This window comes from Meles meles, chromosome 3 (genome assembly GCF_922984935.1).
Source record: "Meles meles chromosome 3, mMelMel3.1 paternal haplotype, whole genome shotgun sequence".
Classification (NCBI taxonomy): Eukaryota; Metazoa; Chordata; class Mammalia; order Carnivora; family Mustelidae; genus Meles; species Meles meles.
In genome coordinates, this window is record NC_060068.1 from 30,255,006 (window position 1) to 30,326,647 (window position 71,642).

General features: G+C 49.2%; 2 pseudogenes; both read left to right on the forward strand.

The window, feature by feature from the left end:
• The first annotated feature begins 1,046 nt into the window (after positions 1-1,046).
• LOC123939200 lies at positions 1,047-40,768 on the forward strand (annotated as a pseudogene).
• A 12,124-nt stretch (positions 40,769-52,892) lies between these two features.
• LOC123939201 lies at positions 52,893-55,435 on the forward strand (annotated as a pseudogene).
• The last annotated feature ends 16,207 nt before the right edge of the window (positions 55,436-71,642 follow it).

Below are 71,642 nucleotides of genomic sequence, written 5' to 3' on the forward strand. Positions count from 1 at the left end.
CAGCCCTGTCCCCGGTCCCGGGACCCACACCTGCAGGGCTCTGGGGATCGACTCTGGCCAGGAGCTCACATCCCCCACACCCCGTTCCACCCAGCCAGCCTTGACCTTGACCGCGACCTGCCCACTGGGCATCTGACCCCTCATCCACCTGCTCCTGCTCAGAAAGGCCCCACCCCACGTGAGCCCTCCTTCCAGACACATGCATGCACAGGCACGCTCACAGACACACAGACGCACAGACAGACACAGACACAGACACAGACACACACACACACACACACACACACACACACACACACAAACCCAGGGTTTGAGGGGACCCGTGGCTGCGCCCGTCGATGCGAACGTGTGGGGCTGGGAGGCCGGCTCTGGCCTCCCGGTGTCACCTTTGTCTCCTTTCGGCCGAAAGGCCAGAGGCGTCGGGCAGCCCTGAAAGGACCTCCTGAGAGCGGGGAAGTGGTAGCCGGGCGCGCTGTCCTCCGTCTCCACCATCCTGAGTTTGGGAGACAACATGCGAACATGGTGTTGGTTGGACGATGTCCAAAGCAATGAGCTGTGCAGGGGGGTGTCCCTGGAATGTGGGTGCCTGGTGATGTGGGTTCCAATTCTGTTGGGCCCTGTGGTCAGGGAAGTGAGGTCACCGCTTCCTGGGGACCACTTGCCCAACTTCCTCCTCACACCAGAGCCCCCGAGGAACCCCTCCCCCAGCTGCTCTATGCTCACCCCTCACCCATGCCGTGTCCAGACAGAGGCCCCCACACATCGGACTTGTTTCGGTGGTGCTGATGGCAGCAGGACACCGCGTTGAGCCCTGCCCGCATGCAGGGGTCCGTCGGTGTTGGGCGTGCACCCGCGTGTGCGATGGGGTTGGGGGGTGGTCAGGGATTCAGTGTGTGTCTGGCTCGGGCGATCCCCCCGAGGAGACTCCCAGGTTCCCACTCACAGCTGCGTGTGTGTTCCCGTGGGTCCACGCCCTGTCCGACCCGGGGTGTGCTCAGCGTGTGCGTTTCAGCAACGTGGTCTATGCCAGTAGGAGTCTCACGGGGATGCCGTTGCAGGAGGCAGGTCCTGGGCAGGAGTGACGGGGTTTTTCAGGAACCTTGAGACCGTCAGCAAGCATCTCTTTCCACGATGGGTCGAGGGACTCGTCGTGGGCTGCGCGTGCGTGGGTGTGTCCCTGCGTGGGTGCGGGCATGCACGAGGCCTGATGGGAACGGGGTTCCGGACCCGGCAGCGGCCAGGGTGTGTGTGCGGTGCGTCAGGGTAGGTGACCGAGGTAGGCCAGGGCCTGGCCATCCTTGCTGAGGGGAAGGTGAGCCAGCCCACATGGAGGGCCGGTGGGCAGGAGGAGCCTTGTGCCCATGGGGCCGGCGAGCCCGGGCTGGCCCTTCCTTGGCAGGATGGATGTGCGCAGCTCTGGTTCCTGCTGGGAGCCTGGGGGACCCACGGCCCCCACGGGAGAGCTTTTCTTGTGCAGAGGAAGGCCTTGTGCCCTCGGACTCCGGGCTCCCGGGAGTGCAGCTGAGGATGAGCCCATCCTCAGAGCCCCCATCCGCCGTGGGTGCGGGGGTCCTCCACGCCAGCCCGTCCACATCTTTGTCCTTGTTGTCGGCATAGGCGATGCATGGAGGGCAGCAGAGGGGGCGGTGGGTGGAGAGCCCGGCGTGGGAAGTGGGGCCCACACTCATGGTCCTGGGGGTTCCTCCTTCCGAAGAAGCCGGGGCAGGTCTCCAGGCAGCAGCACAGGGGGAGCTGGGGCATGGTGGCTGCCCGGTCCCTCACTGGCTGAGCGAGGTCGTGGATACCCCCAGGCCTCTCTGGTCCTTGTTTTGGACCTCTGTCCACAGAGGGTAGCCGCTCCGTCAAGGCAGGATGGAAAGTCTGGTGCAAAGACAGCAAACGGCATATTTGACTGTAGTTCATGAAACCAGCTGCTGTTGGCCTACAGCAATAGCCCCGTAGAAGGCGTGACCAGCACCTTCTCTCTTTTCTTTCAGAGAAGGAAACTGAGGGGGTGTGGTTGGGTCCCAGCCTCGGGTCCCTCCACTCCACGGGTCATGGGCTTGCAGCCAGCATCCTGCTCAGCTCCCCAATGACTTATGGGCACGTATAGTAGCCAGGGGTGTGGTGGGCTTTGGTGGCTGAGCTGGAGAGCCTGTTAGGAACACCAGTTACATCAGCACAGGAAACTCCCATCACGCTTGAAGTACATCTGTGGACGACAGAGAAGACCTTTTTTCTTAAAACTGCATTTTATTAGTTTAAAAGAATAAGTATATTTTATGTTTTAAAACAAACAGTAACTTGCATCCCCTTAAAAATAGTATCTGGTGGATCCTTCTCCTGTTCACTGTCCTTACCCCCAAGGTGACACTGTCCCCGTCCTCACCTTTGCGGTGGATGCTGGACATTGGCATGTGGAGTTCAGACCACAAGCAGGTGCTTGCGTTTCGGGGTTCAGCTTGAGAGCTCTACACATTGTCACTGATGACTTCCATAAAGAAATTTGTTACTGGGATCCCTGGGCAGCTCGAATGGTTAAGGGTCCGACTCTTGGTTTTGGCTTAGATTGTGACCTCAGGATCATGAGATCGAGCCTTATGTCGGGATCCGCAATCAGTGGGGGAGTCTGCTTGAGAGTCTGTCCCTCTCCCTCTGCCCCACCCTACAACACTCACACACTCTCCAAAAAAGAAAAGAATAGGAATCTGTTCGAGTGGGCTTCCATTTACCAGACCTTCATTCTGTGCGAGGCACTGAGGAAAATGCTGATGGATGCTCTCGTGACTTTTCCGGCAACCTAGAAGATGATATGTATCATTGTCCCCATTTTACTTCTGAGAAACCAAAGCCCCAGAGGTTCCGGTGACACCCAGGTTCCAAGGTGGGAAGTGACCAGGTCAAGATGTGGACCCCTCCACACCCACTTTCCTGACCCTGGAGGGAGAGCCGGTCTGCGCTCGCATCTCATCTCAGGGCTGACGGTTCAGCCAGGGCGTGATTTGGGAACAGTGCTCCTGAGCTGTGGCAAAATCAACACATTCACTTGGGCAGGTGTTTACTGAGCCTGGTGCTCTGGCGTGTGGGCAGTAGCATGTCACAGTCAGTGGGATAGCTCCCAGTGCTGAACAGTGTCAGGTCTGGCAGGGTGAGTGGACAGATAGGCTGTCACGTGAGTGATCTCCTGGGGTAGGGAGACACTCTTTGACTTGCCAGAGCTGGAGAATTACTGGGGCTTCCAAGAGCGAGTCTGGCCTAAGCCACATGGGCAGCCACTACATGTGAAACAGAGATGGGGCTCTTGACATTGCGGGTGGTCTCTGCCCACTATGTGGGGGCTGCTGAGCCGCAGGTGGACCTCCTGAGCTGCCGTGCTGTCCTCCCGGGGTGTCTGGCCCCAACTCAGCGCTTGCTTGTGTGGTGCTGGGGTCACGGGGCTGAGTTGGCTCCACAGCCTGTTCTGCAGGTGAGCCGCCCCGCCCCCGCACCGGGAGCTTCGTGTAGCAGGAGAAGCGAGCTCTCGGTAAGCAGCCTGTCCCACAGTCTGAATCGGAGCGTGTCCTCACACTGCACGAGCCCGTTCTTCCTATAACATAAGGACCCCAGGGAGCGCCGAGAGACCTGTGCCCAGGTCTTGCATTCAAGAATTCGGAGCCCCATGTGTCCGTGCCCTGCAGCTTCCCTCTGTGACCAAGCTCTGAACACTTCACCCCCTCTGGCCTTGCTGCTGTTCACAATGAATGTGACAGCCAGCTGCCTAGAGCGGTGGCCCAATGGTTCTGGGTCTGGAGCCTGGGGCCGGGGGTCAGAGGTCTCACGTTGGGGTTCTGGCATCTCATGTTGGTGTCTGGGGTCAGGAATCTAGGGTTGGGACCCTGGGATCGGGGTCTGGGATCAAGAGTTGGGTGTTAGGTGTCTGGTGTTGGGGGTCAGGGGTCAGGAATCAGGAGTCTGGCCTCTATTCTTGACCTAGATGCCAGGGTTCATTTGACTTAATCCTCCAGCTCCCTCTTCCTCTGCATTGTTCCGTGTTTACATCTCATTTTGTCTTCTTTTCCCCTCATTTTGACATACCCTGGATTGCCTTTTTAAATTTTTTAGACTGGTAAAGGTTTAGAACCTGAAAGATTCACCTGATTATTTTCTTTTTGATATAAATTTTCTTTTAGAGCAGATTTTTTTCCCCTTGGACTTTGCCTCTTCATGTGCTCCTTTCATAAGTTCACTGTGGGTGTAGAATTTTTACGTTTTGTTTGAGTGTAACTGAAAAATCCCATCCTGATGTGAATAAGCCCATACTTTTGGGCACTTTTCAAGAGCTCACAATAAGAGCTCTTTCTTCAGAAGAAGACTTACAGTTTAAAAGATGACCTCAATATGAAAAGAGTGATTTAAAAATCTTTCAATGCCTTTTTTTTTTTAATTCATGCAAACCAGGATAAATCCTCAGACAGAATTCTTTGATGGGAAAATTACCATCTAATTTGGCAACAGGAAGAAAGTCCCACACTGACGGAGCCTCAGAGGGAGCCAGGTCTCCTTTCTAACTACCCAGGGGTCTGCCTCCAGACTTCTGGGGTAGCCCTGACCTCTTCCGTCTGATCTGTGCCCATCGGAGCCCCACCTTCCTCTGCAGTGTGTGCTGGAGAGCGGTGTCACCAGGAGATGTAGTTCAGACAGGGGTCCAATCAGGGAGGGGGCATGATGGGAATTCTGTTCTGACCGCTTTGAGTTCGAGGAGACTGCGGACCTCCAGCGAGTGGTCTGCGTGGACAGAGAGGATGTGAGGTATATCCACACCGGTGGGTGCTGCTGTCCGAGAGATGATGAGGTCACGAGGTGGGCAAGGTCACGGGGGATATAGACCCCATGTTCTCCCCATGGGTCCTCCTCTGCTGCCATCATCAGCTCAGCCGCCTCCGTGCAGTCACCCCTCTGTTGCTCATATGTTCTCTCACTCCAGACCTGTGGGGCTCCAGCCCGGGTACCTTCCCAAGGCGGTTCAGGCCCTGTCCTTGCTCCCCAGGTGGCCATGTGGAGGGGCTGAGGTTAGGCCCTTGTACCCTAACCCAAATCCCACCCACAGTGCAGGGAGAGGCCACTTCACAGGGACACACAGAAGCTTCTTGGGGAGGAAACAGCTGTGCGTGGATGAGGGAAAGCCATGGCAGGGGAGCGGAAGCCAGGAGAGCAAGTCACGTCAAGACTGGGGTTCGAGCACTACATGGCACATCCCTGCTGTGTCCCCAGGTTTCCTCCCTGCTCTGTCACTCAGCTGGCGAGCCACAGAGCTGGTGACCTGCCCTTCGGCTTCTGCTATGTGACAGCATTGTTAGAAAACAGAGGAGGTGGGGCTCTCGAGTTCAGAGTGCCTGCAGACCACCCGGGGGGGGGGGGGGGCTCGTTCGCAAGAGAGGTTTCTTTCTTTTCTTTCTTTTTTTTTTTTTTTGCTGTAAAGTTTTGTTGTTGTTTTTTTTTTTTATATTTGTTTATTTACAGCATAACAGTGTTCATTGTTTTGGCATCACACCCAGTGCTCCATGCAGTAAGTGCCCTCCCTATTACCCACCACCTGGTTCCTCAACCTCCCACCCCCCCGCCCCTTCAAAACTCTCTGGTTGTTTTTCAGAGTCCATAGTGTCTCATGGTTCATCTCCGCTTCCAATTTCCATCAACTCCCTCTCCTCTCTAACTCCCCATGTCCTCCATGTTATTTGTTATGCTCCACAAATAAGTGAGACCATATGATACTTGACTCTCTCTTCTTGACTTATTTTGCTCAGCATAATCTCTTCCAGTCCCATCCATGTTGCTACAAAAGTTGGGTGTTCATCCTTTCTGATGGAGGCATAATACTCCATTGTGTATATGTACAACATCTTCCTTATCCATTCATCCGTTGAAGGGCATCTTGGTTCTTTCCACAGTTTAGCGACTGTAGCCATTGCTGCAATAAACATTGGGGTACAGATGGCCCTTCTTTTCACTCCATCTGTGTCTTTGGGGTAAATACCCAGCAGTGCAATTGCAGAGTCATAGGGAATCTCTATTCTTAATTTCTTGAGGAATCTCCCCACACTGTTCTCCAAAGTGGCTGCACTCACTTGCATTCCCACCAACAGTGTAAGAGGGTTCCCCTTTCTCCACATCCTCTCCAACACACGTTGTTTCCTGTCTTGCTAATTTTGGCCATTCTAACTGGTGTCAGGTGGTATCTAATTGTGGTTTTAATTTGAATCTCCCCGATGGCTATTGATAATGAACATTTTTTCATGTGTCTGATAGCCATTTGTATGTCTTCATTGGAGAAGTGTCTGTTTGTATCTTCTGCCCATTTTTTGATATGATTATCTGTTTTGGGTGTGTTGAGTTTGAGAAGTTCTTTATAGATCCTGATATCAAACTTTTGTCTGTACTGTCATTTTCAAATATCTTCTCCCATTTTGTGGGTTGCCTTTTTGTTTTGTTGACTGTTTCCTTTGCTGTGCAGAAGCTTTAGATCTTAATGAAGTCCCAAAAGTTCATTTTTGCTTTTGTTTCCTTGGCCTTTGGAGACGTATCTTGAAAGAAGTTGCTGTGGCTGATATCGAAGAGGTTACTGCCTATGTTCTCCTCTAGGATTCTGATAGATTCCTGTCTCACGCTGAGGTCTTTTATCCATTTCGAGTTTATCTTTGTGTATGGTGTAAGAGAATGGTCGAGTTTCATTCTTCTACATATCACAATCCAGTTTTCAGAGCACCATTTTTTGAAGACACTGTCTTTTTCCCATTGAATGTTTTCTCCTGTTTTGTCGAAGATTATTTGACCATAGAGTTGAGGGTCCATATCTGGGCTCTCCACTCTGTTCCACTGGTCTATGTGTCTGTTTTTATGCCAGTACCATGCTGTCTTGGTGATCACAGCTTTGTAGTCAAGCTTGAAATCGGGTAACGTGATGCCGCCAGTTTTGTTTTTGTTTTTCAACATTTCCTTAGCCATTCTAGGTCTCTTCTGATTCCATACAAATTTTAGGATTATTTGCTCCAGCTCTTTGAAAAATACTGGTGGAATTTTGATCGGAATGGTATTTAAAGTATAGATTGGTCTAGGCAGTATAGACATTTTAACAATGTTTATTCTTCCAATCCAAGAGCATGGAACGGTCTTCCATCTTTTTGTGTCTTCTTCAATTTCTTTCATGAGTGTTCTGTAGTTCCTCGCGTACAGGTCCTTTACCTCTTTGGTTAGGTTTATTCCCAGGTATTTCATGGTTCTTGATGCTATAGTAAGTGGAATCAATTCTCTAATTTCCCTTCCTGTATTTTCATTGTTAGTGTATAAGAAAGCCACTGATTTCTGTCCATTGACTTTATATCCTGCCACGTTACTGAATTGCTGTATGAGTTCTAGTACACTGGGGGTGGTCTTTGGGGTTTTCCATATAAAGAAACATGTCATCTGCGAAGAGAGGGAGTTTGACTTCTTCCTTGCCAATTTGGATACCTTTTATTCCTCTTTGTTGTCTGATTGCCATTGCTAGAACTTCTAATACTATCTTGAACAAAAGTGGTGAAAGTGGGCATCCTTGTCGTGTTCCTGATCTCAACGGGAAGGCTGCAAGCTTTTTCCCATTGAGGATGATATTTGCTGGGGGTCTTTCATAGATAGATTTGATGAAGTTCAGGAATGTTGCCTCTATCCTTATACTTTGAACCATTTTCATCAGGAGCGGATGCTGGATTTTGTCAAATGATTTTTCTGCATCAATTGAGAGGACCATGTGGTTCTTCTCTCTTCTCTTATTGATTTGTTCTATCACATTGATTGATTTGCGAATGATGAACCAACCTTGTAACCCAGGGATGAATCCCACCTGGTCATGGTGGATAATCTTTTTAATGTGCTGCTGGATCCTGTTTGCTAGGATCTTGTTGAGAATCTTTGCATCCATATTCATCAGTGATATTGGTCTGAAATTCTCCTTTTTGGTAGGGTCTTTGCCTGGTTTGGGGATCAGGGTAATGCTGGCTTCATAAAAAGAGTCTGGAAGTTTTCCTTCTGCTTCAATTTTTTGGAAGAGCTTCAGGAGAACTGGTATTATTTCTTCTATGAAAGTTTGGTAGAATTCCCCAGGGAATCCGTCAGGTCCTGGGCTCTTGTTTTTTGGGAGGTTTTTGATCACTGCTTCAATCTCGTGACTAGATATCGGTCTATTCAGGTTGTCAATTTCTTCCTGGTTCAATTTTGGGAGTTTGTAGCTTTCCAGGAATGCATCCATTTCATCTAGGTTGCTTAGCTTATTGACATATAACTGTTGGTAATAATTTCTGATGATTGTTTCTATTACCTTGGTGTTAGTTGTGATCTCTCCCTTTTCATTCATAATTTTATTAATTTGGGCTTTCTCTCTTTTCTTTTGGATTAGTGTGGCCAATGGTTTATCGATCTTATTGATTCTTTCAAAAAACCAGCTCCTAGTTTCATTGATACGTTCTACTGCATCTCTCGTTTCTACCTCATTGATCTCTGTTCTAATCTTGATTATTTCCCTTCTTGCATGTGGAGTTGGTTTGATTTGTTTTTGATCCTCTAGTTCTGTAAGGTGTAGAGAGAGCTGGTGTATTCTGGATTTTTCAATTTTTTTGAGTGAGGCTTGGATGGCTATATATTTCCCTCTTAGAACCGCCTTTGCTGTATCCCATAGATTTTGGATCGAAGTGTCTTCATTCTCATTGGTTTCCATGAATTGTTTAAATTCATCTTTGATCTCCTGGTTGATCCAAGCATTCTTAAGCAAGGTGGTCTTTAGCTTCCAGGTGTTTGAGTTCCTTCTGAACTTTTCCTTGTGATTGAGCTCAGTTTCAAAGCATTGTGATCTGAGAATATGCAGGGAATAATATCAGTCTTTTGGTATCCGGTGAGTCCTGCTTTGTGACCCAGTATGTGGTCTATTCTGGAGAAGGTTCCATGTGCACTTGAGAAGAATGAGTATTCTGTTGTTTTTGGGGTGGAATGTTCTGTATATGTCGATGAGGTCCATCTGGTCCAATGTTTCATTCAATGCTCTTATTTCTTTATTAATTTTCTGCTTCGATGATCTGTCTATTTCTGAGAGAGGCGTATTAAGATCTCCTACTATTATTGTATTCGTATCAATATGACTCTTTATCTTGATTAATAGTTTTCTCATGTAATTGTGTTCTCCCATATTGGGTGCATAGATATTCACAATTGTTAGATCATCTTGGTGGATAGTCCCTTTAAGAATTATGTAGTGTCCTTCTGTATCTCTGGCTATACTCTTTTGTTTAAAATCTAATTTATCTGATATGAGAATCGCTACCCCGGCCTTCTTTTGAGGCCCATTGGCATGAAAGATGCTTCTCCATCCCTTCACTTTCAGTCTGGGTGTATCCTTAGGTTCAAAATGGGTCTCTTGTAGACAACATATGGATGGGTCCTATCGTTTTGTCCAATCTGCAACCCTGTGTCGTTTTATGGGCGCATTTAGGCCATTCACATTGAGAGTGATTATTGAGAGACAGGTTTTTATTGACATCGTGTTACCTTTGAAGTGTTTCTGTCTGTAGATTGTTTCCATATTCCTGTTCAATGATATTCTTAGGATTTTTTCTCTTTTAAAGGACCCCCCTTAATATTTCCTGCAGTGTCGGCTTGGTGGCTGCATAGTCTTTTAAGCCTTGCCGGTCATGGAAACTCTTTATCTCTCCATCCATTTTAAATGTCAGTCTTGCTGGATAGAGTATTCTTGGTTGCATGTTCTTCTTATTTAGTACACTGAATATATTTTGCCAGCCCTTCCTGGCTTGCCAGGTCTCTGTGGAAAGGTCTGACGTTATTCTGATGGGCTTTCCTCTGTATGTAAGGAGCTTCTTTGTCCTAGCTGCTTTTAAGAGGGTCTCTCGTGAAACATAATTCCTCATTCTAACTATAAGGTGTCGTGAGGACTTTCGAGAATCTAAAATCTTGGGAGGAAATCTCTATGCCTCTAGTACATGAACATTGTTTCCTTTCGTGAGATTGGGAAAATTTTCATAGACAACTTCTTCCACTGTATCTTCTAGACTTCTTTCTTTTTCCTCCCCTTCAGGGATTCCAATAATTCTGACATTGGAACATTACATGGCATCGTTTATTTCCCTGATTCTGTTTTCGTGGCTTCTGAGCTGTTTGTTCCAGGCTTCCTCCTGATCCTTTCTCTCTATCTGTTTGTCCCCCAGATCACTAATTCTATCTTCTGTGTCAGTTACCCTAGCTTTTAGAGAATTTAGATTAGATTGGAACTCATTGAGAGCATTTTGAACATCATCCTTGGTGGCTTTCAGTTCTGTCCTAACATTTTGAACATCATCCCTGGTGGCTTTCAGTTCTGCCCTAACATTGTGAACATCATCCCTGGTGGCTTTCAGGTCTGTCCTAATCAATTCTGTTTGGTCATCCATGGCTTTCTCAACCTAGCTATGGCCTGGATAAATTGTTAGTCTGAATTCCTTTTCTGACATATTGTCTATGTCGATAGCCATTAGCTCTGTTGCAGAAGGTCCATCCTCTTTATTTTTCTTCTGTTGGGTATTCCTCCTCCTAGTCATTTTGGTAAGAGATGACTGAACAGATGCAGCTGGACTTATCGATTGTGGTGCAGTCAATGTCCACCCTGGAACGCTTCTGTGCAATCAGGGTTCCCTACCCAAATGAGAGAAAAAAGAAAATAAAAAGAAATAGAGAAGAAGAAAGAAAAAAAAAGAGAAAAGAAAAAAAGAAAAGAGAGAGAGAGAGAGAGTGATAGGAATAAAAGGGAAGATAGAAGAGAAGGCACAGCCCAAATGGGCCACAAGGTAAGATTTGTGAAGTATACAAACAAAATCAGACAAACAAAAAGACGGATAAACGTATATGACAAGAGAAAAAAATATATATATATATAAACAAACAAACAAAAAAAAAAAAAAAGGAAGAACCTCATCAGAAAGAACCCCAAGTATAAGATTTATATATTTTTAGGACAAACACAAATTCACAGAAACACTGACAGAAGGAAAAATTGGGAGAGTGGTTATAAATTCTCAGTGTGGGTGAGGAAGGTTATTTTGATTCTTCCTGAAGGTATCTTGATGTTTTTGTTAAGGGACTCAACTTTCCTAAGTTACAGGGGGATTAGAAACTGGTTTACCTATAGGGGTAGCATTGATTGGGGAAAGGGGATTACCTTGAAGTTTAACTCTATATGTATAGTAGAAAATAAAAATTAAAAAAGAATAAACTAGACTAAACTAAGTTAAAATTAAAAAAGAATTAAAAAAATAAAAAAGAAAAAGAAAAACACGGGTGTAGGTATCACAAAGTTCAGGTTAGAAGGTTATTAAAGAATTTGATGTACTGGACATCTCAGTGTGGTGGTAAATAGGTTAAAAAATTATCTGTATGTATAAAAAAAAAGGGGAACCAGAATATTGGTAAAGAGTTAAAAATAAAAGTTGTATTTATGAAGTAGTGGTCGTTGTTCTCTTGTAGTCTTTTTTTTTTTTCTCTTCCTTCCTGGTTGGTTTTCTGGGGGAGGGGCCTGCCACGTGGGTTTTCAGACAATGATGTTCCCTGAGTTAGGTCCTCCCGCTCCCCTCAAGGGGGTGAGTTCTGAGGAAACTGTTTTTTTCAGCCTTTTGTTCTCTGGGGGTTTTTATGTTCTTTCATCTGTTTTCTCTCGCCTTGACAGCTTTTGATGGTTTTTGGAGGTTTAGAGGAGAGCAAACTGCACCCTGACCTCCCTCTCAGAGAGAAGCCTCAGAATGTTTTGCAAGAGCTGCTGACAGAGTCGGTTCTGAATCACTGTCCCTGGGGATGCAGGAGTTCCTCATTGTACCCAAAACCAGGGCAGCGGTGACTATCTAGGCAGCTCCAGACCGCCAGAGAGGTTCCGAGCAGAGATCGCACACTGAGATTTTCCCGCTGTCCCGGGCTGGGAATGTCTGGTTTTTCCAGATGCCAGACCTCCAGGCTCGCGCCTATGAGCACTTCTCCCAAGGGAGGGTGTGGGATGTGCGCCTTTCAGGATTGCCATCTGGCCAGGCTCCCAGCCCTTCACTGAAGCCAGACCCCACTTGTTCTGGGGCGCACTGGCGGGTCAGGTGCACTGTCGGCTCAGGGATGGAGACCTGATTTCTCCACCGCACTCTCTCTGGCTCAGCGCCAGGTGAGGCTGTCCTGGGTCCAGGGACTTAGGTTCCTGACCCTAACCGCCCAGGTTCCTACTATTACCCCCCGCGATCCTTTGCTCTTTGTTTTTTGAGTGCTTTCAACCAGACTCCAAGTTAATGCTGGTCCCTAGAGGCAGAGCAATCTCGTGTTGGGGTATTACTTTCCAATTGGTCACCTCTGGTGGCTCCCTCCCCCTTTTGTTTATCTTCCAATATCAGTCAGAGGCTCCTAGTCTGCTTTACCTGCCACTGGCATCTTCTGCTCCTGTAGAGATCCAGACGTCTATAATTCTGATCTCAGGCTGATTTCATGGGTGATCCGAGTTCTTTGGTAGGTAATCAGCTCACTTTAGGGTACAGGTTGAAATTGTGCCTCCTCCTACTTCCCCGCCATCTTGACTCCCCCCCCCTCCGCAAGAGAGGTTTCTAACCACACCCCTCCTCACTGCTCAGGGCTGTGGCAAGGTCTTGAGTCGCACCTAGGTGAATCTGATGCCAAGGTCCCCGTCCTTGCTATTGGTTACTGTGGTGATAAGATGGGCTTACTGTGGCCCGGTTGCCTAGTAGAGGTGCTGTGGGGGTCAGCAGGGTTCTGCTTGGGCCCCACCTCTATTCCCTCAGGAGCCAGAGGCCGAAAGGCTCAGAGTATGTGTGTCCAAGTCTCAGCCTATCTGTGTCCCAGCACAGCGAAGACTCAACTTCTTGTTCTTGTTTGTCCCACAGCAATGTTTTCAGCCTGATTCCTGGATGGGGGCAAAGAAGAGCATCTCAAAGGTAATGGCAGAGTGTTTGGAGTCAGGGTGGTTCCTTCTAGAAAGATCTAGAACTGATGTAGAAATACATGTATGTATTCAACTCAAGGTAATTATAGCCAAAGAGATCCTCGGTTCCCAGGGTGATTCCGAGTTCCTCCCTCTACTGCGTTTTCTCGAACCTTGACAAAGGACAAGGCAGAGCTCTGACCTCTGTTGGAGTGGATGTGGTCAAAGAGTTAACACGCTTCCCAGTGGACTGCACGGGGATCTGGGAGGGATGGCATGTGCTCTGGTTCTGGCCTCCCTTCAGCTGCTTCAGTGGGGCCAACTGGGGATGGGGCACCTTCTGACCCCACAAAGGCTCAGGCAAGGGAGGCCCCGCTGTCCTCTCAGAGCTAATTTCTTCTGGCTGTCTGCCAGCAGGTGAGGCGAGTACCCCCAGCCAGCAAAGTCCCGACCCCAGCTCTCCTTCCTCTGTCCTACTGGTTGGATGGACAGGTGGCTCTTGGGGCCGAGCTGCCATGACTTCTCTCTGCAGCAGAGGCGAGGTCCCCCAACTGCAGGGCCAAGGGAGAGCCTGCCACTGAGGTGATAATAGCTTTCTGTCCCTCCTCTCCACTCACTGAGTTGGGCCTTCCTTGGCCTTCCAGACGGAGGATGGCTTCCCCACACCTTCTCCAGGAGCCTGCCTCCCCACCGCCCTTCACAGGGGCTGGCTGGGGTCAGCAGGGATGAGGGCAGGGACATACTCCTCCTCTTCACCTGGGGCGCCTCCCCTTGAGGAACTGTGTTAGCGGTCACTACTATTCATGAAGTAAGTGACTCAGAGGGCACCTTTCCTCTCTTCAGCCAAGATGACCACCCTGTGGTCCCACAGCAGAAGTTTGAGGCAAAGCCGTCCAGGTGAGGGACGGGGGCTGGGCTTCCAGGTTTGGGAGGGCCTGGGGGATGTTGCCGGGATGCTGGGGATTCCAGGGCACCCCCGGGCACCCCACCTTCTGGCCTCTGGTCTCCGTACTTCCTCCCTGAAGGGAGGGGCTCTCCCCAGGCTGCTGTCCCCCTCTGGTGGGAAGGCCCCTTGGGTGGAGCTGTGCCCCAGCTTCCACACATGGCCAGCGTGTCCAGGGTCCCTCTGTCCTATGGCAGACTCCTGCTCTACTCGCCTGGCCACACGGCCAAAGCTTTGCCTTCCATGGGGAGCTTTTCTCAGCAGGGGCCACGCGTGGGGACCCCTGGAGGAGTCCTGCCTGTCTGGCTCAGCAGCATTTCTCCCAGGACCTGGCCCTGGACTCTGAACACTGTTTTCTTCCCTCAGCGAAAGTGACTGCCACCAGGACACCTGCAGAGTCCCTGAGGTACCCAGGTACCCAGGTATGGGGGACACTTCTTTCAGCTGTTTCTGTGCCTCTTTCCAAGCAAGGGAACAGGTGCCTCTCTCCTCCCCTTCCTCATCCCTCTGCCCCTCCCAAGGCTGGTTCACAGGGAAGGAAGGACAAGGGACCCTGGGATAGGAAGAGAATGAGGGTCAAAGAAAAACAGGGGAAGACGTTCGATGGTGGGAGTCACAGAAGTCTCTTCTTTACCTCAGGCTTTGTGGCCGCCCCAGCTCAGGTGTGGCATCTGTCGGGGACTCAGCTGAGGGGAAAACTGGATGGTGTGGTCATCGTGGTCTGGGGACAAAGGAGGCTGCCAGTGGGTGGGTGGGGATAAGGCAGTGAGGTAGATGCCAGCATGGTGTAGGGATGGATGGGGTGGGAGTGGGCCAGCCCTCATCCTCCCAGCCCGCAGATAAGAGCAGGACCCGGGAATTCAGTCACAATGAGGTGGGCCCATGTGAGAACTTAGAGCACACAGGGAGAAAAGGAGGAGAGGTGGGGGTCTAGAACCTCAGCAGTCCTCAAAGACCATGTGGGGTGACCCCTTCCTTTGCTGGGGCTTTAGCCTCATCAGTGTATCACTGGGAAGCCTGTAGCATCCTTATGGCTGGGTGGGCAGGCACCATGGAGGTGTGGGTGTGAACAAGAGCAAATGGAGGAGGGGAAGAAGGAGAGAGGGAGAGAGGGAGAAAGGGAGGAGGAAGGGGGTAGGAGGAAGAAGGGCAGATTGGAAGGAAGGGGGTAGGAAGGGAGGCATAAAGGGGGGAGGGAAGGAGGGAGGCAGGACTGCAGGAGGCAGGTGAGGGCCTGTGGCTGGATGCTGGCTCCCGGCAGAGCTTGCCAGCTGGACAGGGAGGACAGCACCTTGCAGCTGCGGGCACAGACTAACAGGCCCTGCACAATGTCTAGGTGTGCCCGTCACTTGTCCCTGATGCACATCTCCTCTGCAGGCTGGCTTGCCCCAAGGCCCAAGTCCTCAATCCCAAGTAAGTGAGTGAGTCCCTGCCGTGGCCTGTCCCTTGGTTCCCTGTCACCGACGCCTTGGGCTTGCCTTCCCCTGGCTCCTCTCCAGGGCTGCAGACTCTCCTTGCCTTTTCTTCCCCTCCTCGTGCCATCACACGGGGGCTAGGTTCATTGATCCTCGATCTGGGGCCAGGGAAGGCACCTCTCATCCTTGGTCCCGGGCGCCATGTGTTTCCTCTTATTTATTCATGGGGACAGGGGGCAGGGGATCTGGGCGGGCTGGGCCCTGAGGTCTTTCCAAGGATGCCGGTGTCACAGGGACCACAGTTCCAGACCGGTCCCCACAGCCAGCCTCTGGAACCAGTGCCCACGCCCCCTGCTTGTTCTGCCCAAGACAGCACTGCAGCCTGTCACTGGGGCCTCAGACAGGAAGGTCACCCAGATGCCTCCCTGGTCAACCCTCACCATACAAGCAGGGAAACTGAGGCTCAGAGAGGTGAAGGTACGTGCCCGAGGCCCCGCAGCTGGGGAAGGGCAGGTCGGGATCCAGCCCAGGCTGCTGTTCCTCCCCGCCGGGAGAGCTGGAGATGCACGCTGCCCTTCTGGAAGTGGCACCCACCTCTCCTGGACTCTCTGGAGCCACCAGCCCCATGAGTCCACGAGTACTTGACAAGTGACCGCTCTGGAGAAAGATGGGCTGTTGTTGGGGAAACACACTGGGTTTGAAGCACTCAGCACCCCCAGATTTAAAACCTCCTCCAGAATGTAAACTCTTCCATCTGCTGGGAAAGGGGCTTAGTTCTCGCCTCACTGAGATGGCGCTCCTCCCCAGAAATGGGGCTGGAGGCCTCCCAGCAGGAGTGTCCCGTGGGAACTGGCCCCAGCCGGTACACAGGAAACACTCCAAGTGAGGGCAGTGAGGGGCAGGAGTGTCACGGCTCAGGCTGCAATTTGGGGTCCTCTTGCTTCTCACTCTGGTGCTCCCACACGGTGAAGCTCTGGACAAACCCTTCCCTTCTGCCGCACAGGTGTCCACACTCAGCTCTAACCGGTGTGGCTCTCTTCCCCCAGGAGGGCGGACGTGCTGGTCATGACCCCCTGGTTTGCTCCCATTGTCTGGGACGGGGTCTTTGACTCTACCGTGCTAGACACACAGTTCACAAACATCACCATCGGGCTTACCGTGGTTGCCGTCAAAAAGTAGGTAAGGTCTGGGCAGCTGTGCTGAAGAGGGGCGCGTGCCCCGGGGAACCCAGGAAGTCCTCCTGTGGGGCCAGGGGCGCATGTCACCAGGTGTCCCTCTTTTCCAGGTTGAGGTGCTCTTGGCGTGCAGGGAGTCAGGGGTGGCTTGGGATGCAGGTGAACTCAGTGGGATTTGCAGGGGCCGCTAGGCACATCCCTGCTGGAATGAGCGGTCCCACACCTGAGAGTCACCTGTCCCAGAGCTCAAGGCGTGGGCCTTTGAGGGTCGGGCAGCCTCCACTGACTGCCCACAGGGGCCAGCCACCAGGCTGGGAGCCGAGCACCCCAGCCCCTCAGCAGCTGCTCTGTCGCTCTGACCCTGTCCCAGACACGCCACCTGAGACTTCGTGTCCTAGTTGGCCACAGTGGGTTTACCAGGGGGCCAAGCTGGATCCGAGCCCTCCAGGGCTTCAGGGGTGACTGGTTTTCTCTGCAAACCAGCTCGTGTCTCACGAAGCATATCTTCACCTTCACGTGCCGCCGCTCAGGCGGCTTTGCCCTCTGACGCCGGTGGACCGTCCTTGTTCCTTTGGTGGGCAGCCCGCTCTCCCGCCCGGGTGCTCTGCCTGGCTCGGGCTGCTTCACAGAGGCCCACGCAGCACTGTGACAAACAACACCGTGGCATGAGAATTCTAACCATGCGGCCAAGTTGTGGAAGTGTCCCGGGAACGTGTGCATGTCAGCCACCGACATCCCCCCCGATGTTCTTTCCTCTCTCTCCCTCATTCTCCATAGTATCACTGGCAAATAACGGACAGGTCACTTAGTATACGTGTAGAGGGAATGACACGGTGATTTGATGGGCGTGGGTACAGCACGTTAGCTGCCGTCGCCACTGTATGTCTCGTTCCCAGAAATTACCCGTCTTCCGTCTGGAAGATGCTATCATGCAGCCCCTCCACCATATCCCAGTCCTGCCATCCTGCCTCTGGTTAGCTGCTCGTCTGTTCTCTGTTGCCATGGGTCAGGTTGTCTTGGGTTCCACGTGTGGGTGAGCTCATACCATGTTCCTCTGTCTCTTTCTGACCCATGCCATAGAGCCTAGTGGCCTCAGGTTTCAAGCATGTTGCTACAAACGGCAGGGCTGCTTTATTTTTCATGACAGAGTGACGCATGTCTCACGCCTTGTGTGTCCAGTCAGCTGCTGATGGACGCTTCAGTCATTTCAGTGTCTTGGCTCTTGTAAACAGCACTGCAGCGAACGTGGGAGAGATGTCATCGCTTCGAGATATGGCTTTAATCTTCTGTCCCGTGCTTGGGAGTGGGGTTACTGAAGTCCCCAATCCATATGGTATTGCTGCTTATTTCTTTTTGAGTTTTGTGAGTATTTGCTTTATGGGTTTGGGTGTGCCAATGTTGGGTGCATAAGTGTTTACAGTTGTCATTTCTTCTTCAGGGATGGAGCGCTTATCATCATATAATATTCTTTGGCTTGTTTGATCATTTTTAGTTCAAATCCCACTTTGATGTCAGTATAGCTATCCCCCTGTTTGGGGGCCACTGTTTGCTTGAAATACCTTTCACTTTTTCTTTGCTGCTGCGGTTGTCGGGTTACATAAAATATCTTCTCCCAATAACCAGCTGATAACAACCTGACTTCAATAGCCTCCATAAGCTCTCTTTTTCATCCTCTCTCCCTTGATATTCCGTGAATGCTGCTCCAATTTGTGCATGTTTAAATATTGTGTTTTCATGAACAAATTATTGTGGTTATGATTCGTTTTTATGTTTGTTTTTTTAACTTTCGAGCTAGAGCTGCAAGTGCCGTACGCACTGCCATGACACTCGTGCGTCTGACTTTGACTGAAGCTCACTGTAACCAGTGAGTCGTCTACATGCATTAGTGTACTCACAGGAGGTCATGGAACCCGTTTCTTTCTGCTGGAAGGGTGGGATGCCCTGGGACATTTCTTGTAAGGCATGTGCGGGGCTGACGGACCCCCAGCTTTTGATTGGGAAAAGTTTTATCTCTCTTTTTCTGAAAAGCGGCTTTGCTGGGGTAGGGTTCTTTCATACTTTTGTTTTTGTTTTTTTGGAGAAGGAGAGAGCATAGGAGTGGAAAGGTGGGGCAGAGGGAGAGAATCTTAAGCAGGCTCCTGATGAAGAGCTTGATCCCACAACCCTGAGATCACGACCTTAGTTGAATTCAAGAGTCAGACACCCAACCGACTAAGCCACCCAGGTGCCCCAGTATACTGAATACATCCTCTCACTCTCCCCTGGCCTGCAACATTTTGTTGAGAAATCTTCCCATAGTCTTAAGAGAGGATTTACCTTATATGTGATGACTTGTTTTTCTCTTGTTACTTTGAAAAATTTCTCTTTGACTTTGACTTTTTTAAGTTTATTCATTTTTTTAGTATGGCTATACCCGATGTGGGGCTCAAACTCATGACCCCAAGGTCAAGAGTCTCACGGTCTTCCGACTGAGCCAGCCAGGTGCCCTCCTTGTCTTTGACTTTTGGCAATTTAATTCTAATGTATCTCTCTGTAATTCTTTTCAGATTCAGATTATTTGGGGTCCTTTGAGCTTCATGAATCTGGATGTCCCTGGCTCATTTGGGAAGTTTTCAGCCATTATTGCTTTAAATGTATTTTCTGTCCCTTTCTTATTCCCTTTCTTCCCTTTTGGGATTCCCATATCGCATACACTACTGCTTTTCATGATTTACCATAAATCTGTAAGCTTCACGATTATCATTTTATTATGCTGGCATGATCGCTCATCTGCCCACCTGTCATCCTTCTGTCCATCTGTCAGTTCTTACTGCTTTTGATATACACGAAGGTAAATCTGGGACATCGGCTGTGATCATCAACTAGAATTCAAGATGTGTTTAAGGCTTTCCTTCTTTCCAAGTAAAATGTATACACAAACGTTTGCTGAGTCTTGGCAAATGCATATAGTTGTGTAACCAGAATCCTTTTCTACTCATATGACATTCCCACCACCCCCCATAAAGTTCCCTCGTGCCCCTTGCAAGCCAATGCGTCCCCCTCCTTCCTCCCCCACATAAGTGTTTTGACTGTTTTCCCACTCTTTAAGATGATTTTTGCCTACTGGAATTGTAAAGTACATATTGTTTTGTGTTGTCTTTTCTCACTCAGGATCATCACTTGGGGATTTACTGTGATTTTGCATGAATCAGCAGCTCTGTTTTGTTGCTCAGCATTCTATCACGTGGGCATACTGTAGTTGGGTAACCCATTTTCCTTTTGCCAGACACCTCGTTTCCAGGTTTTGGATATTATGAGTAAATATGGATGGTTGGACAGATCTTTTGTGGATGTACATTATATTTTTCCTTGATTGAACATCCAGGAGTGGAATTGCTCAGTCCGAGATCAAAATCACGTATAGTTTTGTAAAACATTCCCGATATTTTCGCATATTGGTTGTATGATTTTACATCCCCATCTGCCATACAGGGAGGTCCTGACCGCTCTGCATGTGCCACAGAATTTTGTGATGTGAGTCACCTGTAAACCTTTCTACATGGGTCTTTGTTCTGACATATGAGTGGATCTCTGGAGTGCAGTCCTGGAAGTGAAACTGGGGGGAGAATGGACACATTTAAAGCTTTGGTATATTGGTGGCTCTCATTCAGTAGGGCATCCGCCTCTCGATTTCGGCTCGGGTCATAATCTAGGGTTGTGGGATCGAGCCCCTTATTGGGCTCTGTGCTCAGCGGGCAGTCTGCTTCTCCCCACCCCCAAGAACCCTTTCTCAATAAACAAATAAATAAGGAGTAGAGAAGATGGCGGGGAAGTAGGAGGAGGCTCTGTTTCAACCTGTACCCTAAAGTGAGCTGATTACCTACCAAAGAACTCCTATCACCCATGAAATCAGCCTGAGATACGAATTATACACGTCTGGATATCTACAGGAGCAGAAGAAGCCAGTGGCAGGTAAAGCAGAGTGGGAACATCGGACTGATATTGGAAGATAAACAAAAGGGGGAGGGAGCCACCAGATGTGACCGATTGGAAAGGAATACCCCAATACGAGAGTGCCCTGTGTCTGGGGAACAGCATTAACTTGGAGTCTGGTAGAAAGCACTCAAAAAACAGTGCAAAGGATCACAGGGGGAAATAGTGGGAATCGAGGTGGTTAGGGACAGGGACCTAAGTCCTTGGAACCAGGACAGCTTCCCCTGGCCCAGAACCAGAGAGAGTGTGGCGGAGAAATCAGGTCTTGGTCCCTGAGCTGCCAGCGCACCTGAGCCGCCAACGTGCCCGAGAACGAGTGGGATCCCACTCCCGTGAGGGGCTGGGAGCCTGGCCAGACGGCAATGGCAATCCTGAAATGCGGGTGTCCCACACCCTCCCCTGGGAGAGATGTTCATAGGTGCTAGCCTGGAGCTCTGGCATACGGAAAAACCAGACATTCCCAGCCCGGGACAGTGGGAAAATCTCAGTGTGTGATCGCTGCTTGGAACCTCTCTGGCAGTCTAGTGCTGCCCAGACAGCCACCACTGCCCTGGTATTGACTGCCCTGGTATTGGGTACAACGAAGAGATGCAGCACCCCCAGGGACCGTGACACAGAACCTACACTACCAGCAGCTCTGCAGAGCATTCTGAGGCTTCTCTCTGAGAGGAAGGTTGGGGTGCAGTTTGCTCTCCTCTAAACCTCCAAAAACCATCAAAAGCTGTCAAGGCAAGAGAAAACAAATGAAAAACATAAAAAAACTCCAGAGAACAAAAGCTTGAAAAAAATGGTTTCCTCAGAGCCCACCCCCTTGAGGGAAGTGGGAGGCCCTAACTCAGGGAATATCATTGTTTGAAAACCCACGTGGCAGGTCGCTCCCCCCAAAAAACAACCAGAAAGGAAGAAAAAAGAAAAAGAAAAAAGAAGACCACAAGAGAACAACCAACACAACTTCATAAATACAACATTTATTTTTAACTCTTTACCAATATTCTGGTTCTTTTTTTTTCTTTATATATACAGATAATTGTTTTTTTTTGTTTTTTTTTAATTTGTTTATTTACAGCATAACAGTGTTCATTGTTTTGGCATCACACCCAGTGCTCCATGCTGTACGTGCCCTCCCTATTACCCACCACCTGGTTCCTCAACCTCCCACCCCCCCGCCCCTTCAAAACACTCTGGTTGTTTTTCAGAGTCCACAGTCTCTCATGGTTCATCTCCGCTTCCAGTTTCCCTCAACTCCCTCCCCTCTCCATCTCCCCATGTCCTCCATGTTATTTGTTATGCTCCACAAATAAGTGAGACCATATGATACTTGACTCTCTCTCCTTGACTTATTTCGCTTAGCATAATTTCTTCCAGTTCCGTCCATGTTGCTACAAAAGTTGGGTATTCATCCTTTCTGATGGAGGCATAATGCTCCATTGTATATATGGACAACATCTTCCTTATCCATTCATCTGTTGAAGGGCTTCTTGGTTCTTCCAACAGTTTGGCGACTGTAGCCATTTGCTGCAATAAACATTGGGGTACAGATGGCCCTTCTTTTCACTACATCTCTATCTTTGGGGTAACTACCCAGCAGTGCAATTGCAGGGTCATATGGAAGCTCTATTCTTAATTTCTTGAGGAATATCCACACTGTTCTCCAAAGTGGCTGCACCAACTTGCATTCCCACCAACAGTGGAAGAGGGTTCCCTTTTTCCACATCCTCTCCATCACACGTTGCTTCCTGTCTTGCTAATTTTGTCCATTCTAAATGGTGTCAGGTGGTATCTAATTGTGGTATTAATTTGAATCTCCCTGATCGCTAGTGATGATGAACATTTTTTCATGTGTCTGATAGCCATTTGTATGTCATCATTGGAGAAGTGTCTGTTCATATCTTCTGCCCATTTTTTGATAGGATTATCTGTTTTGTGTGTGTTGAGTTTGAGATGTTCTTTATAGATCCTGGATATCAACCTTTTGTCTGTGCCGTCATTTGCAAATATCTTCTCCCATTCCGTGTGTTGCCTTTTTGTTTTGTTGACTATTTCCTTTGCTGTGCAGAAGCTTTTGATCTTGATGAAGTCCCAAAAGTTCATTTTCACATTTTTTCCTTGGCCTTTGGAGACGTATCTTGAAAGAAGTTGCTGTGGCTGATATCGAAGAGGTTACTGCCTAAGTTCTCCTCTAGGATTCTGATGGATTCCTGTCTCACGTTTTGGTCTTTTATCCATTTCGGGTTTATCTTTGTGTACAGTGTAAGAGAATGGTCGAGTTTCATTCTTCTACATATCACTGTCCAGTTTTCCCAGCACCATTTATTGAAGAGACTGTCTTTTTTCCATTGAATGTTTTTTCCTGTTTTGTCGAAGATTATTTGACCATAGAGTTGAGGGTCCATATCTGGGCTTTCCACTCTGTTCCACTGGTCGATGTGTCTGATTTTATGCCATTACCATGCTGTCTTGGTGATCACAGCTTTGTAGTTAAGCTTGAAATTGGGTAACGTGATGCCGCCAGTTTTGTTTTTGTTTTTCAACATTTCCTTAGGAAATTTTAGGATTCTTTGCTCCAGCTCTTTGAAAAATACCGGTGGAATTGTGATCGGAATGGCATTAAAAGTATAGATTGCTCTAGGTAGTATAGACATTTTAACAATGATTATTCTTCCAATCCAAGAGCATGGAACAGTCTTCCATCTTTTTGTGTCTTCTTCAATTTCTTTCAGGAGTGTTCTGTAGTTCCTCACATACAGGTCCTTTACCTCTTTGGTTAGGTTTATGCCCAGGTATCTTATGGTTCTTGGTGCTATAATAAGTGGAATCGATTCTCTAATTTCCCTTTCTGTATTTTCATTGTTAGTGTATAAGAAAGCCACTGATTTCTGTACATTGACTTTGTACCCTGCCACATTACTGAATTGCTGTATGAGCTCTAGAAGTTTGGGGGTGGAGTCTTTGGGGTTTTCCGTATAAAGAATCATGTCATCTGCGAAGAGAGAGAGTTTGACTTCTTCCTTGCCAATTTGGATACCTTTTATTTCTCTTTGTTGTCTGATTGCCATTGCTAGTACTTCTAATACAATGTTGAACAAGAGTGGTGAGAGTGGGCATCCTAGTCGTGTTCCTGATCTCAACGGGAAGGCTGCAAGCTTTTTCCCATTGAGGATGATATTTGCTGGGGGTCTTTCATAGATAGATTTTATGAAGTTCAGGAATGTTCCCTCTATCCCTATACTTTGAAGTGTTTTCATCAAGAATGGATGCTGGATTTTGTCAAATGCTTTTTCTGCATCAATTGAGAGGACCATGTGGTTCTTCTCTCTTCTCTTACTGATTTGTTCTATCACATTGATTGATTTGCGAATGTTGAACCAACCTTGCAACCCAGGGATGAATCCCACCTGGTCATGGTGGATAATCTTTTGAATGTGCTGCTGGATCCTGTTTGCTAGGATCTTGTTGAGAATCTTTGCATCCATATTCATCAGTGATATTGGTCTGAAATTCTCCTTTTTGGTAGGGTCTTTGCCTGGTTTGGGGATCAGGGTAATGCTGGCTTCATAAAAAGAGTCTGGAAGTTTTCCTTCTGCTTCAATTTTTTGGAACAGCTTCAGGAGAATTGGTGTTATTTCTTCTTTGAAAGTTTGGTAGAATTCCCCAGGGAATCCGTCAGGTCCTGGGCTCTTGTTTTTTGGGAGGTTTTTGATCACTGCTTCAATCTCATTACTAGATATCGGTCTATTCAAGTTGTCAGTTTCTTCCTGGTTCAATTTTGGGAGTTTATAGTTTTCCAGGAATGGATCCATTTCATCTAGGTTGCTTAGCTTATTGACATATAACTGTTGGTAATAATTTCTGATGATTGTTTCTATTTCCTTGGTGTTAGTTGTGATCTCTCCCTTCTCATTCATAATTTTATTAATTTGGGCTTTCTCTCTTTTCTTTTGGATTAGTGTGGACAGTAGTTTATTGACCTGATTGATTCTTTCAAAAAACCAGCTTCTAGTTTCATTGATACGTTCTACTGTATCTCTCCTTTCTACCTCATTGATTTCTGCTCTAATCTTGATTATTTCCCTTCTTGCATGTGGAGTTGGTTTGATTTGTTGTTGATTCTCCAGTTCTTTAAGGTGTAGAGAGAGCTGGTGTATTCTGGATTTTTCAATGTTTTTGAGGGAGGCTTGGATGGCTATGTATTTCCCCCTTAGAACCAGCATTGCTGTATCCCATAGTTTTTGGACTGAAGCGTCTTCATTCTCATTGGTTTCCATGAATTGTTTAAGTTCATCTTTGATCTCCTGGTTGATCCAAGCATTCTTACACAAGGTGGTCTTTAGCTTCCAGGTGTTTGAGTTCCTTCTGAACTTTTCCTTGTGATTGAGTTCCAGTTTCAAAGCATTGTGATCTGAGAATATGCAGGGAATAATGTCAGTCTTTTGGTATCGGTTGAGTCCTGCTTTGTGACCCAGTATGTGGTCTATTCTGGAGAAGGTTCCATGTGCACTTGAGAAGAATGAGTATTCTGTTGTTCTAGGGTGGAATGTTCTGTATATGTCTATGAGGTCCATCTGGTCCAATGTTTCATTCAATGCTCTTATTTCTTTATTAATTTTCTGCTTCGATGATCTGTCTATTTCTGAGAGAGGCATATTAAGATCTCCTACTATTATTGTATTCATACCAATATGACTCTTTATCTTGATTAATAGTTTTCTTATGTAAATGGGTGCTCCAATATTGGGGTCATAGATATTCACAATTGTTAGATCATCATGGCGGATAATCCCTTTAAGAATTATGTAGTGTCCTTCTGTATCTCTGACTACAGTCTTTAGTTTAAAATCTAATTTATCTATACAAATAATTTTTAACATATTTACCATCACACTGAGATGCCCAGTACATCAAATTCCTTAATAAATTTCTAACCTGAACTTTTTGATACATACACCCGTGTTTTTCTTTTGCTTTTCTATTTTTTTTTATTTTTAAAAAATTTTTTTTATTTTTATTTGTTTATTTACAGCATAACAGTGTTCATTGTTTTGGCATCACACCCAGTGCTCCATGCAGTACGTGCCCTCCCTATTACCCACCACCTGGTTCCTCATCCTCCCAGCCCCCCCACCACCCCCTGCCGCCACTTCATAACCCTCTGATTGTTTTTCAGAGTCCATAGTCTCTCATGGTTCATCTCCCCTTCCAGTTTCCCTCAACTCCCTCTCCTCTCCATCTCCCCATGTCCTCCATGTTATTTGTTATGCTCCACAAATAAGTGAGACCATATGATACTTGACTCTCTCTGCTTGACTGATTTCACTCAGCATAATCTCTTCCAGTCCCGTCCATGTTGCTACAAATGTTGGGTATTCGTCCTTTCTGATGGAGGCATAATACTCCATTGTGTATATGGACCACATCTTCCTTATCCATTCATCCGTTGAAGGGCATCTTGGTTCTTTCCAGTTTGGCGACCGTAGCCATTGCTGCAATAAACATTGGGGTACAAATGGCCCTTCTTTTCACTACATCTGTATCTTTGGGGTAAATACCCAGCAGTGCAATTGCAGGGTCATAGGGAAGCTCTATTTTTAATTTCTTCAGGAATCTCCACACTGTTCTCCAAAGTGGCTGCACTAACTTGCATTCCCACCAACAGTGTAAGAGGGTTCCCCTTTCTCCACATCCTCTCCAACACACGTTGTTTCCTGTCTTGCTAATTTTGGCCATTCTAACTGGTGTTAGGTGGTATCTCAATGTTGTTTTAATTTGAATCTCCCTGATGGCTAGTGATGATGAACATTTTTTCATGTGTCTGATAGCCATTTGTATGTCTTCATTGGAGAAGTCTCTGTTCATATCTTCTGCCCATTTTTTGATATGATTATCTGTTTTGTGTGTGTTGAGTTTGAGAAGTTCTTTATAGATCCTGGATATGAACCTTTTGTCTGTACTGTCATTTGCAAATATCTTCTCCCATTCCGTGGGTTGCCTCTTTGTTTTGTTGACTGTTTCCTTGCTGTGCAGAAGCTTTTGATCTTGATGAAGTCTCAAAAGTTCATTTTTGCTTTTGTTTCCTTGGCCTTTGGAGACATATCTTGAAAGAAGTTGCTGTGGCTGATATCGAAGAGGTTACTGCCTATGTTCTCCTCTAGGATTCTGATAGATTCCTGTCTCACGTTGAGGTCTTTTATCCATTTCGAGTTTATCTTTGTGAACGGTGTAAGAGAATGGTCGAGTTTCATTCTTCTACATATTGCTGTCCAGTTTTCACAGGACCATTTATTGAAGAGACTGTCTTTTTTCCATTGAATATTTTTTCCTGTTTTGTCGAAGATTATTTGACCATAGAGTTGAGGGTCTATATGTGGGCTCTCCACTCTGTTTCACTGGTCTATGTGTCTGTTTTTATGCCAGTACCACGCTGTCTTGGTGATCACAGCTTTGTAGTAAAGCTTGAAATCAGATAACGTGATGCCGCCAGTTTTGTTTTTGTTTTTCAACATTTCCTTAGCAATTCGGGGTCTCTTCTGGCTCCATACAAATTTTAGGATTATTTGCTCCAGCTCTTTGAAAAATATCGGTGGAATTTTGATCAGAATGGCATTAAAAGTATAGATTGCTCTAGGCAGTATAGACATTTTAACAATGTTTATTCTTCCAATCCAAGAGCATGGAACAGTCTTCCATCTTTTTGTGTCTTCTTCAATTTCTTTCATGAGTGTTCTGTAGTTCCTCAAGTACAGATCCTTTACTTCTTTGGTTAGGTTTATGCCCAGGTATCTTATGGTTCTTGGTGCTATAGTAAATGGAATCGATTCTCTAATTTCCCTTTCTGTATTTTCATTGTTGGTGTATAAGAAAGCCACTGATTTCTGTACATTGACTTTGTATCCTGCCACGTTACTGAATTGCTGTATGAGTTCTAGTAGTTTGGGGGTGGAGTCTTTGGGGTTTTCCATATAAAGAATCATGTCATCTGCGAAGAGAGAGAGTTTGACTTCTTCCTTGCCAATTTGGATACCTTTTATTTCTCTTTGTTGTCTGATTGCCGTTGCTAGAACTTCTAATACTATGTTGAACAAGAGTGGTGAGAGTGGGCATCCTTGTCGTGTTCCTGATCTCAACGGGAAGGCTGCAAGCTTTTTCCCATTGAAGATGATATTTGCTGTGGGTCTTTCATAGATAGATTTTATGAAGTTCAGGAATGTTCCCTCTATCCCTATACTTTGAAGCGTTTTCATCAGGAACGGATGCTGGATTTTGTCAAATGTTTTTTCTGCATCAATTGAGAGGACCATGTGGTTCTTCTCTCTTCTCTTATTGATGTGTTCTATCACACTGATTGATTTGCGAATGTTGAACCAACCTTGCAACCCAGGGATGAATCCCACCTGGTCATGGTGGATAATCTTTTGAATGTGCTGCTGGATCCTGTTTGCTAGGATCTTGTTGAGAATCTTTGCATCCATATTCATCAGTGATATTGGTCTGAAATTCTCCTTTTTGGTAGGGTCTTTGCCTGGTTTGGGGATCAGGGTAATGCTGGCTTCATAAAAAGAGTCTGGAAGTTTTCCTTCTGCTTCAATTTTTTGGAACAGCTTCAGGAGAATTGGTGTTATTTCTTCTTTGAAAGTTTGGTAGAATTCCCCAGGGAATCCGTCAGGTCCTGGGCTCTTGTTTTTTGGGAGGTTTTTGATCACTGCTTCAATCTCATTACTAGATATCGGTCTATTCAAGTTGTCAATTTCTTCCTGGTTCAATTTTGGGAGTTTGTAGCTTTCCAGGAATGCATCCATTTCATCTAGGTTGCTTAGCTTATTGGCATATAACTGTTGGTAATAATTTCTGATGATTGTTTCTATTTCCTTGGTGTTAGTTGTGATCTCTCCCTTTTCATTCATAATTTTATTAATTTGGGCTTTCTCTCTTTTCTTTTGGATTAGTGTGGCCAATGGTTTATCGATCTTATTGATTCTTTCAAAAAACCAGCTTCTAGTTTCATTGATACGTTCTACTGTATCTCTTGTTTCTACCTCATTGATCTCTGCTCTAATCTTGATTATTTCCCTTCTTGCATGTGGAGTTGGTTTGATTTGTTGTTGATTCTCCAGTTCTTTAAGGTGTAGAGACAGCTGGTGTAGTCTGGATTTTTCAATGTTTTTGAGGGAGGCTTGGATGGCTATGTATTTCCCCCTTAGAACCGCCTTTGCTGTATCCCATAGGTTTTGGACTGAGGTGTCTTCATTCTCATTGGTTTCCATGAATTGTTTAAGTTCGTCGTTGATCTCCTGGTTGATCCAAGCTTTCTTAAGCAAGGTGGTCTTTAGCTTCCAGGTGTTTGAGTTCCTTCTGAACTTTTCCTTGTGATTGAGCTCAGTTTCAAAGCATTGTGATCGGAGAATATGCAGGGAATAATGTCAGTCTTTTGGTATCGGTTGAGTCCTGCTTTGTGACCCAGTATGTGGTCTATTCTGGAGAAGGTTCCATGTGCACTTGAGAAGAATGAATATTCTGTTGATTTAGGGTGGAATGTTCTGTATACGTCGATGAGGTCCATCTGGTCCAATGTTTCATTCAATGCTCTTATTTCTTTATTAATTTTCTGCTTCGATGATCTGTCTATTTCTGAGAGAGGCGTATTAAGATCTCCTACTATTATTGTATTCGTATCAATATGACTCTTTATCTTGATTAATAGTTTTCTTATGTAATTGGGTGCTCCCATATTGGGGGCATAGATATTCACAATTGTTAGATCGTCTTGGCGGATAGTCCCTTTAAGAATTATGTAGTGTCCTTCTGTATCTCTGACTACAGTCTTTAGTTTAAAATCTAATTTATCTGATATGAGAATCGCTACTCCTTCCTTCTTTTGAAGCCCATTGGCATGAAAGATGCTTCTCCATCCCTTCACTTTCAGTCTGGGTTTATCCTTAGGTTCAAAATGGGTCTCTTGTAGACAACATATGGATGGGTCCTGTCGTTTTATCCAATCTGCAACCCTGTGTCATTTTATGGGCGCATTTAGGCCATTCACATTGAGAGTGATTATTGAGAGATAGGTTTTTATTGACATCGTGTTGCCTTTGAAGTCTTTCTGTCTGTAGATTGTTCCTATATTTCTGTTCAGTGATATTCTTAGGATTTTTTTTCTTTTATAGGACCCCCCTTAATATTTCCTGCAGTGTCGGCTTGGTGGTTGCATAGTCTTTTAAGCCTTGCTGGTCTTGGAAACTCTTTATCTCTCCATCCATTTTAAATGTCAGTCTTGCTGGATAGAGTATTCTTGGTTGCATCTTCTTCTCATTTAGTACTCTGAATATATTTTGCCAGCCCTTCCTGGCTTGCCAGGTCTCTGTGGAAAGGTCTGACGTTATTCTAATGGGCTTTCCTCTGTATGTAAGAAGCTTCTTTGTCCTAGCTGCTTTTAAGAGGGTCTCTCTTGAAACAAAATTCCCCATTCTAACGATAAGGTGCCGTGAGGACTTTCGAGAATCTAAAATCTTGGGAGGAAATCTTTCTGCCTCTAGTACATGAACTTTGTTTCCATTCGTGAGATTGGGAAAATTTTCATAGACAACTTCTTCCACTATATCTTCTAGACTTCTTTCTTTTTCTTCCCCTTCAGGGATTCCAATAATTCTGACGTTGGAACGTTTCATGGCATCGTTTATTTCCCTGATTCTGTTTTCGTGGCTTCTGAGCTGTTTGTTCCAGGCTTCCTCCTGATCCTTTCTCTCTATCTGTTTGTCCTCCAGATCACTAATTCTATCTTCTGTCTCAGTTACCCTAGCTTTTAGAGAATTTAGATTGGATTGGAGCTCATTGAGAGCATTTTGAACATCATACCTGGTGGCTTTCAGTTCTGCCCTAACATTGTGAACATCATCCCTGGTGGCTTTCAGTTCTGCCCTAATCAATTCTGTTTGGTCATCCATGGCTTTCTCCAACCTAGCTATTGCCTGGAGAATTGTTAGTCTGAATTCCTTTTCTGACATATTGTCTATGTCGATAGCCATTAGCTCTGTTGCAGAAGGCCCATCCTCTGTATTTTTCTTCTGTTGGGTATTCCTCCTCCTAGTCATTTTGGTAAGAGATGACTAAACAGATGCAGCTGGACTTATCGATTGTGGTGCAGTCAATGTGCACCCTGGAACGCTTCTGTGCCATCAGGATTCCCCACCCAAATGAGAGAAAAACGAGAAGAAAAAGAAATAGAGAAGAAGAAAGAAAAAAAAGGGGGGAAAGAAAAAAGGAAAAAAAAGAGAGAGAGAGATAGGAAAAAAAGGGAAGATAAAAGAGAAGGCTCAGCCCAAATGGGCCACAAGTTAAGATTTGTGGAGTATACAAACAAAAACAGACAGACAAAAAGAGTGATAAAAGTATATGACAAGAGAAAAAAATATGTATATATAAGCAAAAAACAAAAAAAGGGAAGAACCTCATCAGAAAGAACCCCAAGTATAAGGTTTATATATTATCAGGACAAACACAAATTCACAGAAACACTGACAGAAGGAAAAATTGGGAGAATGGTTATAGATTCTCAGTGTGGGTGAGGAAGGTTATTTTGATTCTTCCTGAAGGTATCTTGATGTTTTTGTTAAGGGACTCAACTTTCCTAAGTTACAGGGGGATTAGAAACTGGTTTGCCTATAGTGGTAGCATTGATTGGGGAAAGGGGATTACCGTGAAGTTTAACTCTATATGTATAGTAGAAAATAAAAATTAAAAAAGAATAAACTAGACTAAACTAAGTTAAAATTTAAAAAGAATTAAAAAAATAGAAAAACAAAAGAAAAACACGGGTGTATGTATCAAAAAGTTCAGGTTAGAAGGTTATTAAAGAATTTGATGTACTGGACATCTCGGTATGATGGTAAATAGGTTAAAAAATTATCTGTATGTATAAAAAAAAAGGGAACCAGAATATTGGTAAAGAGTTAAAAATAAAAGTTGTATTTATGAAGTAGTGGTGATTGTTCTCTTGTAGTCTTTTTTTTTTTTTTTCTTCCTTCCTGGTTGGTTTTCTGGGGGAGGGGCCTGCCACGTGGGTTTTCAGACAATGATGTTCCCTGAGTTAGGTCCTCCGGCTCCCCTCAAGGGGGTGAGCTCTTTTTTTTTTTTCAGGAAACTGTTTTTTTCAGCCTTTTGTTCTCTGGGGGTTTTTATGTTCTTTCACCTGCTTTCTCTCGCCTTGACAGCTTTTGATGGTTTTTGGAGGTTTAGAGGAGAGCAAACTGCACCCCTCTCAGAGAGAAGCCTCAGACTGTTTTGCAAAAGCTGCTGGCAGAGTCGGTTCTGAGTCACTGTCCCTGGGGATGCAGGAGCTCCTCGTTGTACCCAAAACCAGGGCAGCGGTGGCTGTCTAGGCAGCTCCGGACCGCCAGAGATGTTCGGAGCAGAGATTGCACACTGAGATTTTCCCGCTGTCCCGGGCTGGGAATGTCTGGTTTTTCCAGATGCCAGGGCTCCAGGCTAGCGCCTATGAGCACCTATCCCAAGGGAGGGTGTGGGACGCGCGCGTTTCAGGATTGCCGTCTGGCCAGGCTCCCAGCCCCTCAGGGGAGCCAGACCCCACTCGTTCTCAGGCGCGCTGGCTTTCAGGTGCACTGGCCGCTCAGGGACGGAGACCTGATTTCTCCGCAGCACTCTCTCTGGCTCCGAGCCAGGGGAGGCTGTCCTGGGTCTGGGGACTTAGGTCCCTGACCCTAACTGCCCAGGTTCCTGCTATTACCCCCCGCGATCCTTTGCTGTTTGTTTTTTGAGTGCTTTCAACCAGACTCCAAGTTAATGCTGGTCCCCAGATGCAGAGCACTCTCGTGTTGGGGTGTTACTTTCTGATCGGTCACCTCTGGTGGCTCCCTCCCCCTTTTGTTTATCTTCCGATATCAGTCGGACATTCCCAGTCTGCTTTACCTGCCACTGGCGTCTTCTGCTCCTGTAGAGATCCAGACGTGTATAATTCTGATCTCAGGCTGATTTCATGGGTGGTCGGAGTTCTTTGGTAGGTAATCAGCTCACTTTAGGGTACAGGTTGAAATGGTGCCTCCTCCTACTTCCCCGCCATCTTGACCCCCCCCCCATAAAAAAGGAGACACCTGGGTGGCTCAGTTGGTAAAGCAGCTGCTTTTCTATTTTTAAAATTTTTTTAAACTTTAACTTAGTTTAGTCTAGTTTTTTTTTTTATTTTTATTTTATAATATACATATAGAGTTAAAGTTTAAGGTAACCCCCTTTCCACAATCAATGCTACCCCTATAGGCAAACCAATTTTTAATCCCCCTGTATCTTAGGAAAGTTGAGTCCATTAACAAAAACATCAAGATACATCCAGGAAGAATCAAAATATCCATCCTCACCCACAGAGAGAATTTATAACCACTCTCCCAACTTTTCCTTCTGCCAGTGTTTCTGGGTATTTGTGTTTGTCCTCATAGTATTTTAATCTTATACTTGGGGTTCTTTCTGCTGAGGTTCTTCCTTTTTTGTTTATATATATTTTTGTATATATATATTTTTTGTTTATATATATATATATATAATCATATATATATATATACAAATATATATATATATATATATTTCTCTTGTCATATACTTTTATCAGTCTTTTCATTTGTCTGTTTTTTTTTTTTTTTTTTTTTTTGTATACTTCATAAATCTTCCATGGGGGCCCATTTGGGCTGAGCCTTCTCTTTTATTTTCCCTTTTTTTCCTGTATCTCTCTCTCTTTTTTCCTTTTTTTCTTTTCCTTTTTTTTCTTTCTTCTTCTCTATTTCTTTTTCTTTTATTTTTATCTCTCATTTGGATGGGGAACCCTGATTGCACAGAAACGTTCCAGGGTGCACCTACTGCACCACAATCAATACATCCAGCTGCATCTGTTCAGCCATCTCTTACCAAAATAACTAGGAGGAGGAATACCCAACAGAACAAAAATACAGAGGATGGACCTTCTTTAACAGAGCTAATGGCTATCAAAATAGACAATATGTCAGAAAAGGAATTCAGACTAACAATTATCCAGGCAATAGCTAGGTTGGAGAAAGCCATGGATGACCAAATGGAATTGATTAGGGCAGAAATGAAAGCCACCAGGAATGATGTTCACAATATTAGGGCAGAACTGAAAGCCACCAAGGATGATGTTCAAAATGCTCTCAATGAGTTCCAATCTAATCTAAATTCTCTAAAAGCTAGGATAACTGAGTCAGAAGATAGAATTAATGATCTGGAGAACAAACAGATAGAGAGAAAGGATCAGGAAGAAGCCTGGAACAAATAGCTCAGAAGCCATGAAAACAGAATCAGGGAAATAAATGATGCCATGAAATGTTCCAATGTCAGAATTATTGGAATCCGTGAAGGGGAGGAAAAAGAAAGAAGTCTAGAAGATATAGTGGAAGACGTTGTATATGTAAAATTTCCCCATCTCACGAATGGAAACAACGTTCATGTACTAGAGGCAGAGTGGTTTCTGCCCAAGATTTTAGATTCTCAAAAGTCCTCACGGCACCTTATAGTTAAAATGAGGAATTATGTTTCAAGACAGACTCTCTTAAAAGCAGCTAAGACAAAGAAGCTCCTTACATACAGAGGAAAGCCCATTAGAATAACATCATACCTGTCCACAGAGACCTGGCAAGCCAGGAAAAGCTGGCAAAATATATTCAGAGTACTAAATGAGAAGAAAATGCAGCCAAGAATACTCTATCCATCCAGACTGACATTCAAAATGGATGGAGAGATAAAGAGTTTCCAAGACCGGCAAGGCTTAGAAGAATATGCAACCACCAAGCCGACACTGCAGGAAATATTAAGGGCGGTCCTATAAATGAGAAAAAATCCGAAGAATATCATTGAACAGAAATATAGAGACAATCTACAGACAGAAAACTTCAAAGGTAACATGATGTCAATCAAAACGTATCTATCAATAATCACTCTCAATGTGAATGGCCTAAATGCGCCCATAAAACGACAGAGGCTGGGGCGTCTGGGTGGCTCAGTGGGTTAAAGCGTCTGCCTTTGGTTCAGGTCGTGATCCCAGGGTCCTGGGATCGAGCCCTGCTCTGCTTGGCAAGGAGTCTGCTTCCTCCTCTCTCTCTGCCTGCCTCTTTGCCTAGTTGTGATTTCTCTCTGTCAAATAAAAAAAAATTATATATATATATATATAATTTTTATATATAATTTATAATTATATGTATATAATATATACATATATATATATATATAAACGACACAGGGTTACAGATTGGAAAAAACAACAGGACCCATCCACATTCTCAGACTGAAAGAGAAGGGATGGAGAAGAATCTTTCATGCCAATGGTCCTCAAAAGAAGGCCGGGGTAGCGATTCTCATATCAGATAAATTAGATTATAAACTAAAGAGTATAGTCAGAGATACAGAAGGACACTACATAATTCTTAAAGGGACTATCCACCAAGATGATTTAACAATTGTAAATATCTCTGCCCCCAATAGGGGAGCAGGCAATTACATAAGAAAACTATTAATCAAGATTAAGAATCACATTGATATGAATACATTGAGAGTAGGAGATCTTAATATGCCTCTCTCAGTAATAGACAGATCATTGAAGCAGAAAATTCATAAAGAAATAAGAGCATTGAATGAAACATTGGACCAGATGGACCTCATAGACATATACAGAACATTCCACCCTAAAACAACAGAATACTCATTCTTCTTAAGTGCACATGGAACCGTCTCCAGAATAGACCAAATATTGGGTCACAAAGCAGGACTCAACCGATACCAAAGGACTGACATTATTCCCTGAATATTCTCAGATCACAATGCTTTGAAACTGGAACTCAATCACAAGGAAAAGTTCAGAAGAAACTCAAACACCTGGAAGCTAAAGACCACCCCTGCTTAAGAATGCTTGGATCAACCACGGGATCAAAGATGAACTTAAACAATTCATGGAAACCAATGAGAATGAAGACACTTCGGTCCAAAATCTATGAGATACAGCAAAGGCAGTTCTAAGGTGGAAATACATAGCTATCCAAGCCTCCCTCAAAAAATTGAAATATCCAGAATACACCCATTGTCTCTACACCTTAAAGAACTGGAGAATCAACAACAAATCAAACCAACTCCACATGCAAGAAGGGAAATAATCAAGATTAGAGCAGATATCGCTGAGGTAGAAACCAGAGATACAGTAGAACATATCAATGAAACTAGAACCTGTTTTTTTGAAAGAATCAATAAGATCGATAAACCATTGGCCACACTAATCCAAAAGAAAAGAGAGAAAGCCCAAATTAATAAAATTATGAATGAAAAGGGAGAGATCACAACTAACACCAAGGAAATAGAAACAATCACCAGAAATTATTACCAACAATTTTATGCCAATAACCTAAGCAACTAGATGAAATGGATGCATTCCTGGAAAACTATAAACTCCCAAAATTGAACCAGGAAGAAATTTACAACCTGAATAGGCTGATATCTAGTAATGAGATTGAAGCAGTGAAAAGACCTCCCAAAAAACAAGAGCCCAGGACCTGACGGAATCCCGGGGGAATTCTACCAAACTTTCAAAGAAGAAATAACACCAATTCTCCTGAAGCTGTTCCAAAAAATTGAAGCAGAAGGAAAACTTCCAGACTCTCTTTATAAAGCCAGCATTACGCTGATCCCCAAACCAGGCTAAGACCCTACCAAAAAGGAGAATTTCTGACCAATATCACTGATGAATATGGATGCAAAGATTCTCAACAAGATCCTAGCAAACAGGATCCAGCAGCACATTAAAAAGATTATCCACCATGACCAGGTGGGATTCATCCCTGGGTTACAAGGTTGGTTCAACATTTGCAAATCGATCAATGTGATAGATCAAATCAATAGTAGAAGAGAGAAGAACCACAGGTCCTCTCAATTGATGCAGAAAAAGCATTTGTCAAAATCCAGCATCCTTTCCTGATGAAAATGCTTCAAAGTATAGGGATAGAGGGAACATTCCTGAACTTCATCAAATCTATCTATGAAAGACACACAGCAAATATCATCCTCAATGGGAAAAAGCTTGCAGCCTTCCCGTTGAGATCAGGAACACGACAAGGATGCCCACTCTCAGCACTCTTGTTCAACATAGTATTAGAAGTCCTAGCAATGGCAATCAGACAACAAAGAGAAATAAAATGTATCCAAATTGGCAAGGAAAAAGTCAAAATCTCTCTCTTCGCAGATGACATGATTCTTTATATAGAAATCCCCAAAGACTCCACCCCCAAACTACTAGAACTCATACAGAAATTCAGTAACGTGGCAGGATACAAAGTCAATGGACAGAAATCAGTGGCTTTCTTGTACACTAACAATGAACATACAGAAATGTAAATTAGAGAATCGATTCCATTTACTATAACACCAAGAACCATGAAATACCTGGGAATAAACCTAACCAAAGAGGTAAAGACCTGTACGTGAGGAACTACAGAACACTCCTGAAAGAAATTGAAGAAGACACAAAAAGATGGAAGACTGTTCCATGCTCTTGGATTGGAAGAATAAACATTGTTAAAATGTCTACACTGCCTAGAGCAATCTATACTTTTAATGCCATTCCGATCAAAATTCCACCGGTATTTTTCAAAGAGCTGGAGCAAATAATCCTAAAATTTGTACGGAATCAGAAGAGACCCCGAATTGCTAAGGAAATGTTGAAAAACAAAAACAAAACTGGCGGCATCACGTTACCCGATTTCAAGCTTGACTACAAAGCTATGATCACCAAGTCAGCGTGGTACTGGCATAAAAACAGACACATAGAACAGTAGAACAGAGTGGAGAGCCCAGATATGGACCATCAACTCTATGGTGAAATAATCTTTGACAAAACAGGAAAAAACATTCAATGGAAAAAAGACAGTCTCTTCAATAAATGGGACAACTGCACAGCGATATGTAGAAAAATGAAACTCGACCATTCTCTTACCCTGTACACAAAGATAAACTCGAAATGGATAAAAGTCCTCAATGTGAGACAGGAATCCATCAGAATCCTAGAGGAGAGCATAGGCAGTAACCTCTTCGATATCAGCCACAGCAACTTCTTTCAAGATATGTCTCCAAACTCGAAGGAAACAAAAGCGAAAATGAACTTTTGGGACTTCATCAAGATCAAAAGCTTCTGCACAGCAAAGGAAACAGTCAACAAAACAAAGAGGCAACACACGGAATGGGAGAAGATATTTGCAAATGACAGCACAGACAAAAGGTTGATATACAGGATCTATAAAGAACATCTCAAACTCAACACACACAAAACAGATAATCATATCAAAAAATGGGCAGAAGATATGAACAGACACTTCCCCAACGAAGACATACAAATGGCTATCAGACACATGAAAAAATAGTCATCATCATTAGCCATCAGGGAGTTTCAAATTAAAACCACTTTGAACTACCACCTGGCACCAGTTAGAATGGCCAAAATTAGCAAGACAGGAAACAACGTGTGTTGGAGAGGATGTGGAGAAAGGGGAACCCTCTTACACTGTTGGTGGGAATGCAAGTTAGTGCAGCCACTTTGGAGAACAGTGTGGAGATTCCTCAAGTAGATAAGAATAAAGCTTCCCTATGACCCTGCAATTGCATTGCTGGGTATTTACCCCAAGGATACAGATCTAGTGAAAAGAAGAGCCATCTGTACCCCAATGTTTATTGCAGCAATGGCTACAGTCGCCAAACTGTGGAAAGAACCCAGATGCCCTTCAATGGATGAATGGATAAGGAAGATGTGGTACATATACCCAATGGAATATTATGCCTCCATCAGAAAGGATAAATTCCCAACTTTTGTAGCAACATGGACAGGACTGAAAGCGATTATGCTAAGTGAAATAAGTCAAGCAGATAGTCAAGTATCTAATGGTCTCACTTATTTGAGGAGCATAACAAAGAACATGGATATGGGGAGATGGAGAGGAGAAGGGAGTTGAGTTAAACTGGAAGGGGAGATGAACCATGAGAGACTATGGACAATGAAAAACAACCAAAGGGTTTTTAAGGGGTGGAGGGTTGGGACGTTGAGGAACGAGGTGGTGGGTAATAGGGAGGACATGTACTGCATGGAGCACTGGGTGTGGTGCAAAAACAATGAATACTGTTACGCTGACAATAAACAAATTAAAAAAAAAAAACAATACCGTTAAGCTGAAAAGAAATAAATAAAGAAAGAAAAACAAATAAATCTTCATAGTATTGATATAATTTCTCATATGCCCTCTGAAAGGATTATAAAAATTGGTATTTTCATTAGTGGCATATGAGAGTGCCTGCCTTCCCTTGCCCTCAACCACACACCAAAGTAGTCACTTTCTCATCTGTTACTATTGTCTTTCCTGAACAGCTTACTGTGTGTGGACTCTAGGGATAAGGCAGTTACACAAACAGGTGAAGACCCTGTTTTCACAGAGCTGTAGTCTAGTGGGAAAAGACAGAAGAACAAGTAAAACACAAACACAAAATATGTTCCATGGTCATTTGAACTCTAAAACAGGTAAGGCTGGGTCAGGGGATGGAGAGGGATTTGTTTTCACATTGCACAGGATTTATTTGCTCCTTTTTATTGAGTTCTGATTTTAACCAGAAAAATGCACAGGTCAAGTGCACAGCTAGCTGCGTTTTTCCATTGGCTTACACCTGTACTGTTGCCAGCAGGAGGAGCTATGGGGCACAGATGGTTCTGGGAACCAGTCAAAGGGTGGAAGGTTCTATAGGGGTGAGCACTGCAGGACAGTCCTAGGGAACAGGAAGTGTTCAGGCTCAGAGAAGCATGCCTGCCATGTATCAGGAGCATCAAAGAGACGCCTTCCCTGATAACAAGAGGGAGGCGAGTGGGGAAGGAGCCGAGGTCAGAGGCATATATTGTATGGTCTGGTAGACCACTGTAGGATCTTGATTCGCATTTTCTTTTTTAAGGAGAAGAAGCCATTGGTGGGTCATGAGTTGGGAGAGACTGTTCATTAGATGTTACCCATCCTTTGAATTTTTGCCAAACTCGTGGATTAAGAAAATACCTTATGGTTGAGACTACATGCTCAATAGGAAGGGACCTGAATACTTCCTCTTACTCTACAGCTGATACAGGATTCATGGGGCTGTGGGGCCACCCACCTTCACAAGCATTTTCCTCTTGGAAAACTGAAGTTCTGTGCCCATTACACACTCGCTCCCCATGTCCCCTCTCCCAGGCTCTGGCACCCACATTCTGCTGTCTGTTTCTATGAATCTGCCCATTATAGATGCCTGTGCAAGTGCAATCAGGCAGCGCCTGACTGGCGCCATGGGCTGATTTCACTGAGCAGGGTGTCCTTGAGGTGCGGCTCTGGTATCATAAGCTGCTCTCGCTCGTCTGTTCTTCAGCAGCTGTTTGAGTCTGTGTAACACACACCATCTCTTTCTGTGGTGCTATTGTTGATCTTAGATACGTGGTCTTCCTGGAGCTGTTCCTGCAGATGGTGGAGAGGCACTTCATGGTAGGACACAGGGTCACCTACTACATCTTTACCGACCAGCCAACTGATGTGCCCAGCATGCCCCTCGCATAAGGGAGGTAGCTGGTGGTCCTCGAGGTCTGAAACTGCATGCTGGCTGTCCATGCACCGCATGGAAAGGATAAGCAGCTTCTCGTAGCAGCGCTTCCTCCGCGAGGTGGACTACCTGGTGTGCATTGACGTGGATATGAAGTTCAGCGACCACATGGCATGGAAATCTTGTCCCCCGTCTTTGGCACCCTGCACCCCGGCTTCTTCAGGGTGGCCTGCGAGTCCTTCACCAACGAGCGCCAGCTGCAGTCCCAGGCCTACATTCCCAGAGACGAGGGTGACTTCTACTATGCAGGAGGCTTCTTTGGGGGGGGGGGTCAGTGCCCAAGGTTCTCCAGCTGACCTCGGCCTGTTACCAGACGATGGTGGTCAATCAGGCCAATGGGATCGAGGCCGTGTGGCATGACGAGAGCCATCTGAACAGGTACCTTCTCTACCACAAGCACACCAAGGTGCTGTTCCCGGAGTACTTGTGGGATGAATGGATGCTGCAGAGGCCCCTCTCATCCACCCCCATTGCTGAAGACCATCCTCCCTGTGTGTCCAACCTCCCTTCTGGGCAGCTGCGAGTTCCCAGAACACAACACACAAGATCCTTCTGCTGCAGGAATTCTTTGCCATTGTTGCCCACAGTTCTTGGTCCCGTAGCTTCTGAGAATGAACAGGTAGACCAGATAAAGAGTGATGGACAGCAAAGCAATGTTGACTGAGCAAGAGTTTCAACCTTCCAGAGAGGGCGGGGGGCCCTGAGGGGGTTGCCCCTGGAGTTTCTAACTTTAGGCAGTTTTATGAGCTCTTTTGCAAAACTATCTTAAGCCATCAGGGCTTGTTGAGTCCTGCCAATCTGGGCTTTGGTCACGTATCTGTCCCCTGTTAGGTTAATGTCAATGTGTTTATGGTCATTTTTGCAGACATCTGGGTGCTTATGTCTTAAATGCCCCTTACCAGTGATAGGGACAAATGTCTTGTGGTTAATTGCCTTATTTTAGGGTGTTTTGCTAAAGTCATTTCTGCAAAGGTATAAAGCAGAATGTTAGTTAAGTCCTGCCTAAGCCATAAAATAAGATGTTAGCGCTGCTTGATCTTAGCCATCCTGACTTCATATTTTCTTCCAGAGTCCTGGAACTCTGGACTCTGTCCTGACTACCTACCTGTCCAGCTCACTCCAAACACTTCCTTCAAAAATCGCTTGATGAAGAAAGTAGCTCTTGAGATTGAAGACAATTGGAGCTTCCCCATTTCTTTCATTTTGGTTCAGTTTCTCTCTCCCTCTTCTTGTCTGCTGTTCTTGTGGCTTGGAGCACGCTGCCCTGTGCATCCCCTGGCCTCTGGTTCACAGAGTTTGCACTCCTTGGTCTTCTGTGAAATGACGATTCAGTACTAGCTCCCCAGCCCGTGTTCAGCCAGAGTCACCTGCAGACAATACCCCGCAGGTCTCTGTGGTGGGCCCAGGGCGACCCTGTTGCTTTCCTTCTACTTCAAGTAGAAGTGGAATGTCACTGGGGACTCATGCAGGAAACTGTGCCTGTGGTTGTTGCCTGGTATCCTCTCTTGTTAAGTTGAGAATGTTTCCCTTAACGAAGACTAGATTTTTGTTAGTTAGTTTTTTGTTTGTTTGTTTGTTTGTTTTTTCATTTGTTTGTTTTTCCTTAAATCAGGAGTGGATTTTGAGTTGGGTCAAGCCTTTTTGTGGTCCACTGTGAGACTCATATAATTTCTCTCTTACTATTAATGCAAGTGACTTGTAAATGCAAAGTCCTTATTTCTGGGCTTCATTTCCCTCACAGAGCTGGAACTGACCCTACTTGGTGGTGGTGCATTATTCTGCCATATTGGTTTCTTATTTCCTTTGTCTGTAGCCACCAGGAGGACCCATCTATGATGGTGGTTTGGGGTCTTCTCAGGAGATTTTGCTATCATGGTCCAGTGGTCTGGGAGACTGAATTCAGAAACTTATTTTCTATGCTCTGGGATATCTGAATCATCTTGAGGTTTGTTTTTACTCAAAAATCCTGTGGAACCTACTGTCATCGATGGCAATAACACCTGGTGGGCTTTTCTTGTTCCTTCTATGGTACATGAATTCCTTCTAGAGTCACATTCAAGTTTTCTACTTCTTGAGTCAAGTTTGACCATTTACATTCTCTTGGAGAATTGTCTATCTCACATTCATTTTCAAATTTGTTGGCAAAAAGAACATGATTTAAGCTTTACAGTAACTTTTTATCTCTGTAACCTAAAATCATACTGTATTAATTCTAATGCTGTTTCTTTGTGCTTTCTTTATCCCTTCCTGATCTTTTTACTTGAGTATCAAGTATTATCTGCTTTATTTTATTTGTTGAAAGAAGCCTCTAGCCGGTTGTTCATTTGTTTGTCCACATTATCACTCCTTTCTAAATAGTCTTCTTTATTTCCTCTTTAACTCAGAATTATTTAAAGAAATCTTAAAACTTCCAATAGTTGGTTGTGATTCCTGTTGCACTTTTAGTTGTGTGTTTCTGGATGTATAATTTCACAGCAAGAATACAGCAAGTGCATAATTTTGACTCTGGGTAGTGTGTTGAACTTCTTTTATGGCTTACTGATGGATCATTCAAAACATTGTTATGGGCAGTTGCAAAGAATGTAGGCAAAATGGTATGAACGTTCTGGAGAATGTCTGGCAATTTCTTGGAAAGTTCATATACACCTACCTTGTAAACCCTTTGTTCTATGCCCTGATATTTGCTGAAGAAACCTGAAAACACACGTCCACACAAAGATTTGTACAGGAATACTTCTATCAGCAGTCATGATAAAGCCCCAAACTGGAAACAATTCAGATGTCCACCAAGAGAAGGGCAGGCAAGCAAAGTGTAACATTCACTCAGTGAAGAACTCATCAGATCAAAGAAGAAATGGGCTGTAGATGCATGAGGAATTCAGATGAGTCTCCTGGACACCACGTTGAGCTGGAGAACAGACAGGAGAGCATAGGTGATAAGATTCCATGGGCCCTAGCCAAGGAGGGGTGATACCCCTCTGTGGTGACTGATCTCAGACAGGGGCTGCTACGGAGTGAAGTGGCAGTACTCATCTGGACAAGGGGCGCCAGGGCACCTTATGGAGGGGATGGACGTTTTTCATCCAGTTACAAGTGGGTGAGTGTGTATTGCAATTGGTGAATATATTTTGTGTGTTTATTGATGTAGATGAGATGACAGTTAAAAGGACCAGGACTCTCCCTCTGTGTCAGTTTCATCATACTCAGTAGTGGGATTAGATTAGTGTCAGAGGACTGTTGTAACCAAGCACCTCTGGTCCACAGAGCCAGGTGGCGAAAAACAATGGAAATTTGCTCTTTCCGGTCCTGGAGGCTGGAAATCTGGGATGGCTGTGTGAGCAGGACCTCAGTCCTTCAGAGATTCAGGGTGAAATAAGCCACCCTGTGTCTCCCTGCATCCAGTGGTGGCCGCCCACCCTCAGCCTTCCTTGGCTTGCAGCTTCCCTGCTCTCTCTCTCTGTGCCTGCCATCCTCTGTGCTTCTCTCCTCAGCTTGTGAGCCCATTAGTCATCCTGGGTTATGAGAGACTCTATTCTGCTATGAATTCACTTTAATTTGTGTCTTGACTGCACCTGCAAAGTCCCTATTCCACATCAAGTCATGTTCACAGGTGCCAGGGGTGAAGACATCAACCTATATATTGTGGGGGACATCATTTGACCTGTAACATGGGTTCATTCAGTCTTTCTGTTCCAATGCTCCATGTCTACTGCCTTTTTGTTTTCATAGGTTTTATTTCTTCAGAACAGTCTTGAGGCACACAGAAAAGCTGAGCACACAGTACAGTTTCCCTGGGTGCACCCCTCCCTCCAGCACAACTTCCCCTAGTGCTGATCTCCTGTCTTTCATGTGGGATATTTGTCATATTTGACATGTGAGAAACTCTTTGTACACTCACATTAAATGAAGTCTGTGCTTTACATGAGGGGTCCCTCTTTGTGTGGTACATCCCATGGGTTTGGGACCATAGGGAAAGACGTGCACCTGCCAGACAGCATCAGATAGAGGAGTTTCACTGTCCCCCAGAATCCCCGGTGCTCTGCTTGTTCATCCCTCCTCCTGAGCTGGGGAGGTATTGAGCACTGATCTCTTCAATTCTCTGGAGCTATGCCTTTTCCAGAAAACCACAGAGTTGAAATCATACGAGGCAGCCTTTTTTTTTTTTTAAAGGATCTTATTTATGTATCAGAGGGGGAAGGGGCAGAGGGAGAAAGAATCTCAAGAAGACGCCCCGTGGTGTACAGAGTCCAGTGTGGAGATCCATCTCAGGACCCCGAGATCATGACCAGGGTGGAAATCAAGAGTCGGATGCTGAACCGACTGAGCCACCCAGGCGCTCCACACATCTGCTTTTCTTGATGGACCTTCTCCTAGAATTTTGGCTCCTTGATAAAGTTTTTCAAGCTGCCATGTCGTTATTTTTCTTTAAAAAGCATGTAACACAATCTGTGCCTCTTTATCTTTTGTCAGGGCAATCGAAGCTCTTCACACTTGGGATCATTTGTACACTTTGCCGTTATTCTTGCCATCCTAGATCCTGATTTCTGTTCCCGTCAACTGTTGAGCTTTCTAGTCCCATCAAAGTAAATATTCTGCTGTGACCCTTTGTGTGCTCACCTGCACTCACCATGACTTTCTTTCCCCCTGCTTCCCTATTGGAAGCACTGGCCACCATCTCTTCTGTTCCTGCTTTTACTTCTTGTGTATTCCTCATGCAATGAGACTTGTAGGTCTTTGTTTCCAGGTCTGGGGTCACCCTTTGGTGACATTTGGATATTGTTGTAGCATCTCATCTGCTTCCTGTAGTAGCCTCCAGATGGCCAGTGACCCTGTCCCACTGTGTCTGCGTCGTGTTGGTGTTCCAGTTTCCCATATGAGTCACAGCTGGTGGATTGCTGGTTTGTATTTTCCCTTCTTGCCTTACAGCTGGGGAAGGGGGGGCACTGGGGACATAACACAGACCAGCTGAGACTGCATGCAGGTGTCCCTACAGTACTGGAGAATTTTAGGGAGGTATCACCCGCTAATGTCAGTTGGGTCAAAGCCAGGGAGAATGTAGTCGTCTGCCTGGAGACAGGGAGGGGGTGGGGGGAGAAGTAGGAACCTGAGAACGAGAAAGAGGAGCATCAGGCCCAGGACCCTGCACTTCCAGAGGGCACTGCTCCCTGCCTCAGCAAAGGGGAGGTGAAATTCTGGTAGGAAAGAATCTGGCTGAACTGAGTAGAGTGGGATGTAAGGAATCATTGTTCTGGGACTGAGCAAGGCAGGAAGGCAGGTGAGTCTTCCCTCCCTCAGGTGTGCCTCCCCTCCCTGAGCTTCAGCTTCTTCACCTGTAGCAGGAGAATCCCTGGAGCTCCTACCACTTTTCTCTGGAGACTGGAAGGAAGCCTCTGGAACAGTGCTCTGGAGAGGAGTGGGCTATGGTGGTTATCCCACCTGCCCTCAGAATGTCCCTTCCTGCAATGCATCCCCCCCGCCCCCCGCCAAGGGAACACCACATTATGGCCCAACTATCCTAGGCGAAGCTGCTTAGACACCTAGGGACACTCAGCCAGCATCCATGAAGGGGCCCTAGAACCTGGGAGATGGGGAAACCCACGTTGGGTGGGATCCCTGGGGGCTGCCAGGGGAAATGGGGGCTAGTGCTCTACAGGTAGCCGGGATCGCGGCCCTGCCCAGGCCTGGTTCTGCCCTGAAGGTGGGCTGGTGGAGCCGGGAACTGGGCTCTGGTGTTTGACCATGAACCTGGCTTGCTGCTCACAGACAGGGCCAGGGACAGGATCGAGCCCTGTGGAAGGAGCCCAGGCTGTGCTGGGACCTGCCTGGAAGGTGCCAGTCTGGGAAAGCTGGCCTCTCCACCTGGCAGGTCGTCCTGGATCAGAGTTTTCCTCTCCAGGCCCTGGTTTGTGCTCCCTCCACTTCATCAGGCCCTGGGGAGTCGGGGCCACCGCAGCTGCACCCTCCCTCCCCATCTTCCCCGGGAAGCTCAAGGGAAGGTTGTGGAGAGGCAGGCGCCCTGGTGGCGCAAAGAGGATGCAAGAACGTGGCCAGGGGGGCAGGGCCAAGGCCGAGCCACCTTGGACGCTGGCCAGTGACTAGTGGTCCACTGGGTCCCAAGAGATCGCAGTCAGGAAGTCCAGCAGTGAGCCTGAGGGCAGGAGCCCCCAGCCTTCTGCCACGACCACAAAGAGAGGTCGGGAGCTTCCCCGGACCAGGTGGGCTGGGCGGGCCCAGCGCCTCCGGGGTCATCAGTCTGGGTCCCGGTGCTGCGGAGGTCTAGGTCTTGTGCAGGGCCCTCTGCACACACTGTGGCCTCTCCCTGCACTAGGGTGCTCAGGCCGCACAATCTGCCAGGCAGCCAGGGCAGGGTGGGCCGCGAGCCAGGGCGCGGGGTGGGGGCCGCCCCCTCAGTGCTCTGACTTACAGGACTGGGTGTGTCTCTGTTCTGGGCCAACAGGTGTTTGGGGCTGAGGGGGAGAATGGTGGAGAACAGGAGGACCCCTGAGGTTGGGGGAGGAGGGCGTGGCCCGGGAGCATGTCTAGGAGTAGCTGTCATGGGGTGGTGTTCAGGCTCTCTGTCTGCCCAAATACTCCTGATTCTGACTCCTTCATGTTTACTATAAGCCAGAACTCTGCCCTGGCCCCTGACTCTCAAGAAAGCTGGATGGTGGGTGGGTCTCTCATTTACTGGTGGAAACCTGGTTGAGGGAGCTCTGGGTCGTGTTCTGGGCTCACAAGGCAGGAAGGACTCCCCCAGTGAAGTCCGGGGTCCAGGTCCTTTCAGTGGCAGCTCCTGCCTCCTGCTTCTGCCTTCAGCCTCCTTTATGGCCATTTGTCCCCTTTGTCCTCGAAAAATGCATTCACAGTATTGATACAACAAACCACACACGAAGTGTGCAGCTTAGTAAGTCGAGACCCATGTAGACTCCTGCGGTGGGGGCTCCAGTCAGGGTGAGAACTCACGCATCTCCCCACCAAGGTCCTTCGTGCCCCAGGTAGTTGCTGTGGAAAACAAAGCAAAATAAATACAGAAAAAAAATACCAAACTTCCTTACAACTTACAGCCCATTGACAAGTCCTTGGGAAAGGGAGAGTGACCTTCCTCTGGGACCTAAGCTGCCCCAGTGTTCAGATTTGCTAGAGGCAGAAGGCAGCCTTAGTTTGACATGAGTCCAACCCCCAGGATCCTGTGAAAGTCCCCTTGGAAACTCCCTTTAACTCCGTGCCCCCAGTGATATGGGTTAGCAGTCATCCCCCAAGCATATGACCTGCTGATATAGGTCTGAAAGGTCTCACAACTGGGATTTTACTGGACAGCAGGAGGTGAGTTGTTCCTAACTGCAGCTCGTCCCTCCAGGTTCTGGAAACCTTGCTTCCAAATTCCTTAGAGACTTACCCTAGTCCTAAGGCACCCCCAATTTAAAACTATAGAATCAGTCTCTCCTTGTGACCCCAGTGCAGCTCTTTCTGTCCTCAGTTCCTATCCCTGAGCTTTAATAAAACTAAGCTTACTGAGCCTAGGACATCTCAAGAAGTTTTTCCAGACCGTTCACAACAGAACCCCATTTCACAGTGTATTGTGCTGTCTTGGTTGACCGCATGCTACAGGAACCAGTGTTCTATCTGCTCTGGAACTCCTGAAGACCAAAGGCTCTGCTGTTGGTCTCCAAAGCCCTGTGGTTCCCGCCACATCTGGCCCACGACTGACCCCATGCAGAACTGATGACCGAGTTCAGGTCTTTTGAAAAACCTGGCAAACAATCCCCATTCTCAGATTCCCTACATCCTTTATCTGTTCATTTACTCATTCCACCAATATTTTTAAAGACTTGATAAGTACCAGAAGGCCTGGGACAGGGAAGGCAGCTGCCACAGTGAGCCAGGTGAGAAGGTGACCTTGGAGACATGAATGGAGAGCCCCTCAGTGTGTGAAAATGTGGGGGACAGGTGTGCCAGGATAGGACCTTGCTTGGGGGAAGGCACCCCCACTATCAGCTGGGCATGTTAGGGGATAGAGGGAGGGCAAAGGGCTGAGCAAAGGAGCCAGTCTGAGAGAGAGAGGCAGGAAGGGGACTTGGAGGGCCTTGGAGAGGACAGTGAAGGCAGCAGGAGGTCAGCTGATATGAAAAGTCCAGACCAGGCTGCTCTGTGGATGGCTCCTGCAAGGTCCTTGACTACTTCACCCTCAGACCCTGCACCCAGGAGCACAGAGAGAGCCATGTCCCAGAGTTATGGAAAATGGCATGGCTCTGGCTCGGGCTCTCCTCTCCTTGTGGCAGTTTCACAGGAGCAGACGTGTTGCTCAGAATTGTAAGCCTAACCTCCACTCCGTCTGGACTGAGCCTGATCGTGAACAACCTCGGGTTAATGTACTTGGAGCTCAGAGGCCAGTGTTCTATTGATGGCATTTACTGTTTCTTTTTAAAAATTATTTATTTGAGGGGGAAAGGGCAGAAAGAGGGGGATAGAGAATCCTCAAGCAGACTCCCGCTGAGCCTATGACCTGAGCTGAAACCAAGGGTTGAATGCGTAACCTACTGAGTTATCCAGGAGACCCATGATGACACTTATTTTTAATAGCTTTATTAGGGTGTCATTTGCATACCATAACTTGCACCTCTTTTAATTACACTGCTCAATTATTTTTAGGCTGTTTACAGAGCTGTGTCCTAGATCTTGGAACATTCCCCAGAATTCCACAGTGCCCACCTGCAGTCGCTCCCTGTTCCAACCCACCCCAGGCAACCACTTTCTGTCCCTGTAGCTTTCCCTTTTCTGGACTTTTCATGTCAATGGAGCCTTAAAACACATGATCTCTTGCGCCTGCCTCCATTCTCTGTGAGTGCATCTTTTCAAGGTTCAGCCACATTGGAGCGAATTATCCGTGCTTATTTTTCTTGCTGAGTCATTCCGCTATATGGGCATACCATGGTCTCCTTATCCATGCTTCAGCGGGTGGACATGTTGGCTGTTTCCACTGTGTAGTTTTGTGAACAACACTGCAGTGAACATTGCATGCAAGTGTTTGTGTGGGCATGTTTTCATTTCTCTTGGGTGGACACCTAGCTGGGGGTGGCTAGATCCTATGGTAAATATATGTTCCGTGTGTTCAGAAACTTCCCAGCTCTCTTCCAGTCTGGCTTTGCCATCTGACGCCCCACCTGCAGTGTAGGAGGGCTTCTGTTTCTCCACATCCTGACCAGCACTAGCTGTTGTAGCCGTATTTGTGGATGGATAGTGGTGTCTCCCCAAGATTTTGCTTGGCTTCCCCTAATGACTAATGACACTGAGCACCTTTCCATGTGCTTATGACCCATGTGAATGTCTTGGTGAAAGGTCAGTAAGAAATGCTTGCCTTTTCAGAAACTGTAGGATTTGTCGTCTTTGTTGAATTTTAAGAATTTCTTAATTTGGTATACCTTGTCCTCATAAGAGATATGATTTGCAAATATCTTTTCCTCATTTGTCGCTTGTCTTTGAATGTTCATCATGAGGTTTTTGACTGCAAAAGTTTTAATTTTGATGAACTATACGTATTTTCTGTGCTTTAGGTGTCATGTGTAAGAAATCTCTGCTTGCCCCAATGCCAGAAATGTAGTCCTGTTTTCTTCTGAATGTTTTCTGGGGGCACTTGGTTGACTCATTAGTTAAGTGTCTGCCTTCCTGTCAGGTCATGATCTTGGGGTCCTGTGATTGAGCCCCAGGTCAGGCTCCCTGCTCAGTGGGGAGTCTACTTCTCCTTCTCTCTCTGCCCTCCTCCCACCCGTGCTCTCCCCCCACCCAAATGAAGAAATAAAGAAGTAAAGAAATAAAAATTGCTGTGCCATTGGGTGGTCTCATTGGTTTGCATTCTGGTCCCAGCCTTCTGTACCTGCTGCTTGTCTCACGATCCCGTCCATCATGGACAGTGAAGTAGGATTTTGGAAACTCCAAGTGTAGCCATTGAGTGGATGGTTCCCCCTTCAGTCGTGCCCATGTTTGCCCATGTGCTCTGGGGCCAGGCTGCTGGGCGCATGTATGTTTGTGATGGTTGTATCTTCAGTGCCATCCTCTAGTGCTCATTTCAGCATGGTCATTCAGACTGCAAGGAAAGGGGGTGCTCGGGGGAAAGAGGAACTAGGGAGACCTGCTTAACTCTGGGATCTGTGGAGAACCCCAGGTCATGTGCTGGGAACGAGGACCTGCCTGACCTCTCCCTGTGAGTGGGAGAGAAGCCAGTCATGGATCAGGTTGTCCAGATGCGGGCAGAAGGCTCCAGCCACCAACCAGCAGGAGGCAGCCTCTACGGGAGCTGATGTGCCTCCCAAGTGAGGGAAGTGCGCAGGCTGGGAGGAGCAGAAAGGAGTGATCCAGGTACCTCTGCTGTTTTGCAGGAAAAACAAAATGTTGCTCCCTTAACACCGTGACCTTCCTCCTGATAATGCTCCTCTTGGTCCTCTTTGGGTAAGAAACATGTGCCACCGTCTGGACCTTCCAAGCAGCAACAGCAGAGCTGTCCCCCACCCCAGCGCCCCCACAGTCGTGACAGGCCCGATGAGCTGTCCCTCCACACCCACTCTCCCACTGACACACCCCCCCCAACCTTGTGAGTGAGCTGTCTTTCCCACTTTACAGATGGGGAGCCATGTGCCAGGGAAGTCCAATGGGGAAGCCGTGGTCTTAGCTTCCAAATAGAGATGGTTCTAGAACTATGGAGTAAAGGACCATGGTTGGAGGATGGGGACATGGCCAGGATTTGCTCCCTGGGACACCCTTGGCTGCACTCTCCACACACAGGGACCCACTCTCCCACTCTGGCCATCACGGGAGGTCACACGGAAGTGCCATCCACAGTGACGGGCTTCTTGCTGCCCCCATGGTATGATGTGTCACCCCTGCTCTGGGGTTAATTACTCCTGGTCCTGCCCAGGCCCCAGCAGCTGCACCAGGAGCTCTGGGCTCCCCACCTCTCCCACTATGGCCCCTGCCCTGTGGTCTACCCAGGGGGCTGCGGGCGTCCTGCAGGCGCCTTACAGACCTGAATCTGAGCTTTTGCATGCACTATGCCCTCTGCCATGACCACTCCTCTCTCCCCTGCTTCCTGTCTGACTTCTTCCCCTTGTGTCAGCCACCTGCTGTGGGTCACCACCACCCAGTTCTTGCAGTGACACACACAGCTACTGACACCCGCATCTCACTGGATCCTGGGGTTGACGAGGCTCAGATGGGTTATTGTGGCCCAGATTTGTCCCGTGGGTGTAGACAGTCGGTGGCTGGGCCAGAGGCAGCCTGAAGGTGTCCTCCCTTTTCCCGGGTGGTTGCTGGCTCTCCTCAGAGACACGGCCCGAGGCCTCCCCTTGGCCTGTGCTCCTTCTTGGCTGTTCGGAGGCCCCATGACCAGTGTCTCCAGGACAGACAGGGTTGTGTTGCCCTTGATGACGTTGGCTTCAGAAGACCTGTGGCCCCATCGCCACTGCACGGGATTCATTAGTGCCTCAAGGTCAAGGCTGGTTGAGTGCAGAGCCTGGGGATGGCCCCCCTGTGGTGGAGGGGCCTCAGGATGAGACATGCTGTGACAGCAGCCTCTGCTCAGCCTCAGGTCATGTGTGTGGGGAACACAGGGGTGAAGCAGCCTGTGGGGACGGCTCCTCAGAAAGGACCCAGAAGCTTGGTCCCCTGCATCAGCTCTCCAGCACAACTAGGTCCCTCCTTCTTCCTGCAAACTGACATCACGCTGTGTGCTTTTCAGGATGCTTTATCCTCAACCCAAGGTGCTGAACCCCTCATGAGTAAATTTACTGAACTTTTCCCCCTTTCCCCTCCCTTCATCTCCCTTCTAGAATCTTATATAATTCAAGGTAAATGCTGAAGGGTGGGTTCATTGAAAACTCGGCTGGTGCATGCTTTGCCAATTGTGTTCCAGTCCCTGTTGCTGAGATCTGGATTTGGGGCCCACAGATCTTTCTCTGTGCTTTGCTTCATCTCTGGCTGGGATTTTCTGATTTCTGTCCCTTGCCCAGCAGAGACTGTGTGAGGGGAGCTCTCTCCCTCTCAGGGGAGGGCCCCCTTGCCTTGCTGGGAAATCCCAGATCCCACTCAGGTCCCACAGTGTCCAGGCTTGCTTAGAGATGGGAGGGATTTGCACAAGTTTGAGTGTGGGTTTGCATCTCATTGGTTCCTTGCAATTGTGAGGTCCTTCTGGAAGGAGGGTGCACCCTCTGGGTCCCTGAAAGGATGGAGGCCAGGGGAGGGGGGTGTCCCGGGTGGCGGTGGTGAGCATCAGGGCCCTTGGTGTGTTCACCCTCCAGCTAGCTCACATGCTGCCATGTGGCTCTCTTGTGGTGCAGGAAGAACGATGTCCTTGTCCTGATCCCATGGTTGGCCCCTGTCATCTGGAAAGGGAGCTCCAACACTGATATCCTGATTGAGGAGCTCTGGCCACAGAAAGATACCATTGGACTACTGGTTTGCTATCAAAAAATAAGTAGATGAGATGACAGAGGGTGGGGACCGGGCAGCAGGAGAAATGGAAGACATCATGGGGTGTGTGTGTGTGTGTGTGTGTGTGTGTGTGTGTAGCACAGAGTGGGGTAGGGACCCCCATCCTAGGGATTAATGTGAAAGTGCAACCATTTAGCAGCCTTACTGGGCTTTCCTGGGCCCACTGAGGGAACACCACCTGGCTCAGTCTCAGGAGGCTGCATGTCACTGAGGATGACAGCTCCTGCCTGCTGCCACGCCCCTCAGTGCAGACACAGCCCTGACCCCAGGCTGCTCTCCTGTGGAGTCAAGGGGCAGCTCACCCCAACATGAAGGCTACTGGGGAGCCCTCCTTCAACCAGAGAAGTGGAAGGGGAGACGTCATTGCCCTGTGGATTGGTAGCGAGGCAATGCCAGTCGGGCTGGCTTCTGCTGTGTATCCCCTAGAGGAAGGGGCTCATGAGGGGGACAGCAAGGTCAGATCCAGCACTCAGTGCCAGACCCCTGAGCGGGAGCTGAGCAGTGAGGCTCTGGGATTCCAAGTGACAGGTGAGCGCACCCCACACAACTACAGGTAAGTGGCCTGGCCCCTCGGAGCCTCTGGAAGGTGGGGCTGGTGATGGCATCAGCTTTCAAGATTTCCACATGGGTGGGGGGGATGTGCATGAGAGCCCAGGAGGTCCAGGGTCAGCAGCAGGTGGTGCTTCCTCACTCCAGAGAGCTCCCCCAATGCCTGCAAGATCGTCCTGAGGCCTGTGCGACCCTTGTCCCAGGCCATCTTGAGAGAGGCATTAGGCCCCATGAGCAGGGACTAAGATGGGCATAGGGTAGCCCCAGAATCCTCCTCCAGTTCCTGGAGACAGGGGACTGAAATCACCAGCCTGAGCCTCACTACCTAGTGCCTATGGTCAGCACGAATGGCTCTGTTGCAGCACTGCCCACTGCACGAGCACGGGCTGTCCTCATGTGCCCCGCCTCTGGGCTCCAAGTGTGTCCCGGGCCGTGGGCAGGAGCAGGGTTTGCAAGAAGGAGCCCTTGCCTGAAGCATCCTTGGAGGGAACCAGACTCACAAAGTTGGGCCATACCCACACTCATGTTGACTGGTCGTGGACTTGCCCTGGTGACCTGACCTGAGCCTGTGGGGTGGAGTATCCTTGTCCCCAGGTTCAAGGTGGTGCCCGCCTACCCTGTGGGAGCCATTGACTAATCTGCCAGGAATGGGGTAGGCCCAGGAAGTAGCCTCAGAGTGTGCTAATAAAAATCAGTCTCAGAGGGGCTCAGCCTACATGCCTGACAGCACGGAGCTGCTGTCCCCATGGTGCGGAGCAGGTAAGCCCTCACAGGGGTCAGCCACGTGAGGCTGTTGGAGACGTGGATCCAGAGGCTTATGCCCTTGAATTCACAGCTGGGGCCCAATCAAGCCCCCTCTTCTTCTAGGAGTTGTCTTTCACCTTCCCTGCCCCTGGGCTGGACCCAATTCCTGATCTGGGGGAGTTCAAGGAATACCAGTTGTTGACCTAGGACCTTATCAGCAAGAGGCCCAGTAGCCTTCAAGGAGAGACCCTCCAAGAGGTGGAGACAGCTCTGTGGTGGCCCGCGACAGCCCCCTCAAAGACAATTGGGGCAGGAGGCCAAGCCCTGCTGATTCTAGCCAGTCTGTGGGCCATAGAGACGAGGGCTGTGCCCCAGAGTGCTCTGCTCCCGGCTGGTGGGATAGGACCCGTACAGGGTCAGCCAGGGGAAAGCACATGCAGGGTGAGCCCGGGAGCTTAGCACAGGGAGAGTGTTCCTGGCTGCAGCATGCTGACCCTGAGGCTGCATGAAACCTCAGGGTCATTTTGTAAGGTGGGGTCCCGAAGGCCCCCATCTCGGGGAGCAGAAGGGAAGGAGGCCTGGCCAGCAGACTTGTGCACGACAGGCCTGAAGGGTGGCTGTTGCTTAAAGCTCACCCCCTTTGAAGAAGGTGCACGCTTGCATAGCCCCCAGCTGTGGGGGTCCTGCCTCCAGCCTCATGGTAGTGACCCATCCCGTCCTGTCCCCTGTCCCTATAGATAGGTAGTCTTCCTGAAACTGTTCCTACAGGCGGTGCAGAAGCACTTCGTGGTGGGACACAGGTTCACCTACTATGTCCTCACAGTCTGGCCAGAGGCCATGCCACGTGTGTCCCCCTGGGAGGACCGCACACTTGTGTGCCCTGCAACCCCCAGACTCTCATGCCCCCAACTCTGTGTCAATCCTGAAAGTCAATGCTATCACCACCCCACCTTCCAGAGGCTCCAAGGGGCCAGGACACTTGCCTGCAGTCATACACGGCGCACCATGGGTCAACTCAAGGACCCCTTAGCCTGTGTTGGCAGGATGTGTCCATGCAGCCCATGGAGATTATCAGGAAGTTCTCGCAGCAGGGTTCCTCTATGAGGTGGACTACCTGGTGTGTGTGAACATGGCCATGAAGTTCAGCGACCACGTGGGCATGAAGTTCCTGTCCCCCCTCTTGGCACCCTGCACCCTGGTTTCTTCAGGGTAGCCCACGATTCCTTCACCTAGGAGCACCGGCCGCATTCCCAGGCCTACATTCCCAGAGACGAGGGTGACTTTTACTACACAGGAGGCTTTTTGGGGGTCAGTGGTCGAGGTTCTCCAGCTGACCTCGGCCTGTCACCAGGTGATGGTGGTCTATCAGGTCACTGGGGTCGAGGACGTGTGGCACGATGAGAGTTACCTGAACTGGTACCTGCTGGAACACAAGCCCATCAAGGTGCTGTCCCTGGAGCACCTGTGGGACCCGCAGTGGCTGGGCTGGCCCCGGGTCATGAAGAAGCTGAGATTCGTGGCTGTGCCCAATAATCACCAGGACATCCAGGACTCCTGAGGGGCTACACCTGCTTCCAGCAGTGGACCGTCCTGGGTAGAGCTGTCAGAGCATATTCCTTCCTCTGTCCCTTGTGGGGAAACTGTGAAGCTCTGCCCACTCAGCCACACCCAGAACCCCCCCACCCCCACGCAGAGGAGACCTGCCTGGACGCCCAAGGGCCTTTCTTTGTGGTCACTCCATTTTGATCACTTCTGGCTCATTCAAGGCTGTGAAGAGCTCCAACTTCATGTCGGGTGTTTTTCTGTGTCAGTGATGGGCAAATATTTTTTATTTATTTTTTAAAGATTTATTTCTTTGACAGAGAAAGAATGTAAGCAGGGGGTTGACAGTAGTGGGAGAAGCAGGCTCCCACCTCAGGGAGCCCAATGCAGGACTCGATCCCAAGACCCTGGGATCCTGTCCTGAGCTGAAGGCAGACGCATCAACAACAGAGCCCCCCCCCCGCCAGGTGCTCCCTGCCTTGTTTTTCAATGCCTATTTCTGTGCCGGTGTTTGTGAAACGTGGGCACTGGGTACGTCTGGATGTGCATCCTGTTGGGATCCTTTGGTGCACACCAGTGGGTCTGCACTCATGTCCTCATCTGCCCACACTGCATCTTAGCAAGCATTCACTGAGTGCCTACTGTGAGCTCAGTCTCCAACAAGGGTCAGAGCATGAGGGCGAAAAATGAGATAAAGGATCCCTACCCCTGGGCCCCTGGAACTCGGATGGCCCCATCCTCCTGACTCATTGCTTTACTTATTGCTGTAAGGAAATACACATCCCCCTGATGCACTTAAGCTTGATGACAAGTCCAAGTCAGTGGTGTCAGTTACATTCACCATTCTCCACCTGCCAACTGCATCGATCACTACAACTTTGTCATCAGAACTGTACCTCTTCCCATGAGACACTAAGCCCCCAGTCCACCTCTCAGCCCCGGGACCCAACAGTTCCTTTTACCTCTAAGAGTCAAGGGCTCTCAGTCCTGCAAGTGGGGACCTTCAGTATCGGACCTTTAGGGACTGACTTACTTCCATGTAGCACAATGGCCTCAATACCTGTCCCCATTAGCCTGGACCTGACCCACTTGTGCCCCAGAGGAGTGGCTCAGCTTGCCCTCCCCTATCTAACCGAATTTCCTCAGTATCCCCTGCTCCCCCCATCTTTCTCCTCAGCCGGATGTGTCCCCAGGCACTGTCCCTGGAGCCTCAATGATCCTAGCCAATCTTCAGCTTGAAAGACCTGTTCGATCCCAATGCCGACACACCCCTCTGGCAGCCATGGCCCTCACCCACCCCATCTGTCCACGTCAGGTGCCTGCTCTTCCCACCAGTTGGCCACCTGCTCCCCCCATAGGGGTCCCCATCTCAGGGACAGAAACACCAGACGTTTAGAATCCTCTGTGACTTCTTGCTTGCCACAAACTGTCCCAGTAGTGAGGTGGCTGCTGGAGGATATTCGATGTCTAAACCATTTAAAGGCATATGGGAGTCTCTGCTCCTAGAGAAACAGATAACAGTTGGGGCAAATAGAAAACAAGTAGAATCACTGAATGAAAGGCCGAGTGATGCGGAGCCTTAGGGAAGAAGGGCCTGGAAGCACTGACCTAATCCTGAGCCCCTGGAACACTGAGTGCAGGGGCTGGGTGCCTGCCCAGGGCCCAATGGGAAGGCCCTAGGTTCTCCCCTTAGGTGATTGTCAGGTTCCGCAAGGAGGAGGGGAATGCCAAGGCAGAGTCCTACATGGCCTGGCTGCTACCGTAGGTGGATCCTGACACACACCCAGAGCCACCCTCCCCATCTGCCAAGCTGGAAGTTGCTTTCTTCAGGGGGTGGTTTCCAGATGTTCAAGGAAATCTCACCTAAAGGACAGAAGACCACAGTGTTCACAGACAGACACTTCTGTGGCCACACAGGACAAGGAATACAGATTTGACAAAAGTAGTTGAGAAAAGTCACTAAGCCGCCAGTAGAACTGCAGGGAGAGGAGCCGCAGCAGTGAACCCTGGGGAGGGGAAGAACTGGTGTTTGACTTGCTGCACTGCATTATTCACAGTGTCCCAGATCCAAAGGCAGAGAGATGAGTGCTGGTGACACAGGGAAGGAATTTATTTCAGTGCAGCACACACTGGAAGACTGAGGACTGACATGACTTCAAGGTGCTGAAAACACTCCTGGGCTTTTATATGAGGAAAATCTAAGACAAAGGTCATGCAGGGGTCAGTAATTTTCCAGCCAATCATTGTGTTGGGGTCTATCTCACGGGATCTTGCTGGCATCAGTCAGTGTTTATTGCTTGAGGGGTCATTTTGGTGCCTGTCAGATCATTGATTTAACAGCTGAGCCTGAAGGAAGGATGTCATCTGTTAGGAAATACAGATGAAGGTCAGAGTGAAGGTGGGTAAAGGGCCTCACAGCCTCTGCTACATGTCTTGTCCTGCTCATCACGTCCAGCTGCCTGGTCCTAACATCTGTCCTTTGAATTAACTGGTCATCTAGTAAGTAACATGAGCCACTCCTGCAGATCATTCGAACCTGAGGGGGAGGTTGTGGGGTCCCCCAAGCTGTAGCCTATAGATCAGGAACATGGGTGGCCTCTCTGCCCAGCCAATGGCTGACCACTAATTTAATGACACAGGGACCTCAGGGGCCACACACGAGAACACAGACATGAAAAAGTTAGTTCAGAAAAGCCATTAAGTCAAGAGTGGCAACTACAGGGAGCAGCAATCATGAAGCCTGGTGTGGAGATGATCTGATTTCAGGATGCTTCCATTATAATATTCATCATCGCACCCTGGACTTGTCACTGGAGTCACATCCCATGCCTGAGGGTCAGAAAGCTCCTATGTGTTCTGCCTGCCTCTGTGGCTCCCCCAGCCATGCACTGCCCCGTGCTGCATCCCAGCGGAGGTCGGTTTTAACTAAGGCCAGGAAGACGGGGTGGGTTTTCCTGAGTCCCCCACCTGGCTCTCCACCAGTGCTGCAGGAGAGGAGAGTTTTCTCCACCCTCTTAACGCCCCGCTCTGGGTCTGGAAATGGACAAAGACAGGTGAACAAGTAAAAACCAGGCAAAGTGTCCTGATTTATTTGTGGGATCCTCACTCCCAAGACCATGGAGACAAAGAGAGGTGTTTACCTTTTAGATGAAAAAGCAATGATCATGGGAAGAATTGACAAGGGTTTGACCTAGGGCTGGTAAATGTAAAGAAGTAACTAGGAGATAAGGGTGAGTTCCAGGAGGTTTGTGCATACAGCCTTGGGAGCCCTACATTCCTTTGCTCTGGTGATAACAGTGTCCTCCCTGTGGTCCAGGGAGAGAAAGTTCCACATGGGAGATTCTGACCTGCTTCAGGGAAGAAGGGCTGATGGCTTGGGATCACAGGGACCTTCCTGCTTCTGCTTTCCGCAAAAGTTCTTTCAACTTCTGTATTTCATTTATTAAGGTGCCATATTTGGGGTACTGTGTCCTGCACCTCACTGGTCTGGTGCTGTACTCTGTCTCCTCCTAGTATCCAGGACATTGAATGTGCTGCTGTGGAGACCTCTCAGCCCTGGGCCAGCCCCATGTCCAGGGAGGCACCTGCCTCAAGGGAAGGGTTGCCTAGGACTTTGCACACAGCTGCCCCATGGCTAAAGGTGGCTGCCCCTCTGGAGAGTGGGTGGGAGTGTGCAGAACTTATTTCAAGAAACTGACTTAATTTCCTGAAAATGTTTACCCAGTATCGGGATCATAAAAGAGTTCTACTTTTTGTGTTTTGGGGAAGCTCCATCCTTTTCCAAGAGTGATCCTACCAACCAAAGTCATATATATATATATATATATATATATATATATATATATATATAATCAAGAGATTTTTGAAGAACCTCTCCAGCAGGGAACATGAGGTGAATATTTTCAAGACCTTAGACAGGCAGAGATTTCCCAAAATCAAAGTACACTAACCAGAGGATGAAGCCAGTCCCTGAAGAACTGGTTCTCTTTCTTCCATATTTGGATAATGTGCAGGTCTGGGGCTCAATCCATTAGGCAGCTGGAAGGTGGACCTCCCAGGTCAGCTGTCCCTCAGATGGCACCAGGGCCTGGACATCCCTGCTCACAAGAAAGTGAACCAGCCCAAATGGAGGGCATCTGGGAAATAAGAGTCTTGTGCCCACTGGGCCAGCAAGCCTGGGCTGGTACTTACATTTCAGGATAGATCTGGGCACCTCAGTTTCCTGCTCAGAGCCTAGAGGACCCACAACTCCCACCTGAGAGCTTTCTGCACAGAGGAAAGGAGTTCTGCCCTCGGGCCCTGGCTCACAGGAGTGCAGCTGGGTATGACCCATCCTCATAGCCCCCATCCACCGTGGGCACTGGGAGTTCTACCATACTGTCCTGTCAACATCTTAATCCTTGATCTCTGCATAGGAAGGCAGAGAGGGGCCATGGGTGGAGACCCCAGTGTGAAAAGTGGTGCATACATTCACAGTGCTGGGAGTTCCTACTTCTGAAGAACCCAGGGTATGACTCCAGGCTGAATCACAGGGGAGCTGGGGCTGAGTGGACACTGGGTCTCTCACCAGCTAAAAAACTTCCTGGATACCCCTAGCCCTCTCTGTTCCGTGTTTATGACCTTAGTACAGACAGGTCAGCTGCTCCATCAAGGCAGGATCGAAGGTCAAGTACAAAGACAGCAAGCAGCACAGACAGAGTGGGATTGTCAGATGAGATAAGAGGGTGTCGTGGCAAATGTTGTAGAGAGGTTTGGACTCGGATTTGGGGAACCCTGGCTGGTGCAGCACTGCTGTCCACGGAGGACCCCCTGCCGCCCAATCTCCTGCAACTGCCACTGGGGGAGCACAGGCAGGGACAGGGGAAGGAAGAGGGGTCCTGTCAGAGAGAGAGGAAGGGGCCGGAGGAGAGGCAGGGACTCGGGCTGAGGCAGGAACAGGGGCAGAGGCAGGGGCAGGAGCAGGTGTAGGAACCAGGGTAGGAACTGGGTCAGTGGCAAGAACAAGAGCAACAGGCAGGGGCAAGGGAAGGTGCAGTGGCCCTCACATGGGAAGGGGAATTGGTCCTTGCAGGGGCTGAGAAAGGGGAAGAGGCTGGATATCTGAGGTCGAGGCAGGTATTTTCCCTCACTTCCCTGCTCCTGATGATCTTGGGCCCAGCCCAAGCTCCTCGGATGGAGCAGCTGTGAGAGGAGAGAAGGTCATCCACATGCCTGACTCTCTGTGCCTTTGCACAAACAGGACCCAGCCCAGGCCTCCCAGAGAAGCCGCAGCCAGTAAGGAACCCTCAGCGAGGCATCTCCTCGACTGCAGTCCACCTGCTGGGTGCTCTGAGCCCAGTCCTTGCTTCTGGCCCCACACCAGCCTGTGGGGCTCCTCCCTGTGGGGTCCAGCACCAGTCCTTCCCCATACACATCCAGGTACCCAGCCCCGGCCTTCTCACCACCAGCTTCTGCTGGTGGCCTGGGAGGTGTAGAAAGCTTTCCCGGGACTGGTGACTCCTGTGTCAAGGAGGAGGGCATCTCTGCCAGCATGCTCTCATCATCTGTGGTCTTCTGCAAAGACCGGAAATGGTTGCTGGCCTGCAAGCATCACACTCCGCTTGGCCAATCCCACTGTCCTCCTGGCCATTCTCCTTACTGCTTCTGAATCAGACACAGACCTGTGTGTGCACAGTCCTGCACCAAGGACAGGGACCCAAACCTGCAGGGCTCTGGGGATCAGCCCTGGGCAGAAGCTCACATCCCCTACACCCCGTCCACCCAGCCAGCCTTGACCTTGATCCTGACCTGCCCAGCGGGCATCTGACCCCTCCTCAACCTGCTCCTGCTCAGGAAGACCCCACCCCATGTGAGCCCTCCTTCCACACATATGCATGCACATGCACGCTCACACCCACACGCACACACACACACGGGGGGAGGACCTGGGGCTCCACAGGTCGATCAGAGTATGTGGGGCTGGGTAGCTGGCTCTGGCCTTCCAGTGTCACCTTTCACTCCTTCCTTCCAAATGGCCAGATGCGTTGGGCAGCCCTGGGACAATGTCCCGAGCAAGGGCAAGCGTTTGCTGGGTGGGCTGTCCTCTGCTGCAGCCTCCCGAGTTGAGATGCAACACACAAATATTTTGTTCATTTGAAGATCTGTAAAGAAATGACATGGGAGGGGGCTGTCCCTGGAATGTGGGTGCCTGGTTACATGGGTTCCAATTATGTTGGGCTCCATGGTCAGGGGACTGAGGTCACCACTTCCTGGGGACCCCTTATCCGACTTCCTCCTCCTACCAGAGTCCCCGGGGGCCACCTTCCCCAGCTGCTCAATACTCACCCTTCACCCCATGCCCCCTCCATACAGTGACACCCACACAGCCTGCCCACAGCCCCCACGAGGCCTGGGTGAAACCATTGTTCTCACTTTGAGGACAGATAGCTGGATTCAGTCTGGTTTCCTGCTTCTGTCCAGGACTGTAACCCGGGACAGACTCTGTGCCTCTCAGGGCCTCCCCAGGCTCTCTTTCTGCACAGAGGGGTCATCTGGTTTCTATTTCTCGGGACATCATGACGGGACGGACCTCTTCATTCTTTCAGTCTCTCCTATCACATGAGGGTGGTGCACACACTTGGCAATGCAAGGGGGAACAGGGGGCTGGTCGGGGCATGGAACACTGCTCTGGGGTTCAGGCAAATCCACTCCCCTGTTGCCCATGTTCCAGCCCCCAGGGGAAGGCTGCAATTTACTTTCTGACCTTGTCCCATGGTGACACAGAATACCAGGGGCTCCCATTAGGTGTGGGCCCATATCCCAGGGCCTTGACTGTGCTCACGTGCTGGGTCTTCCCCACAGTGGTTCCTGGATGTTCCCGAATCCTGTTCACACATACCTGTGGAATCCCTCTTCCCAGGCTGTATGCCCTTGTGACTGCGCTCTCAGGAAGAGAATGGTTGAAATGATGTGATGTCATTTCCAAGCTGATGGAGGGAAGTCTGGGATATCTCCTGGTTCCCTCTCGTGTGTTCAGTCACTGTCTCTCTTTCTCTGTGTGTCTCTGTGTCTTCCCCAGGAGCAGGACCTGGGGGCTCTGGGGGTGATGTGAAACCTCAGAAGCCTCCCTTGCCCCTGTTTCCCTCCCCTGTCCTGGGGCTTGGTTCCCTACCAAGGCCTCCTTACCATGATCAGAGGACTGACTCTGGAACCCCTTCCAAATGGGGCCCCTGAATCTGCAAGGAGGGGATCCTGACCTTGGTCCCAGACCCGTGAGCCAGTGTTATGCCATGTTCTACAATCCAAAGTCCTCAGCCCCCAAGCCCCAAGGCTGCCCTCTGCTCAGAATGACCTCAAGGGAGTACCAAGCATTTTCCCAGGACTGGGAGCACGGTGGGTCTGGGATGAAGATCCAAGGCCAACAGACTCTTCCATAAGCATGTGGGACCCTAGGGACACCCCATCTCCTCAGTCCACTTGACAGATGAATAAGCTGAGGCCATTTATGTTCTAGCCCTGTCCAGACTGAGGGGTGTCTCTTTCTACATCCAGGTTCCCAGGATGGACACCAGACTCCAGAACCTGTCCTCTCCCAGTGCCATGGCAAACTCCCTTGGGCCCCTGGGGGAGCCCTTGACCGTCAGCATGGCCTGTCTCTGCTCCCCTGTGCTATGGATCTCGGTTCTTCCCAAGGGTTCTGATGTCCCTGCCCCATGGCCCAGCTGTCTCTGACCTCTTTCTTCTTTCCCCCTTGTCACCCAGACCCCTCCAGGGTGTCCTCTATTTCTGACTCCCAGCTGGGAAATCAGAGTGGTGTGTGTGTGTGTGTGTGTGTGTGTGTGTGTGTGTGTGTGTGCACACACGCATATGTGCATGCATGCAGAGATGAACATGCCTCTACCTGTCTGGAGATGCCCAAGGTCATGTCCCCACATGGGACAGGGTGGGGATCTTGCCATGAGGATCTGAGGGGCTCACACACCCAAAGTGAACCTCATGGAAGGGTTGGGGCTGGTGTAGGACTGGAGAGTTTCCCCGCTCCTTGGACTCTGTACCCCTAATTTGTCTTGGGCCAGTCCCTGCCTCTCTAGACCCCAGGGTCCCAAATGTCCCTGAGGGTTGGGCATGGGAATGTTCGAACTTGGCTGTTCCTCCAGGGATAGGTGGAGCACAGGTGAACCAGGCACAGAGGCCTCCCTCCCAAGAGGGCCAGCTGTGCGCAAGGGACCCGCACACAGCACCTGCACCATGACCCAGCCCCATGCCTCCACACCTGACCTGTCTACCGTGTTCCCTAACTGCCGCCAACTGCTCTGTGGCCCCAATGTCCCCTGAGCCTCACAACCATGTCCAGCCAGGGCGGCATGTCTCAGGGTGCAAGGGCAGGTGGGTTGGATGTCCGGAGACACCAAGGTCATGAAATATTCCCCCAGCCACCTGGCTGGGAATGTAGACTCCCTCCCAGGGTCCCGCTAAGGGCAGGGCTGGGCCAGAGGACTTGGAGGCAGCAGGGGAGGCCGACTAAGGGCCGGGGAAAGATCAATCCACCTCTTCTCCTTCTCCTCTCTTCCTTCTGCCTCATCTTCCTGGTAGGACCCTAGGACAGAGGTCTGCCCTGTCCCTGGCTGCAGCCCTGGCTGGGTCAGAGGACTCCCTGGCTGGCGTCCCTGGCTGGGGGAATGGGGTCTCGGGAGGGCTGCCCTTCCAGACCATCTGTTGATCAGCCCTGTGACTGGAGCTATTTGCCTCCCCTCTCTGGGCCTCTCTCTCAGCCTTTGTGCAGTGGGTGAAGCTTAATGATCACTCCCATGGCAGGAGCATGTTGGGTGATCGACCTAAACTGGGCACAGAGCCTAGACTGCGGAGTGCAGCAGTGGGTGGTGAACAGTGTCATCGATGAGCACTCCCCAGAGCCATCCAGCCCTTCCATGTGGCCTCCAGACCCCTGGCTTAGAACACTGGAGCAGTGGGAGGTGTCCTTGCTGCCCACAATGAGGCTGGACCTGAAGAGCACATGGAAATACTGCTTCTGTTAGAACCCAAGTGTTGGGCTTTGGTTCTTTCACTTGCTGGGCTGACGAGACACACATGCTCTCTGTGACTCCTCCCTGAATGAAGAGCTCTCACAGGGTCCCAGGTGTCCTGGACCTGGGAGGGAAGGGGGGCCCACCCTGTCCGTGACTCCTGAAGGACACCTGTCCTCCCAAGGACAGGATGGTTTTGGGTCATGATTCTGGATGATGATGGCAGAGAGCCCCTCACGGTTCATGACTCTAGGGCTGAGGGGACCTTTCTCAGGCACAGCGATGCCAACTGAACATGGGGCTTCCGAAAGAACATGCGCCTGAACCAGGACCTGCCCCAGGATGGTGGCTGCCTTCCCTAGAGCCAGAGGAAGAGGGACATCTTTGCTTCTCTGGGCATGGGGTCCTCTGAGCCACACGCAGCCCCTGGAAGGTTTCTAGTCCATCTCTGGAAGTGCACCAGCACTGAGTGGGCCAATCACCATCCACACACGGACATGGTAATGTGAAAAGGAAGTGCCAGAGGTGATCCTGTGCAAAAGGCCTGTCGCTGGCAGGGCTGGCAGCTTCAGTGCCCTCCAGGAGGCCCCCTTTCCCTGGATGGGAATCCTTCTGGAGCCTCTGCCCTCAGAGCTCCCTTCCTGCTGCTTTCAGGACCAAGGGAGAGACTGTGGTGTGGCTTAGAAGGGTCCACCCCCGGCCTCCCTCTTTTTGCATACATCACCACCTCCCAAGAAACAAGGCTGGTTTAAGGCACCCATTCCCTCCGAGGACCAGCTGCTCTGGATCCGTCACATCCATGGTGGCCACAGCGGCCTGGCTGGGGCAGGAGTCCCAGGAGATTTTCTTTCCTAGGATCGGGGTTCATATTCCTGGCCAGAGAAAGGAGTCCCATCTGTTCTCTGCTGGAGAAAGTGAATTCCCGGGCCAGGTGCCCCTCAGGTGCCAGATGACATGGGGGTCCCTTGCAGGTCCCCTGGAGAGAAGGGTGACAGGCACTGCTATCTGGGAAAACAGGGAGCAGCACCCAGCCCAGGCCACAGGGGCAACCCTCACCTAGAGCGGGCAGCTCACTCCCATCTTGCTGAAGGGAATACCATGCCCATTCATGTCTCTTTATTTGCAGCAGAATCCATAAACTGGAGTATATGGATTGACATTTACACAGCGTTTAAGATATAGGCTCAACATCCAACATCCCAGGTCTCTGTGTCCACTTCAGGCCTTGTTTGGAAAGTAGGGGTGTAGACCCCTGGGGCTGTGACCTCCAGGAAGAGTGGGGAGGGGGAGGTCTGAGTGGAGTGACCAAGACACCTGGGGTTACCTGCCCAGCAAGGGACCTCCAATGCCCCAGTCCCACTCTTCACCACATGCACGATGGCGAGAGTGTGACGTGAAGGTGCTGCCCTTGGGAGGCAGGGTCCATAGCTGGTGCTGGGGCAGCTCTAGCTCAGAGCAGGGCTTTGACCCTGGAGTCCTTGAGCTGAGACTCCCTGATCTCCAGAGCAGTGGCCGCATCACCGCCATTCCTGGCTCTTGCTCTGGGGCAGGTGCTAGAGCAGAAGGCCCCTCCAGACCTGATATAGACCTGGTTCTGTGCTTCGATGTGGCTCCTGAACCCAAGACCTGCTCTCCTGCCACACTCATTTCATGGATGACAAAACCAGGGACAGTGATGGAAACAGCCACATGGGGAAAATGGCTATGGGGTGACTCAGACCAAGGATCCTGCATCCCCTTCACCACAGGCCCCACGTGGGTCAATCCTGAGCCACTAGACAGGGGCATCTGCCTGACCCGCTGATCCTGGTTGCTATTCCCAGCTGAGCAGAGACACTTGCCTGGGACCTGAAGTCCTCACTGGACCCCTGCTCCAGCCAGCCTAAGGAGAGCAGGGGCCGTGCCTCCCAAATTCTCTATCCCCAACCCCCAAAACATGTCATGTGTTCACGAATCCGTGGGCTCCCTCAGGAACTCCGTGATGTAGGGGCCACAGAGTGTCATGTTCATGCTTTCAGCCACTTGTGTGGGATTGGCAGCGGGTCCGCTTGTTGGGGTGCAGAGTGAACCCCAGACACCCTCCAGGTCCTTGGAGCTCCCAGCTTACCCCGTGGGGCAGCCACCTGCCAGCGGTCAGAAAATGGGGAACACAGAGCTCGAGCATCTCCAGCAACAGCCTTGACCCCTGCCATGGAGTGGAGCCGGCTCTGCCAGCAGCTGAGTTCTAGAACTATCTAATGCCCTAGAACTTGCCCCCGTGGGGGATTTGAGCCAGCCATGGAAGCAGCTCTAGAGGCCCAGCTGGGGTCCCCACACACTACAGCCTCTCTGGCTCCTTCCTGCAGACACCACGGAGGGAAGACGAGCACCAGCATTACTTCCTGAAGAAAGCAAGCTGCACACCCATTTTCCCAACCAGTCTGGCACTGGCGCCCAGTTAAGAGCCTGAGAGCAGGAAACATTTCTCGAGCTGGCTCGACACCACTCCAGAAGGCCGTGGGCTGTTCTCTTCGAGAAGGCACAGGGACAGGCGTTCAGGCTGGTGATCTTCTCTCCTCCTGATGCTTCGGCACTGTCTCAAGATGCAGAACTGGCCACTGGCCCAGGGCTGGTAAACACTCCCAGGCAGGTGTGGCTGCAGAAGCAGCGAGGGACCCAAAGCCCCCTCCAGAGCCCGGGGCATCTCCTCCTTCTTCTTGAAGGGGCTGCGTTCACACTGACCACCAAAGGCCGAATGAGTCAAGAGACAGAAGAAAAGGAGACAGTCCCGTTGACAAGGAGTGGTTTTTTTCCAGGGACCTAAGGACAGAAAGACGTCTTGGGTACCAGCAGACACAGTCCATCTCCACAAGCCCATGTCTGGTGACACCTATTCTCACAGACCTGGGAGGAGGATGTGGGAGGACAGGTGTGTGTCCCCACCTACAACAGGGCAGATGGAGGACCTTCTGGCCAGAGTCTGTCTTTAAGGGTATGGCTCCCAGAAAAAAAGAATGTGGAGCGGGGGCGGCTGTGGTGAGGAGGCTGCAGTGGATCATGTCCATTTCCTTGGGCATTAGCACTGTTCCATTCAGTGCTCTCTCCACCACCACTGAGCTGAGCACCTCTGATAATACATCTGTGAAAAACCTCACCAGAGTTTCTGGGTGTGTCCCAGGAGGAGCACAGCTAGGTAATGGGTGCCCCTGTGGCCTGGAATGGGGGCTGCCCGCTGTGGTCCCAGACAGGGGTGCCCATCCCCCTTCTCTCTGGGGGAACTACACTGGACCTCCGTGTCTGCACGTTCTCCCCAGGACTGCTGGTCCCCAGGTCAGACATTTGCCAGTCTGAGGGTGTCCCATGCTCCCTCCATACCAGCCTCTGGGCCTCCTCCCTGTGGGGTCCAGCACCAACCCACCCTCACACACCCCCAGGCACCCAGGCCTGGCCTTCTGACCCTTGGGCATGGCCTCCATGTGCTCTGGTTTCTGGTCTGATGTCCAAAATACTACCACTAGGGACAGTGGCCTGGGAGGTGCAGAAGGCTTTTCCAGGCAGTTCCCTGTTCCTGCTCCAGAAGAGCCCTGAGAGCTCAGTCCTCTGTCAGGGATGAAGTAATTTCTGCCAGCCTTCTCTTGTCATCTGTGGCTTTCTGCAAAGATAGGGACAGGTAGCCAGCCCAGAGGCATCACAGCCCTGCCCAGCTGTCCCCACTGTCCTCTTGCCCAGTCCCCTGCTGCTCCAACATCAGACACAGACCTGTGCGCGCCCAGCCCTAAGCCCAGGACAGTGACCCACTCCTGCAGGGCTCTCAGGATAAACCCTGGGCAGAAGTTGCAGACCACACATCTCCCACCCAGCCAGCCTTAACCTTAAACGTGACCCTCCCAACAGGCCTCTGATCACTCATCAACCTGCTCCTGCTCGGAAGGCCCCACCCCACGTGAGCCCTCCTTCTATACACATGTATGCACATGCACGCTTACACTCACACACCCACACACACACACACTCACACACATGGGGGTGGGGTACCTGGGACTACTCAGGTAGATCAGAGCATGTGGAGCTGGGTGACCGGCTCTGGCATCCTGGTGTCACCTTTTGGTCCTTCCTGCCAATGGCCAGAGGTTTCGGGGAGTCCTGATACGACCTCCCCTGAGAGAGGAGGTATTTGCCGGGTGCTTTGTCCTCTGCTTGCAGTCTCTGGACTGGGGGATTCAACACGTGATCATGTTGCTCATTTGAGGATCTCCAATGAAATAAGCTGGGCTGGGGGCTGTCCCTGGAATGTGGGTGCCTGGTCACGCAGGTTCCAATTCTGTTGGGCTCTGTGGTCAGGGAAGTGAGGTCACCACTTCCTAGGGCCCCCTTACCCGACTTCCTCCTCACACCAGAGCTCACAAGGACCCCCTCCCCCAGCTGCTCAATACTCACCCTTCACCCCATGCCCAGTCCATACAGTGACACTCACACAGCCCACACACTGCCCCCAAAGATCTGGGTGAAGCCAGTGTCCCTGCTATGAGGACCCAGAAGTGGGTTCAGGCTGGGTTCCTGCTTCTGTCCAGGACTGTGATCCCAGACAGACCCTGTGCCTCTCAGGACCTCCCCAGGCTCTCCATCTGCACAGTGGTGTCTTCTGGCTTCCACTTCTAGGGACAACACCAGGGGAAGAACCTCTACATACGTTCTATCCCTACTATCGCAGGAGGCTGATGCACACACTTGGTAATGTGAGGGGGAGTGGGGGCAGGGCGTGGCACGGGAAACAGTTCAGAGGGCCCTGGGTCTGCTCTGGTGTCCAGGCAAAGCCACCCCCCTGCTGCCCTTGTCCCAGCCCCTGTGGGAAGGCTGCAATTTACTTTCTGACCTTATCCCCTGGTGACATAGATTTTCGGGGGCTCCCAGTATGTTTAGGTTCAGGTCCTAGGGCCACATCTGTGCCCATGTGCTAGGCCATCCTTTCTGGTTCCCGGGCATTCCTGAATCCTGCTCACACATCCCTGTGGAATCCCTCCCCCCAGGCTGGATGCCCTGTGCACTCAGGAAGAGAATGGGGCAAAACGATGGGACGTCATTTCCAAGTAGATGGAGGGAAGTCTGGGATTTCTCCTGGTTCCCTCTCATAGGTTCCTTCTCTGTGTGTGTCTGTGTGTCTGTCTGTCTGTCCATGTGTCTCTCTCTGATCCAGGGCTTTGGAGAAGCAAGCCCAGATGGTTGAGCTGCCCTGGGAGACCCCAGTCCAGAGGAACTACCAAGGGTCCAGGATGACCAGCAGGGAAATCTTGACACCCCCCACTCTGAACCTGTTCCCGCCAACACCCCGAGAACAGTCCTGGAGATGGAATCTGCGCCAGTTGGGTCTGAGCCAGGACTGCAGCCCTAGGCTCCTAGGGGGACCAGGAGTCAGGGACTCCCCGCCGAGCTGAGTTGGGATTCTGGCTCTCAGATTGTGAGCAGGTCCCTGGGAGGCCTGTGTGTCCCAAGGCACAGGCAGCCAGGAGCTCCTCCTTCCAGGCTGAGGTCTGGCCCTGGTCCCTCTCTCCAGAGCTCTGTCCAGCCCTCTCTCAACTCCTCTTGGCCAAATCCTCTCTGCCCCTGAGGCTCTGAAGCTTGGCTCACCTCCTCAGCACACTGCTTGCAGACACGTGTAGGACTGTGCCTCCTGACCTTCTCCCAGCTTCAGGCTCACACTGGGGGCCATAAGATCCCCAAAAGGGGCTTCTGCCTACCCCATTCCAGCCTGCCTCACGTCCCTGCAGTCCCCGCTCCTCCCTTTCACCTGGATTTGATCTGGTGCTTTGGTCCATCTCCTCCTCTGGGCTAGAACCTCCTGGAGGACAGGAACCTTCCTGGAGCCCTTCCAGCACCACCCCCTGGCCTACCACAGCCCCTGTTCAGGGTGAGTGTGAGGGGCACGGTAGCTGAATGAGTTCATGAGAGGGTCTCACAGCCCCTCCTGCCTCTGAGCAGCTCACATGGTGGATATGGAGGCTCCTAATCTGAGGAGCCACTTTGGGGAGAGGCAGGGGACACCCAGCATGACCCCTGGGTGTCCCCTCCCTGCTCTGGTGGCTTCCCTGAGCACAATGGACACAGCCTGACTCCTGGTGGTCAGTACCAGCGAGGCAGCCCCAGCAGGAAAACCAAAAAACCACACACAGACAAACACACACTTCCTCTCTCTCTCTCTCTCTCTTTCTCTGACCAGCTAAGGAGCAGAAGGGGAGGGCATAATGGGCTGGTGACAAGGGGGACAGAAGAAAGAGGTTGGAGGCAGCCAGGCCATGGGCCAGGGGTCCCGAGAACTGGCAACATGCTCAGCACCCCGAATATGAGGAGAGGGGTCTTGCCAAGCTGATGGCTACGGGGTCTGCAAAATGGCCATGGGACTGATGGGCTGGGGCCTCTCTAGGCCATGTTAGGACCTCGAGGGGCTGTGGTTCTGTTTTCACCCCCCTTTGCATTGAAAACTAGGAGGATCCCTAGTGTCCAGGTGGCCAGAGGCTAGGTAGCCTCAGTTTGTCCTTGTCAGTCAGGGAGCTTTGCGTGGGCAACTCCAAGGTGAGTGTTGCCAGGACTCACGTGTGTTCAGCTGGGTTTCTGAGGATGGCTGGGGGCATGATGGAGGTGCTATGCATGATCCACAGAGTGTGCACCCCCCCTTCCTTTGTCTTGTGCCCCTTGGGGAGCTGATGGCACTGTGTGATGTATCTGGGCTGGCTCCTGGCCCCTGACTTTGCAGAAGTCCGCGGATAAGATTGGGAGGAGGCTGGTGGACACAGGATCCTTCTCCCAGATGCAAGGAGTGAGCACACAGGGCTTTCCAGGAGCAGGTGCTGGGGACTGCCTGGAAGACCTGTGACACTACTCAGGCCACTGTCCCTGCTGGTAGAATGTTGGACAGCATTCTGTTGGACTGTGGAGGCTGAGGCAGAGGGTAGAAGGGCGGGGCTGGGTGCCTGTGGGTTTGTGGGAATGGGTCGGTGCTGGGCCCCCCAGGGAGGAGCCTCCACAGGCTGGGGTGGGGCCAGGAGAAAGACTGGGGTCAGAGCACTGAGGGGATGGAGTACGGTAGGTCGGGGAGACATCCCGCTAGGGTTCCTTCCTGGCTGTGGATTCTCTGGGAGGCCACAGGCTGGGTCGTGTCAGTGCAAAGGCACATAGAGCAGCAGGCATGCAAGTGAGCTTTCTCCTATCAGAGCTGCTCCATCTGAGGAGCTAAGGCCAGCTCCAAGT